Source organism: Phragmites australis, chromosome 4, assembly GCF_958298935.1.
Source record: "Phragmites australis chromosome 4, lpPhrAust1.1, whole genome shotgun sequence".
NCBI classification, from domain to species: domain Eukaryota; kingdom Viridiplantae; phylum Streptophyta; class Magnoliopsida; order Poales; family Poaceae; genus Phragmites; species Phragmites australis.
The window spans coordinates 25,978,271-26,050,359 of NC_084924.1; the positions used below are offsets into that span (position 1 = coordinate 25,978,271).

A 72,089-nucleotide genomic window follows, 5' to 3' on the forward strand; every position below is an offset into this window, starting at 1 on the left:
GTGTTCTCGCTCTAGGAAGATGAATTGTGGAAGAGGTACCTACATGATGTTGCGCATAGAGGTTGGCCTCCTATTTTGCTTGTGCAATGGAAGAATAAGGAGGCAGTTGGGAAGATGCAGGGTGGATCGTACGTAGAGGAGGAGGGTGATGAGGAAGAGTATGATCAAGATGTTGACCCGGATGGTGCACATTCATCGGATTATCCGATTGAACCGACCGGTGAGGCAGACAAGAGGGAACAAATCCCTTCTCTAATTGAACAGATGGAGTAGAATGATCTTCAGGCTGATGAAACTCATGAGTATGATAGCTCTGATGATGAGGATGATGTTCCGGTTCCCGTGGATTGGAACAATCCAAACTTTAACAACCTTGTGGTGAATGAGGGGAATCAAGTGGCCTGAGAGTATATGCAGAATGAGATGACCCAAGGTGCTAGGTATCCTACCACTCAGGCTTTGAAGGATGCTGTGACTCAATACACGACCTCGCTTTGACGGTAGTTTTATGTTGTCATGTCAAGCAAGAAGGAATATGATGTGAAGTGCGTGAATGAGGGTTGCACGTGGCGGATGCACGACTTTAAGGGGAAGTGGGTTGACTATTGGGAGGTGTCGATTGCAGTTGAACACACTTGCATGATGGACGAACTTGAGCGCAGCCATAGAAACATCACCTCACACTTTTGTCACCAATGTGATGTACGCCTATATTATGGACAACCTGAACTACGAACCAGGGTTCATAATCAGGCAAATTGAGGAGGAGTACAAGTACACTATTAGCTACAACAAGGCATGGAGGGCGAATAGGAAGGCAATTAAGATGAGGTTCGGGACTTATGAAGCGTCGTATGAGAATCTACCACATTTGCTACAGACTATTGCTCGAAGGAACCCGAGGACGTATTACGACATTGATAAGACCCATTGTTGTCCAAACCTAGCAAGTACGTCCTGAAGCGATGTTTCTTCATAATAGGGGCATGTATCGAAGCTTTCAAGCATTGTCGGCCTATTCTATGCATCGATGACACTTTTCTCACCGGAAAGTTCACGAGACAGATCTTGACTGCTATTGGAGTTGATGGGAACAATCAAGTTCTACCATTGGCCTTTGCATTTGTGGAGAGTGAGAACAGTAATATTTGGTATTGGTTTCTGTACTGTGTGAGGATGATAATTGTTGGTGCTCGAGAGAACGTGTGTGTTATACATAATCGACATGCTGGGATACTCAAGGTAATTCTGGATCTGCAAAATGGAATGGACGATGGCTTGATTGGACCTGTGTGGCCAGACCTGCAGAGTAGGTGGTGCATGAGGTATTTGAGTGCAAACTTCTTCCGTCAATTCAAAAACAAGAACCACATGAACATGTTCAAGAAGCTGTGTGGTCAGAATCAGCAACAGAAGTTTGATGCTCTTTGGAAGATACTGTACGAGCTGACAAAGAAGCAAACATAGGAGCGTGAAGGGAGGCCCGTGACAGGAGCTGAGGACGTACTAGTACCTCTTAAGTCCCTACCAAATGATAATGAAGCTAGCATCACGCGGAGGAGCGAGTCATCTACCAGGTCATTTAGCGAGTGGATTGAGAATGAGCCCAAGGAGAAGTGGGCTCTTCTCTACGACACAAAGGAGGCTAGCTACGGCATTATGACTACAAATTTAGCAGAGGTTTATAACTAGGTGATGAAAGGTGTGAGGGTTTGCCACTAGTGGGGATGCAAGTATTTTAGGACCACTATGCAGTAGCGCACATGGCGCTGAATAATGCTAGTATGATTTATCAGCGTACGTAAACTTCGTGTCGGGTTATATGATATTATGCTTCATAATTACTATTGTTCGACAAATTAGATTTTGTATTCTCACAAAGTCACTTCGTACACAAAAATCCACACACTTTTACACCAACTAAATAAAAAATTGAGAAAATTAACGTGCAATATTTTTTATTTACCGAATACAATTTCTATTAAAAAAACTAATTATACATATAGTTCTATAGTTGAATTAAATCGAATGAAGGTCTCACCCGTTCAGCGGGAGAGAACAAGGTATCGCCCGTTGAACAAACGAGAGGAAGGTCTCACCCATTCAGCGGGCGAGAACAAGGTTTCAGCCGCTGAACAGGCGAGACCTTCTTCTCCCTGATTATTAAATGTGCTGCCAGTCGGGGCCCACAAGGTGTCGTCTGTTCAACGGGTGAGACCTTATTCTCGCCCATTGAACAGGCGACGTAGGGTAGACTTCATTATTATTTTTAAACAGGGCATGTAATCTTGAAAATTTTGGAATAAAAAATATATAAAAAAATCCTACAGCGCGAACAAGACTCGCCCGAGATAATCTCCAACCATATTCCCTTTATCTCGTTCCCTTCCCGATTCCCTTCCCCGTTCTCATTCCCTTTATTTTCTCTCATCTCCAACAGCTTCCCTTCAAGGGGAATCGCGAAGGGAAAGGAGAGAGAATTCCGTCCTGAAGGGAATGACCCTGGGAATCTCTTTGTGATGGGAACCGTGAAGGGAAACCGTTGGAGCGTTGAAGGGAACGAAAATCCCTTCATGATGGGATTTTCGCCCGTGACGGGAATCCCTTGGGCATAGTCTAACTGCCCTTTAACGTGATTGCTGAAGTATGCGGCCCACTTAATGGCCACGTCCACTTTCCTGCATCATAGCCAGCTGGACGCTGACCTGCCGCTACCATGTCTCCCCGTTTCGATAGCTCTCTCGATATGTTGGGTGGGCAGGTGGCTGGGTACGTTAGGTTTTATGGTGCATCGTTGGATTGGGATTTTTATGGCCCACCAATAATTGATGTGGAGGGGAGCTTATGATGGGCCTTTGGCTCTTGGATAATGGGTTGGAAGAGGGGGGTCGATGCAAATAGTTGCTCGGTGTGCTCGGTTCCTTGAGACTGCAAACTAACAAAACCACCGATCACTGAATAACACTCGATCTCAACACCGTACCGAACATCGTACACTGAACAAATTCAAGGTTCGGTTGTTTCGGTTTGGTTCCGTGTTGTTTAATCGGTTTGGTGAAAAAAATGTGCTCCCCTCCACCTCACTCACTCACTCACTCTCTCTTGCGCACTCCAACCGGTCAAAGAGCAAGAAAGGGTAGCAACTCTCTCTCCCTCAAGCACTCTTCTACATTCTCCACCCAACATCTATTCTCAAGAACAATATTCGAGGTATGCATTTTATACTACATCATTCCCCATCTCTCTAGCTTCCAATCCATCCAATTCTTTCTTGCATGCATGAAGATTGGGAGGTTCGTCACCCCTCTCTTCTCTAAAATTGCAGCACCTTGGTCTCTCTTCCACAAGCATTATCCCACCAATTTCCCCTTCACCGACGGTCACCAACCTCGACAAAGAACTTTGGGTAAGTCTATAGGGTTTTCATGGTAGCAATGCACGTTTTAGCTTGGTTTTGGATGGGTTTGTGAGCTGCAAATCGAAGAACAATGAAGCATTGTCACGTTCCTGAGGAAATAGAGCTAGAAGGAATGTTTGGATGAGTAGAGCAAGTGTTCATGCTTTTGGAGTGGGTGAGTTAGGTCTAGAACCAATGCTTTAGTGCCTATATATGCTTATGTGGGTTGGGTCGAGATATTCAAATTGAATCGGCCTTGGTTCCTTCGCGAAGTTAGGCAATCTGGAAGGATTAGAAGTTTCAATTTTTGTATTGAAACTTTTGGTTAAACTCGAGTTAACCCAACCGAGAGCCTCATTTTTGTATAAGCCCGGAGTATCTGACCAACATCGGAAGTTCTGACCCTAATATCGGAACTTCCAATTTAAATATAATTTACCAACCTAGGAACCCGTGTTCGTAAGGAAACCCAGAGAATCCGACCAAATCGGAAGTTCTGATCTTTTATACCGAAACTTCCGATTAAATAAAAATTGATAACTGAAAACCCATATTTTCGAAGGTTTGGAAGGTCCGATTGATCGGAAGTTCCGACTTCCTGGTCAGAAGTTCCAATTTAAGTCGAAAGTTTTGACCTTCAGTCGGAAGTTCTGATGTTACCCAGATCGTAAACTTCTTTGTTCTTTCGCGCGTTATTGTACTCTTAGCTTATTGTACTGCATCCTCATTCTTTACGCATCATGTGTCATATCTTATTCCACCTCATTAATGCTCATCGCATTGCATGCACTTTTCTTTAGAGAATGAAAGACCAGAGTATGACGCGGGCGTGATCGAGGGTGATCTAGACTTTGTGATTGTTAATTGTGAAGCTGAGAAGCAAGACAAATATCTAAGTATACTCTACCTGGTACTTTGGATCATGTGAAGTCTAATTTGATAAACTACGCTTTATGTATATTTGCATGTAGTTAGTCAATGTTGGGTTTTATAGGTAGATCCTATTTGTTGCACTACCTTACCTTAGCATTATTTATCTCTTGATCAGTTGTAACCTAGGTTGTTCTTTGTGTGATTATCAACCAAAAAATGAATGTTATGTTCTTAGTCATGTATATGTCATCGATAGAAGTCGAGCGCTGGTTCAACCATCGTTTGCAAGGTTAGGGCTTACTTATTATTCACCAAGATAATAATGACGGAGGGATGTGTAAGTTAGTGAGGATGATGCGAGGTTCAAGCGGGCAATAGGGATTGCTCGAGAAGGGAGTCTCAGATGCTATAGACCTGCTTGAATCGATTAAACATCGATCATGATATAATTGGCTTTAGCACTTTCCGTACTTAACACATTTGATATAATGGTAAGTCAAGCCGAATACCTCATTTGGCTATGATCTTTTGGCGTATAAGTTTCAGGTGTTGTCAGCATAATAGGTTTGTAACGGGTATCTAGTTTGCTCAGAGAGTAGTTCTAGATGGCTGCACGCCAAGGCACATGTTCAAACGGTTGGGGCTTATTTTGGAAAAGTTGTCACAAGCCGAATGGTCCTCGTGTCATGTGGGAAAAAGGGAGTACCCCTTTAGGGTGTAAGATAAATTTGAATTTCCGCGCTCTCAGTTATCAGCACACTTTTATCTATTTGCATCAATCGTAGAGTTTCAATATTGGGAAGTGATGATGATATGTTGGAAAATGGATGGTGATGTTGATGTCAAGTTGAGATGGTTCTAATAGCAGATAGGATATGTTGATAATCTCATGATAGAAGGGTTTTGGCTAGATCATAAAAGACCACACTTGAGTCAAAATCACTTTTGTATTATAAAAATTTATTTAACCTTTATGGCTGATTCCTTGCTACGCATCCTCAAATGCATTCTCCTTAGAGTCGGGTATTATTAAGTACCAATTATAGATTAAGTCTTGTGAATACCTTCGTACTCACACTGTTTGTTTGTTTTTCATGTGAGGAAGAATTAATTTTTGGTTACTTCACGTCTGCCGATATTAGCGGCGGGCAAGAGTAGCATCATCTACTCAGCATATGTCTTTTGGGGTGGTGTTTATGGGCACATAGCACTACCCACCTTTTATCGTTCTTATGTTTTTTTCTGCTACGTAGTGACTCTAACCCACTAGGAGATGAAACTAACTCTTATCCTCCTAGTGTTCGTTATGTAAATTATTGTAAAAGTTGTAATCACTTAAAACATATAATCTAAATTTATTACTAGCTCTTTATTATGTCTTGTTATGGTGAAGCATGTTGTAAATGTATGTGTTCCGATCTTGGGTATAAAACACATAGCGAGACTACTGAGATGATATTCTGGTTAATTATTGTAGTTGTGATTATATAAATGATTGACTTAATATTTAATTAAAATACTATTTGGATGGTTCCCTACACCATGTCTCCTTATTCAATAGCTCTCTCGATCTGTTGGGTGTGCACGTGGTTGGGTGCATTAGGTTTTAGGGTGCATCTTTGATTGGGATTGTTGTGACCCACCAATAATTGATATGGATGGGAGCTCATGATAGGCCTTTGGCTCTTGGATAATGGGCTGGAAGAGGGAGGTCGGAGCAAATAGTTGCTCTGTTTGGTCTAAATAGTTGCCTAGTGTGTTCGGTTTATGGAGACTGCAAACCGACAAAAACACCGATCACCGAATAACACTCGATCTCAACACCGTACCGAACACTGTACATCGAACAAATTGAAGATTTCGGTTGTTTTGGTTCGTTTCGGTTCGGTGCGATTAATCTGTTTGGTGAAAAAAAAATTCCACCCCTACTTTTATTTAAAAACCAGACCCCCTAATCCGGAGCTTTCATTGGACACTATTTTTAACGGGGGTGTGCGACGCTGAAGCTTCGAACCCCGATGGGCTCGACCACTCCCTCGTGGCTACGGATGTCAACTGGGCTCCGATCCCCATTCCCCGACGGGGAATTCCCCTATTAGGGGATGGGGATAGGGCCAATTTTCCCCCGCGGGGGTTTAATGGGAGAAAAGTCTCCCTCATCGGGTATGGCGGGGGCGGGGACGGTTCTCTATTCCTCGCCCCCGTTTCCCCGCGGGGCTGATTCCCTGAAATTTTTAAACTCCCCATAGCCCATATATGCAAGAAACGGCCCATCTAAATCCCAACCCACCAAAGCCCGTCAGTCAGCATAGCGGGGACGGGGAACCCGTCGGGTATACATTCCCCGCGCGGGGACGGGGATAGGAGAATTTTCTCCTCCGTGGGCGGGAACGGGGACGGGGACGGGGGAAATTTTCCCCAATCAAGACGGGGATGGTTACCCATTTCCTATAGAAAATTTCCCCATTGACATCCCTACTAGTGGCTTTGCCAATCAGGCTCCACGCCCACCCCTACTTTTGCTGGGTAAAACAGCACAAGTTTTCTTTATCAATTAGAGGAAAAGCACTGCAACAACAAAGCTTTGATAAAAACACCTACAACAACACTCACAATCGTGGGTGTGCCCTCACACGCTTACAAATAAATTTGACGAAAGCACTCGTGTTTGTGGGTACCCATGCTAATTTGATTTAGCTCTAGCTTTAGATAGAGAAGGTGAGAGGAAAAACTAGCGGGCTGCCTAAATCACAACTTTTTTTATGATCTAAATCACATGGGTGGAGGAGCCATAAGCTTCACACGGGATGATGCTCCCTCATAGTTCATTTCAAGCTTTATGAGCCGCGCTATGAAGTTGGAGGTGTTTGCTAGATTCTTCCACCTTGGGAGCTAAGCCTAATAGCAACCAAGCCCAGTGCAGCAATCTTGAGGTTTATCCCATATAATACCATTAATAAATTTTTACAAGAGTATTCTCCAAACTTTAAAATTACCTCTATTGCATCCGGGCACTAGCCTAGTTGGTAAGGATGGCACGAACGCTCGAGCCAACCCGCGTTTGAGCTCAAGTACTCGCACAGATATGTACAGAACAGATACACACAAAGCGGCCTCGCTTAATCCTAATTTCAAAAAAGACCATAGAAATGGATACTAATGTTCATAAAAAATTGCCTCTAAAGAATCCTAGAAGAGTGGGGGATGAAAGGGTCACGACTCACGAGTTGGGCCGAACCGAGGGAGCCCAAAAGGGCCTAAAGTAGCACACCTGGGCCGAGACGGCCGAGCATCTCCTCCCGCTCCGCTCCGATTCGCTTCCTCCTCTCTCGCCGTAGCGCCCCTACCGGCGGCCCCTCCTCCTCCCCTCCGCCGAGCAACCCACCAGCCAAGGCAACCCGGCACGCCGTGCTCCCCACACAGGCGCACACCTGCCCTCCTCATCTTTTGCAGCGCCCACGCCCCGGCCCTCGAGCCGGCGAACCCGGCTGCAGCAGCACCCCGCCCAAGCACGCCGGTCACCCCGAAGGAACTCTTCCCGCGCAGCAGTCCTCCTCCTCCTCGTACGTCACCCTCTACTGCTGTTGGATTTGCGTGGAGTTGTTGATCCATCCGGACTTGGGATTGGATTCTTGTGTTGGTAAGGAACCCTTACTCTGCTTGGTTGGAATTTTCTAAGATAGGGTTTTGTTCAGGGAGCTGCGATAGATGGAACCTTAATCTCTTAGTGGCGGATTACTTTGCTGCATAGTGGATTACTAATCCAGCCATCCATCCACGGTTCTGGTTCGGTTTGATTAGACTCTTCTTCTCCTTCACCGTGCGCAAGATTGGTAGGTCACAGTTGACATTAATGGACTAGGGATCCTAGTTGTTGTTGCTGTTCATATTTCAAAACAAAAATTGGGGGTCTAACTTAGGTGCTTTCAGAAAAGCAATCTGTTGTTGCATCCTATGTAGCGATTGTTCGAGACAGGAATTGAGCCTTGGAAGTAGCTTGGTCGTTCTGTGCATCATGGTCATGCTAATTTTCTTTATCTAGAATTCAGTGGTTTAGATGTATTACAGTTCTGGAGATTTCTTAACAAGAGCTGAACTGGAATATTGACAGTAAAATATTTTCATTTAACCTCCCGTGTGCAAAAATCTCTGGTTTAAATTTGATATTAGGAGATTTTGACATAATTATAATATTAGCTACTCAATAGGAGCGGAAATAGGCTCCGGATAAAATGTTTTATTGTTGTTTATTCTAAATTAATGTAGCTGCATAGGTGCTATGCATTATAATTAGGGCTGTTTCATTTATTAGCTCGTTTCCTTACCATGTCACTGACTTGTTTATGGGGAAAGCTAGTTCCAACTACTTCCAACTAAATTAGAGGGCTTTACCTTTGTTTTCAAAAACCACTATTTTCATTAGATGTGAACAAAAATTAATGCTACTAAGTTCCAAATAAACCCTGAACTTCCACAGTACTCAGCGACACTATGCCTCCTCCTGAAATGAGAGGGAGGGAGGGAGGGAGGGGTGGGGGTGGGAGGAAGGCTGCATCTATTTTTGCCACTTGGCATTTCTGGACACCCGTAGGCTCAAATTAGTGAACATTATGGAAAAAGTGGGCTTGATGGAAAGTTCTGTTTATATTGTTTTTAAGTTTCCATTAATGAAATTGGTAGTTGCAGACTTGGGTACAAGATGCCAGAGGTGTAAATTTGCTTCCCTCCTTTTCATATTTGTATCTTTTGACTTTTGTGATTAGAAGTTTGAAGGCTTGTTGGAGCGTAGGATTTTTGTAGGAATTTAAAAGGGTTCTCAAGGAAAATTTTCCTATGTAGCCCTTTGGACTGTGGGAATGGGCTTGGATATTCCTATAGGAATTCTTCCTTTCATCCACTTTTTGCTATACACTTTTCCTGAGACTGGAAGTGAATAAAATACCACCCAAGATAATAATAAACATCGAAATTAAATAGTGATCGTTGATCAGGGAAGTACCTCAACTGCTCGGTGCATTATTCTGAACTCCCATGCAGTAGATAGTAATTTGGAACCGTGCTCGAGTAGATATTGAGTTGCCCATAGTCAATACTTTGGTAGAGTACTTAGGAGTTTGTGATTGGCGTGTGAAAGATCTGATGTGGAAGCCTGGTGTGGAATTTGAGTTGCTGTTTAAGCGGCTGGTTCACAGCCAATGTGAGCCAAACCGAATTTGGTAATGCCCTGAAATTGGGCTACGGTCTGGTTTACAACCAAAGTTTTGCAACACCCAGGGAATTTTTGGCAACGGCAATCTACAGTGCACAGGCTGCATGGGTTCATTTGCGCCTTGGCTTGGTTGCATGCAAGCTAGTGCTGAGATGTCACCTCTTGGTTGGGTGCTTTATATGCGTTACTTTTTTATTATCAAGCTTCAAACGACTATCTTCTAAACCATGTATTTGATTTGTAATGTTGTAATCCGTTTGAACTACTATATTCCTTAAATTAAATCAATAAATCAAGACCCATATTGGCTTTGTTTTGACGCCAAAAAATAGTGATATATGGGCCCCACGTGCCATACTCACGGTTTTGACAAACTTTGGCGTGGCTGCAATCCAAACACCATTTTCTTCTCCATGTTTTGGCATTGCCTGTGAATTGGTACGACCACAATCCAAACATCGTTTTCTTGCCCATGTTTTGGCATTGCCAAAATTTTTGGTTTGGTTCAGCAGCATGACAAAACCAAACAGACCCTAAGTAATAAGGAGTTATAATGCCACGCTAATGTAGAATTTGAGTGTCAGTTATAAATTGGTTAGAAAAATTTGCAAGCCAACTGAGTACCTGCTCTTAATATGTTCCTTTCAGTGCCCTTTAAAGTTTCCCTTTTTGCGGTTGTAGGTCTGACTTTTTTGCATTTTCATTATTTACTTATTTGTTATTTATTTATTTACAGATGGATGCCACAGCTCTTCAATATGAAAACCAAAAGTTGGTGCAGCAATTGGAGGCACAGAAGTCTGAAATGCATGCATTGGAGGGCAAGTTCAAGGAGCTGAGGGACGAGCAATGTTCTTATGACAAAACTCTGATTTCTCTGAATAAAATGTGGAATCAGGTTCTTTCCTGCGGGTCTGATATAAGCATTGCTGTATGGATCTTTTCCAGTCTGACATGTTTCTTATTGCGTCTATCTAAATTATAGCTGATTGATGATTTGGTCCTGCTTGGGGTACGGGTTGGTGGGGATTTGGACAATTTACAAGTGCTTGACCATGAAGAGTTATCGGAAGGTTGTGGCATGTTTGTTTAGTATTGCTTCACAAGGTCCATTTTGTTTCACTAGTGATATTTTTTTAGCTGATTGTGCGCTCATTGTTCCTCAGAATCTCTTGTGTCGTGTCCTTCTGAAGAGATATTTCTCTTCAGGCTCTTGAAGTCCAGCAATCTCAAAAATAATAATTACAGTAGCTTGTTGGAATTTGTTGAAGAAGCTCTTGCTTTTCGCCGTTCAGCAACTGTTGCTCTGATGAAGTCCCTGCAAGAGGCTATTGCTTCACAGCAGGCGAGAAGTGAATTGTTATGTTTAGCTTTAAATGGACAAAAGTCAAATGAAGGTAAAGAAAAAAGGAAATCTTGTACCTTTTCCCTTTTTTTACTGCACCTAAATTATTTGCCAATTATCCATTTGCTTAAACTGTTCTCTTTTTTAAATTTAGATGTCATTGTTGCCCTTCAAAACCACAATGATCACTTGAAAGATGTGGTTGACAATGTCAGTCAAGCTATTTCTATTATCAATGAGAAGCACAAAAGGTATCTAGATGAAATTGAGGCCTTCAAAAGCAACCATTCAAGGGAGCTACAGGAAATTATGCGCCTTTCAGGTGTTAAAAAATGTCCTTCCCTCATCCTTCCCCCATTTGGCTTTGGTTTGGGTGAAATTTTGCTGTATCTGCATTTAAGATGAGCCATTCACGTTTCTTGACTTTTTTCGTCTTATTTACATGTACGATATGTGAATGCGAGTGGCTAGATTGGAACATACCATATCATTTTTTGGTGTATGACAAAAAGTTGCCCTATTGTATGGAATAAATCCTGGTTGTGCTTTAGACCTTATCCATGCTTTGCATATTTATTTCAGAAGGGCTTTGGTTTGTACTAATATTTGGTTGCACATGAATTAGCATGGAATAAATGCCTACCAAATTTAAGTCTGGTCAACAAAGTTTTGGCTAACCTGTTCTATAATCCAAACCAATCCATAATGCATATGCTTACATTGGATTGCAGGTGAGTTAGAGGAAAGCATAGCAGAGCTGGAGGAAAGTCAACGAAAGTTGGTTGTGCTCCAGTTGCAGAGGCATGGTTCAGTTATGGATGCATCTGCTGCAATTGTTGTGAATGGTGATGTTTCTACTGATAAATCTTCAGACAAAAGTATGAGCTGGCAAGACCTTAAAGATTCTGTTGAGGAGGCTAAGGTACTTATGAACTGTAATCAGATAAAACTGCAATTTCTTGACATGGATGCTCTTTACAAGTCTTATCTTCTCATTTTTTTATCTTTTAGCTGTATGTTTGATCTTTTACTGCCAATTTGCCCAATTGAGGGCAGATCCTCGCAGGAAACCGTCTATTTGAACTCCATGAGACTCAAGAGGATAATTTAATACTATCCAAGGAGCTGGGAGATCTTGAGGTTGGTACCTTCATTTGTACTGGAGGGTTGACATTTTTTTTTTTTTGCATTTTTAAGTTGGATCCTGGTTTTTCTTATTTCTCTGTGCTATGTATGCAGGGGCAATTGAAAGATGAGAACTATGTTTTCGTATCAAAACCATACACAATTCTTAATGATCAATTACAGCATCTGAGTACTGAGATAGAGCGCTATAGGGGGTTAGTTGAAGTATTACAGGTATGTTGTCTGTCCTCTGTTGTACTGCCTTGCACTGGTATTGTTTTTTTCCCTCAGCTTTTTCTTTGTGTGAATTTAGAATGACAAGGACCAGCTCGTGCACAAGGAGAAAGAAATTTGTGCAAAAGCTGAATCAGTTGACAATATTAAACAAACCATTACCACTTATGAGACCAAAATTGAAGAACTGGAACATCAAATTCAGATATTCATGGCTGAAAAGAATGATCTTGAGATCAAGGTCGAGGAAACCTTGCAAGATTCAGGTAGAGGGGACCTGACACATAAGTAGTTTGTTTAAGAGGAGGTCTGTGGTTCATCTCTTCCTGCAGAATGTAATATACTTTGTTCTCATTTCCCCTGTTAGGTAAAAAAGACTTCAAGGATGAGATTCATGTTATGGCTGCAGCACTCTCCAAAGAGATGGAAATGATGGAGAATCAGTTGAGTAGATCAAAGGATGCGGCTTCTGAAGCACTTGCATTACGTGAGGAAGCCAATTCTTTAAGATCCTTGTTATCTAAGAAGGTCTGTCTTACATCTGATCAACTGTTCCCCTTATTTTGCATCTGTCAAGTTGTTTTGTATTCTTAGTCATGTCTGTGAATGCTGTTTTGAAGCTTACCCTAGCTTCCCACACACTAATGAGAAACATAATGCATACTCCTTCCATGGAATTCTTTTTTCCTAATGTTAAAGTAACCACCACCCTGCCAGCCTGAACCCGGGTGGTGGTGTTCCAGCCAACATCCCCCCACCCAGCCCACCACCACCACCACCGGAAACACATCCTGTTGGTTCCATGCTACTTTTTTATTTATCATATCTGTCCTTTAGTTCATGCTTTTGGATTTCCCCTGAGTTTCTCCTTGAGATATATTTTCCTCGTTTATGTATCTGACATATATGATAAATCCAAGGAGCAATCAATTTAATTTGTCTATTTACATAACTGTCTGATTTCAGAAGAGATGAACATCTGAGTCCAAAACAGTATTTTCAGATTAGAACTGGCATCGCTATATGCTTTGTTAGAGCGTGATGCTTATGTTTAAAGCAGAATGCTTAATACTTTAGGCACAGGATATCTTCTGAGCATCAAACACCGTGTGTATATAATGGCTCTGGAATTTATGGTTTTTGGATAATTTGGAGTCCTTGAATTTCACTGGACTCATATTGTCATACTTTTCATGCTAAAGCAGAATTATATGTGGGACCACTGTGGGATAGACATATTTATACTTTGATGTCATCGTATGCAGTTGCACACTTAGAATACTTATATGCTGATGTTGCGCATGTTAAGGGTATAATAGCAATCTCCTAGTCTAGGGTTTTCCTCATGTACTCTATTTATTGCCCCCATGGGCTATTATTCCTAACAGCGCAAACTCAAAAAATTCAGTAGAGTTTATATTTCTGAATTAGACTTCTCTATGCTGCTATCCTCTTCTTCAGAAATCGTGAGAACCGAGCGATCTCCAATTGAGAGGCCTCGCATCCGGACTCAAACCCGGGTGCTCGCAGGTCGTGTGAGTACCTCCCTAAAGGGTTCAGTACTCCCCTCTCTTAAGACAAAGGCAGGGGGACGTCTTCTTCCCGTGGTCGAGTTTTTTTTTTTTCCTTCAGAAATCGTAAAGGGCTAGCAAAACATCTAGTACATCTGATGAAAATATGTTGAATTTTCAGATTGATGAACAACAGGAGATATCTGATAAATACAACTCACAAGTCAATGATATCAAGTCCCTCAAAGCATTGGTATGATATCCTTAATACTTCTCTGTTTCCTCTAAGGTGGTGCTGAGAGTCTGAGAAGTTTATACATATATTTTACATTCCCTGAGGAAGTCTGTAGTTCACTGGTCTTTGTGTTGCTTGTGAAGCTTGTATTTATGATATACCACTAGCAACTATATCAAAATTTTGTTGTAGTGACTACTGAGGACATACAACATTATAATGGTAAAGAGCTTGATAGGTTAGCATAATATTTTGGTGATAGCCTTGATTTCTAGTGTCTGAAAATACTAAATATGTTACTGATCAACATATTTCTTGTTCTTTTAAGAATCAAAATACATTTAGCTTGCAATTAGGTAGCTAATATCGCTCGTTCCAATGGCTCACATGGCCATATTGAAGTCTTTCATTTGCATCCAAAGTAAAATTACACATGAGCTGTGTATTTTGCAATGATCATAGGGACTAGCAGCATATCAAGATGTTTAGGTTTACAAGATATGGGTGGATGGAACCGTTTATTTACTGTTGGATAGCTTGGTCATGAATTATATTCTTCTTCTATCTTAGAGAAATTAAAGTTTAATTATCATCATTCACGAAATGCAAATCTCAAGCACAAGTGGGTGAAATGAAGTTGCAAGTGGAGTTACAACTAACAGAGGCTGCAGGTTTTTCATTCATACCTTGTCCACGAAATTTCAACAGGTTGAGGAGTTGGAGCAGGAAAAGCAGGAGTTGCAATATATTGCAGATATGTACGCGAAAGAATGTTCTGAGTCAAGGTATGGCTTGCATGTTGTTTTTCATATCGATTTTGATGCTATTTTTTAATGGTTTAGCAATTGTATTGTTGTATTGTCCTCATAATAAGATTCTTTTTTCCCTGGTTATCTGCTTGAACTTTTATTCTCACAGTTTAGAGATGTCTTTTTCGTTTCAAAATTAGGTTTACTAGAGCTCAGGATTGTTAGATAGTATATAAAAGAGTTGATATGTGTTTGCTTTCTGATTTTTAGAGTTAATTCTTCAAAGTACTATTTTATGAATAAATAGTATTACTTTAGGTCTATATTTACTCCTATTCTCAAATTAATTTCATTTATGCATCTATTGACTTTAGCTATCTAGTGTGCTATCTACGAATAATCATGACCTGGTCAAACATCTATCAAGTTGTTGAGGAAATGTGATGACAGTGTTGAGTTGAATTGCAACCAGGTGAACTAATTGACATAGGCCTCAAAATGTCGTTCGTAACTGCAGAAAGACAAATATAGTTCAGAAAATATAAAATGTAAACATGAAGAAAATAAGAGGAGTAAAGCCATGCTACTTTCAACATTAGTTGCAGTTTGCTCGAACCTTTCCCTCTGCAACATTTTTTCCACTCCCACTTCCGGGATGAACAATGGATGATTGAGAAAGTGTCTGTATAGTGCAAAAATTACATACACGTACCATAGTCTTTTGACAGACATACATATATATTTCATTTCATTCATTATATCGTATCATTTTCACTCCTTCCTTGTGAATCTAGTACAATTACAGATATTGAAGAATCAGAAAACCAGGCTCGCAGCCAGGCTGAATATTTGAGGACTAGTTTATATGAGCACAGTCTCGAGCTTCGAGTAAAAGCAGCAAATGAAACTGAAGCTGCATGCCAGCAAAGGCTTTCAATTGCTGAAGCAGAACTGGAAGAGTTAAGGGCTAAAGTAGATGCATCTGAAAGGTTGGCTATCTGCTCTTGGGGACAATCATATGTCTACAAGCTAGAACAATTGATGGCTTCTCTTCTTATGATTCAGTTTATCTCAAAAATCTTCATGCTTTTATCAAGTTGTATGTAATATCCAGTAATGTTGTGTAGTTATATGAGCTATTAGACCATCTTCAACCATATTCCCTTCATTTCGTTCCCTTGCCGATTCTCTTCCCTGTTCCCATTCCTTTTATTTTCTCTCATCTCCAACAGCTTCCCTTCAAGGGGAATTGCGAAGGGAAAGGGGAGAGAATCCCGTTTTGAAGGGAATGACCCTGAGAATCCCTTCGTGACGGGAACTGTGAAGGGAAACCGTTGGAGCGCTGAAGGGAACGAAAATTCCTTCACGATGGAATTTTCGCCCACGACGGGAATCCCTTGGGCGTAGTCTTATATTTGCCCTTATCACGTAAAGTGGCAGGCATTATTTGTTATATTTGTGAACCAGTGAATATTAGATTGTTTAATGAAAGATTTGATCTTCTAATCTTCTATGTCTGTCAGAGATGTTCTGGAACTCAAGGAGGCAATAAGAATTAAAGAGGCCGAAGGAGATGCCTACATTTCTGAAATCGAGGTTAGCTCAATTTTTTTTCTCAACAGTAGTTTTTGTTTGTATGTGTGAAAGCATATGATATTTGCATCACAGACAATTGGTCAAGCATATGAAGACATGCAAACGCAAAATCAGCATCTTCTTCAACAGCTTACTGATAGAGATGACTTTAACATAAAGGTATTTGTTAGTTTTCCTTTTCATCTTTTTTCACGACAAGACTGCAAACTCGTAATGTTCTGTAGTGGCTGGACTTGCCTGTATCATACGAATAGAAGGTAAATGCCATGAGTATTTGATGCTAATATTCACGCATGACACTGCCTGCTTTGTAAAATATTGGAACCTTGTAGATTTGCAGGTAACCTTAGTATTTCTAGTTTTGTACCTTGTTAGCACAGAAGAATAGGTACATAAGCCATCAACCAGATTTTGACATGCAACAAGTGTGAACTGCTGGCATGCATGGACTGGAAGGATCTAGATGAGAATATCTTTTCCTGGTTTTGTGGGTTTTATGGTGTATTTGTGCAATGTTGTAGTGGTATAGAGGCACAGAGCTTCACGTATGACCGTTTGGCTACCTCAGGGTATCTATTAGCCAGTTGTTGCTCGAAAGTTATAACCTGTAGCACATTAACCAAGTTTATAAAATTCTATTTGCAGTTTTGCATCGCCAGAAACTAATCATCTTTGTTTTCTTATTAGTTCCTATCAGTAACTCGATTCTCATCTAACAGCTGGTATCAGATAGTGTGAAGATGAAACAGGCTTCTATTTCCCTCCTCTCTGAAAAGCTCATGCTACAGAAGCAACTCCAGCAAATTAACACTTCTACGGAGTCATCTAAACTGAAAATTGCCTGTGGTGAGGAGCAGGTAGTCTTCTACTTCTGTTGTAATTTTTTTTTATATAGTATCATTTGTTGATAACCTGCAGTCTGAAATTAACTGTGTGCCATTGCCAACAGAATCCTAGAAAGCTTGTGATAGCAAACATCAATTTAAATTATTTTATTTTAGTTTTACACTTGGAAGTGATTCAGTTTTGAAGTGGCTTGAATGATTTTTACAGATGAAGACTTGCGTAGCACAAGCTATAAAAACTTCAGCGGATAACAGGCATCTTACAATTATCCTGGAAAGGACTGCGCTGGAGGTATCCAACACAGAGAAGGAGCTCAAGTGGCTTCGGTCCTCTGTTGGATCCTCCGAGAAAGAATATGAGCAAACTCAGCAAAAGATAGCTGAGCTGAGAAAGCTGCTAGAGTATGAGAGGTTAGGCCGCTGTTATAACTTTTTCCAAGTTGGTCTTGCTATGCTGATGGCTTGCCACCAGTCGCTCATTACATTTTTTGATATTCCAGAAGCGAGAGGAGGAAGCTTGAGGAACAATATGAAGAAGTAGAAAAGGAAGTCATGGATCTTACCTCTGAGACTGAAGAGGCTACTATCCAGAAGCTCCAGGATGAAATAAAAGAATGCAAGGCTATTCTCAAGTGTGGTGTCTGCTTTGATCGGCCTAAAGAGGTAATGTATGATGTATCGTACAGCTATGTTTGAATGACCTCAATCTGTGTCTCAATCAGGATGGTAGAGTTACAATATTCTTATATCTGTCATGAAGTTCCTGTTTTTTTTTTTTTTTTTTTTTTTTGGTTGTTGTTGTTAATCTCACGGGTGTTGCATGACCAGTTTTGCTACCTACGCTGATGAGTGTCCTATTTCTCCACTTGGTCGTTCACAGGTTGTGATTACCAAATGTTTCCACCTCTTCTGCTCGCCATGTATCCAGAGGAACCTTGAGATTCGCCACCGGAAATGTCCAGGTTGTGGCACCCCATTTGGACAAAATGACGTGCGGGAGGTGAAGATATGAAACCTCTCCAAAGTGGGAAAACCTAGTGTTTGAATGGCGTTGACCTGCATGTCCTTCCCCCTTGTGAATATCATGTTCTATTGGTGAACATTTAGATCTAACTCACGTTTTGTGTCATATATAGATACTTCTTTGCAAAAAAAAAAAAAAAAAAAAAAAAAACCAAAAGTACGAAGAACTAGAATTTTTTTTGGAAGAAATGAAATTCCTGCACTTAATTGCAACCGTGTATGCTTTGTATGAATCCCACTGGGTAATAATTTCTTTGGTCTTGATGTTCTGCATCCAGCAAGTGCTATATCTGCTAGGAGTTACAGATAATCTAATTCCAGCTCCTGCCTGCCAGGAAACCAAGTTAGCAACTAGTTCGCTGCAGATAGTTCTTCGGGACAATTCCCCAATGCCACTGAAAGTTTACGCATTTCATTATTTCTCACTCATTGTTGTGAGAGTGGAAAATAAGGAATTATTATGTTACTCGCTTCACTTTTCATGTATTTGGGAAGCTATGGGCATGTTTGGGTTCTGGATAAACGGAGTGTACGAAAGACAGGCCAAAATTTAGGCATGCTAAAATTGAGGTGTGCAAATTGGTTGTCTACAGTGCCAAACAAGGAGCCTTTCTTATCAACATTTTGGCATAGAATCAAACAGCAGCTAAATCTAGTCAAATTTGTCGAAAAATTTGCTTAGACAAACTTTGGCTCTTGTGGGCATGAAACGAAATAAGTATGATATACATAGCTATTTCAGGAATTACAAATAATAGCTCAATAAAATGCCACATGCCAACATTGCCTTAAAAAAGGCAGATGATACGCAGTGTGACAAGAGCAACAGGATAAACGCAGGTAGTCAGCAGATTCTTCCAAACCACGATTACATTATTAAACGTTTTCTCCAGTCATACTTCAGTAGTGTACATGGTACATCAAGAAGCATCAGGATATTTCTGTGTCCACAATATATCAACAGGTAGCTCCTTAGTTATTTTTGTTTCAACAATTATAAATGGGGTTGATCTTAGACAAGCTCTACCCCACATGAAACTGAAAGCAAATTATTATCAGGTACTTCATAAGCCAAGGATGAATTGCCGTGGGCGCACCGGAGCGTGCCAGTGATGGTACCAGCGCCCCACAATCGAGGCTGTTCACCTCACGATGGGGGCTTGGTGGCGCACGCCATTGGCAGCCTCTTTTCACCTCCATTCTGGGTGCTGAAGTTCATGCTGGGGAGGAAATCAGTAGATGAGAAGCTGATGTGCTCTTGATGAGTGAGCATGCCACCCCCATTTGAAACACTTGAGATCCCAGAGCTCGTCGGTGTCGAAGGCGAGCGAGATGTGCTGTTTTCAGGGCATCCATTCTTGCCGAGGGCCATTTTGCTGACTCCACCTGTTGGAGTCTGAACTGAAAGCAGTGCCTTCTGCTGCTGCTCCTGGAGCTCCTTTTTGGTGAGGAACCGGCCTCCCGATCCACGGGCTCGCTTCATTGCATGACAATGTCGAGATTCGTGAAGGTACGGCTGGGAAGAGAAGGGTGTCATGCTGATTAATATATCCAGGAAAATTTTCGAATAGATGCCTAAACATAGCTGGTCAAGTATATTCATGTGTGGAAGAAACAAATCTGGCACATCTAAGTAGAAAGAAAAAGGAAATCTATAAAGAAATGAAAAGAATATAAGTGCTTATTGTATCTAGCTTAATTATGCATACCTACAATATGCTATCTGATGCTTTCAGGAAAGAAGTACTACGAAAATGTTATTCAACAATCGAATGTGTCACATGGAATGGAATGGAATGGAATGATTCCAGTAGAAAAGGTCCTCATGATGGTTGCAAGACTTAAATATTTGGAATCATAGGGTTCAAATTCCCTCTCCTCTCTCTTTGTATACAACTATGTTACTGTGTGCTCATCTATAAATTCTTGTACCTAATGGTTGTGTGACTAATAGGATGGCTTGGTGAGAGAGATTGAGTGGCATAGTGCTCTTTCTGTTTGGTTAAAGGAACGCATGAATCAATGGAATGGTACGTATTGCTATGTGGCCTGCTAATATGGTAATGCTGGTGTTCATGTGTTGGTAGCATGCGTCGGTTTACAATAGTGTGAGCAGCATATGAAGCGCTAGCTTCTGTACATATGTGTACGCTTCTGCTTTCATTAAGATGCCATTAGAGAACATACAGGTATAAGAAATTAACGATACAAATATAATTGTAAGGAATGTGCATACATAGAAAGGTTTATTTGTTGTTCTATCATCAAGAAAACACTAAAAGTAGGGAGAGTACAGAAAACATTCTAGAATGGCTGTTTACATGGTAAAAAAGAGTACCCTACACGTGGCAAGTGGACGGATCAAGTGATGTAGAAAGGTATGCAAATTACTGTTCTTTTGGGAGATCAAATTTTGATAAAAGATCCTTGGACACGATGGTTCGCGCATGCACTGTGAGCAGAAACAATAGGTTTGGAATGCCAAAAAGATACTAGTCAATTAATTGAACTGGACTGATAACCATCTGAATATGAGCAAAGAAAGTGTAAAATCTAGTAGTCAAGTGCATCCCAAATTTGTGCAAAATAATGAAGCATACTAGAGAAATTGATAGGAACAAATGCGGAATGCTGTAGGCTTACCTTCCGACCTTTTACCAATTTATTTTGGGCCTCCAATTTAGCACGCATTTGCCTTCTCCTGAGGATTGCATGGTACTGCTTTACGTTGACAAATACGGGCTCTTCTGCCGCAGGTTCAACAGGCAATGGTACCCTAGAGTTTGCTGTACCATTAAGTTGTGGATGAACCTGTGTGATAACACGTAAGGGTTAGTGCGCGCACATAGCAAATCCACATATTTACATCTTTGCTCATAAATTATGGGGAAAAGGGCTTCATATTCTCCTGGATTTTGTTGTTGAATTGGGCACACTCCTATTAAGTGTCATTATTAGTTTAGCCAATCAGAAACAATTTTCTCTGGTAAAACGTAAAAATCCAACTAGTTTGCCCAGTTTCCATTTTCATTTGAAACTTGAAAGCATTTTGGGCAATAAAAATAGTAAAGCACAAATGATAGGTGGGAACAAAAGGTTCTCTGGGTAAAGTTGTTTTAAAACTAGCAGTTACTGAAACGTCAGAAACTCGACCAAAACAGCTGGATAATATTTGTTATGTAAGTTTACCATGTTAATCGGTATATACATCGAGAATACTGTAGAGCTGTAGAACTGTAAACCATAAAGAAAACTCACAATGGCATTTGATGCGTATCCTGTTAAGACTCCACCATAATATGGATCAGCAGCATATGGATAAGTAATACAAGCCTGGAAAACAGTTGTTAAATGAAACACTAACTTCTAAGATGGCAGCAATACTGAAGATTTGAAAGTCAATTAACTTACGAAAGGCTGGTTGTAATCAAACTTTGGAGGGGATAAAGCAGCTTCTGGGTTTCCCAAGGGCAAAACAGACTTTACCATGCCCTGGTCTCGCTTCACGTAACTATCATTGTTGTCTGAGAGGGAGAAGAAAGCTGTTATACAATAAACAATGCAATAAAGCTGATAAGGAGTGGATAAATGTTTGTCCAGTTTGCAGGAACGATAAGAAGTTTTCGAAACTAGACAATATTCATACATATTTGATCATGCGTAGATTTAAAAAGAATTATATATGTTGGAACAAACATGATGAGGAAGGCTTTAACGAAGAAGAGATGGATCGGGGCCTCCATACTGACAGTGTGGATCAAGGACTTACACCCGGTGATATGGATCATGATCTCAGTGACGAGGACATATTAGGTTTCAATGATAATGATCTCGAGGATTTTATGGAGAATGTGAACCAGATGGCATAGGATGTCGAGCGGCGTGATGAGTATAATAGTGGTGAGTTTGTTTAAATTTTAGGAATTTGTGCGAGATTCCAAGACGTCCCTTTATCCTAACTGTAAGGAGAAGTGTCACACCCGGTTTTAACGGACAAAACCAAGTGCGGCTTATGTGTGCCTAGGAAGTTAACACACATAAAGACGTCATAGGTGAAATAGCAAAAATAATACTTTTATTAAATAAACGTTCACTTCTTACAGAATAAAAACTTCACCTAAACAACCTCAAAAATTAAGCTAAACGACAGCATCTAAACGACGGCAGTGGGACGAAAACATCGGCGACCAAGCACTCCACAGGCACCGACTGGAAGACACGCTCCTTAGAACACCAGGTTGTCGTCTTGAAAATCTTCAAAATCTTCCACTGAGCAGCATATGTTTTTGTAGGAGAAAGCAAGGGTGAGCATTTAGAGTACTCAGCAAGTGTGGGAAAGTAATGATATGCAGGCTTATATCAAGAATAGGCTAACACATGGTATATTTGCGTAAATACGAGTAATGAAAACACATTTGAATTCAAAAACATTAAGCAGTTACTAAATAAATGTAACCCATACAGTTCAGCATCCAGCATACAAGGCTCCCCACCTTGCACACCATAACCGTCTAGTACTCCCTGTACTTTATCCAAAACCATCTAGTACTCCCTGTACTAGAACCATCACCAACTAGTACTCCCTATACCAAAACCATAACCATAACCATAACCATCACCCTCTAATCATGTGAGGATCCAAGTCTCTCATATCCGTGAGCACGACTGTTATAACAGTTTTACACTCTGCAGAGGTTGTCCATCTTTCCCCACGAGTCAGTGAATTTCATGTTGCCGTGTTTGCAAGACACTTAACACACGCTAGTGGTGTGTCGCCAAGAATCACTGTATGACACTTTCCACTAACTAGAGACTAACCTAGTATGTGTCTGCCCACTAGGTTTCACTGCCAGGCTTTACACGAGTTCAACTCCTACCCAGAAACCTCCTTTTGTGCTGACCCAACACACACTGGATAGACTCTAATTAGTATGTCACGTCTTACCCATATCAGCCTTGTGGTTGGTATGTTACTTCTTGGGTTGTCGCTCCATGAATCGGTCCTTACTTAGGTTACTAGAGCAAACACTAAACCAATATCATAACCATGATAACCATCCAAACCACTTTGCTCAAGGCCTAAGGTTTCATATTGCTAGACTATTAACACATTAACGATCATTAATACATTAACGACCATTGTTGCATATGTTCATTAGTCAATATTATAACACTTCTCAACATCCCAAAAGCATAGCTAAGCAATCTACCCAAAAAAAACACCTAACCATAAATCATCTAGGTTCCAAGGGATGATAAGGGAAAATCTAGGAAAAACCCTAATATAGGTGACTACCCATCATGTTAACAGATATTACATGCAGTTTATTAAAACCAAAACATTTAAAAACATAGGTTAAATATGATCAAGGGCACTTGCCTTCTCCTTGCTGCTGCTCAGTGTATTCTTGCTCCTGGTCTTGATGTTCCTCAAATTGATCCGGGGCGTTGTCGGCTAATCGCACAATAACCGGCAAACAAACAAACAAGATATACTAAGAATAGAGCACAAATCAAAAGAACAACGAGATAAGATCTGTCGAGAAAGAAAGAGCACTGAAAAACGAATCTATCGGCGCAAGAATCGCTTAAAACGGAGCTACGACGAAAAAGTTAAGGCTAAAACAAATCTAGGGTTTAATCTGAAAAAGAAAATGGCTTATTTTGAATAAAACAGAAAGTTCAGGGACCCTTTTGTAAAGACAGGGGACCTAATTGTAATTATGAAAAAGATCAGGGACTAATATGTAAAAAGGCAGGTGCTTTTTGCTAAAAATAGAGAAGTTCAGGGGCTTTATTGAAAAATTACCATTTAAAAGGATTATCTGAAATTATTTTTAGATTGAAAAACCTCTTTTATGACATGGCTGCTGACTGGTTTGACCCATAGGCAAAAGGGTTGAGATGGCAGCTGAGGTGGCAGGATGACATGGCAAAACGGCTGACTGGGTTCAAGTATGAACACGTGGCGCTACGCTATTGGTTGCTGAAGGGGCACGTTCGGATCTAATCTCGGCCGCACAAAATAGATCCGGCGACTCAGAGGAGCTCAGCTATCGGAGAAGGAGGTCACAGCGGCGCCAAGGGGGTTCGAGGCGGCGCACGGCCGGGAAACTCGCCGGAATCGGCTCCAGCTCGCCGGCAGCGACGACGAGCGGCGAAATCCAAAGAGGGAAGCACATCGGTTCCGTTTTAGGGCTTACCTTAGGCAGGGTGGCACGGGATGGGCTCGGCGACGGAAGGGATGACGGAGGACCTTGGGATCTCGTCAGGAAGGGGTCTCCGGCGGCGCAGGAACCAAGGCGACGGCAGGGAGAGCTTCGATGGACTGCTGCAGTTCTGCTAGGCTGCTCGGGTGAAGCTCAACGACGCTAGGGCTGCTCGACGGCGTGCTCAACCGAAGGGCGGCGACAATGGCGGCGGTGGGGCTCGAGATCGACGAATTCGGCTCGGGACTCGGTGGGTTTGGGATGAGATGAGATCGGGAGAGGGGTTCTGCTTATATAGGCTGGGTCTCGCGCGGAAAAAGGGGAAGGCGACGGCTCGTACTCCTCTCGGACTCGGTTGATGGCGTGGCGGCAGACTCCGGGTCGGAGACGACGGCGACGGCGAAGGCGGCTTCTGCGTAGGCGTGTTCGGCGTGTTCGGCTGGGGTGCGTGACGCTGGGCCGGACCGAGGCCCAGGCAGAGGAAGACCAAGGCCGGCTGGCTGGGCTGAGGCCGAAAAAAGAGAGAGAAAGGTTTGGGTCGGGGGGAAGAAAAGGCAGCCCGAGAAGGTTTATTTTTTTCTCTTTTTTAAAATTCAATTTCAAATTCAAATTCAAAACAAATCCACTTCAAATAAAATACATCAAAAGCCAAATAAAAATCCTATTTGGCTAATTCAGCATGAATGCATAATAATCAATTATATCCTATGTCAAATATATTTTTCTTTTATATAAAATAGGATTTTACCCCTTTTAACTATTTGAACTCATTCTAGCAAATTTTTAAGAAATTTCTAAAGGTGAAAAAATTAGGGTGTTACAAGAAGTACACGCAGTTATTTAGGAACCTAAAGCTTCTACAACTGAAGGCAAACTATGGTCGGACTGATAAGAGTTTTAAAGCATTACTGGATCTGCTAAGGGACATGCTACCGGTGGAAAACTTGGTGCCCGAGGGTGTCTACGACGCGAAGAAGATAATTTGTCCTTTAGAACTAGTAATAGAAAAAATACATACATGTAAGCAGGATTGTATCTTATTTCGTGGAGAGTATGCAAAGCTAGATCAATGCCCTGTTTGTGGAATCCATCGATATAAGCGTAGAAATGACTATGCTGACGGGGATAGAGGCAAGAAAAGTAAAAGGCCTCCTAGAAAGGTGATGTGGTATTTTCCTATAATTTTCCGTCTGAAGTGTTTGTTTGCTAACAGATTGGAGGCATAATTTGTGCATTGGCATAAGGAGGGTTGTAAAAACGACACAATAATACGACACTAAGCGAATTGTGCTCAGTGGCGAACCATTGATTCCACATTTGGTTGTATAGGTGAAGAATTGAGAAATATTAGGTTCGCTACAAGCACAGATGACATAAATCCATTCGGTAACATAAGTACCTCACATAGCACCTGACCTATTGTATTGTCGATATACAATCTTTCACCCTGACTTTGTAACAAGTGGAAATATATTATGTTGTCGATCTTAATATTAGAGACAAAACAATTTGGCAACGATATCGATGTGTACCTCCGGCCTTTAGTCGATGATCTTAAGAAACTCTGGTCGGAAGACGTCAAGGTTTGAGATCAGTACAAGGATACTTTACCTTGTACGCTATATTGTTTGTCACCATCAATGATTTATCAGCACTTTGTAACTTATCAGGTTAGAGCAAAAGAAAAAGTGAAGCTTGCCCCATTGCTTAAATGACACATGCAATTTGAGGTTCAACTCAAAGAAAATAGTGTACATGCGGCATCGACGTTTCCTTCTTAGGAAGCATCCGTACCGAAACATAGACAAGTAGTTCGATAGCACAAGGGAGAAAGCGTTACCTCCAAGACATTTTAGCGGGGAAGATGTCCACAATCAGGTTAAGAATATCAATGTTGTCCTTAGCAAGCAAAAATGATCCTCCAAGAATGAAGAACAAAAAGAAATATAGAACAAGAAATCAATACTATTCGAGCTAGAGTATTAAGAAAAATTAGACGTTCACCACTCTATCGACAACATGCATGTAAAGAAGAATATATACAATAGTCTGATTGATGCATTGCTCCAAATGAAGGGAAAAAGGAAAGGATCATGAGAACACACGAGCTGACCTTGAAGAAATGAGCTTAAGGCCGGAGCTCTATGCATATGATACGGACAAATGAAAACACCTACCACAAGTAGCTATCACTCTCTCTAAGAAGGAGAAAAAAGAATTCTATGAGTTCTTGCACAGTGTGAAAGTTTTCTTCGGTTACTCGTCCAACATCGCAAGACTTGTTTCGGTGAAAGAACTGAAAATGAATTTTGCCATGATAAAGTTCCATGATTGCCATGCGATGATGACATCACTGCTTACGATAGCTATTAGAAACATCCTCCCAATTAAGATTCGCGAGGCTATCCTGAGCTTGTGCTTTTTCTTCAATGCAATTAAGCAAAATGTGCTCAATCCAGACTTGCTGGAGGAGATAGAAAAAGGATACTTTGAGATTTTATGTATTCTTGAGGTATACTTCCTACCATCTTTTTTTGATATCATGGTACATCTCGCTGCTCACCTTGTGAAGAAGATGGACTACCTTAGCTCCATGTTCTTGCATCACATGTTTCCATATAAGAGATATATGAGCATTCTCAAGTCGTACGTAAGGAATCGAGCATTTCCTGAGGGATGCATTGTGCAGGGTTACACGACGAAGGAGGTATTGGAGTGATCTATTGATTACATTGACCCAAATAATCCAATTGATGTTCCTAAGTCTCGTAATGAGGGGAGGCTCGCAAGTGTAGGGGTTCTGAGAAAGATGACAATAAGTCATGATCCCTAGGCATATGACCAAGCTCATTTACTCGTGCTGCAACAAATAAGCAAAATATGCCCATATGTTGATGAGCACAAGCAGATGGTGCTAGAAGAGAATCCAGGGCTGACAGAAACTTGGGTTGCGAGACAACATATGCAAAGGTTCATGACTTTGTTCCAAGATCGAATCAGACAATCGAGTACTCATACAAGTACTCTGATAAAAAGACTGGTATCATGTCCTATATACACAATTATGACATATCAATGGTACGATAGACAAAGATACACATTTTACACGGTTGCTCAAGATGAGAAGAGCATATACCAGAATAGTGGTATTCGTATAAATGCTTATGACAATGACTTGCAGAGGGGCACATACTACGGTCAAATAGAGGAGATCTGGGAGCCGAACTACTTGGGATTTAAGGTAGCCCTGTTTCGGTGCCGTTGGGTACATGGGGCAAAGAGCGTCACTAATGACAAGTATGGATTCACTAGCGTTGACCTCAAACATGTTGGATACAAGTCTGAACCCTTCGTACTCGCTAAAAATGTTCGCCAAGTCTTTTATGTGACTGACACAACAAAGAATAAACGTCATGTGGTTCTCGTTGGGAAAAGACACATCGTCAGAGTTGCAAACATCATTGATGAGAGTTCAATCAATTCAATAAAATCCCCCTTTTGTTACTGCAATTGTGCTACACCTTTTGCCGACCGAGAAAACTACATACCTTCACTCCGACCATAACAAAGGGATCCATGTCAAGAAAGCATAAAAATGACAAATTTGAATTTGAGTGTCAAATTTGAAATATTAATGTCAAATTTGAATTTGCATATATTAAATTTGTAATATTAATGTCAAATTTGAATTTTAGATTTCAAGTTATTTGAATTTGTAACAGTAATGACAAATTTGTAATATTAATGTCAAATTTGAATTTATATATATTAAATTTATAATATTAATGTCAAATTTGTAATATTAGTATCAAATCTATCAAAGTGATAGGTGACGGATGATCATGTTAACCCGTCACCTGTGACTTTCTTGACCGGTTCACTGATTGGTCATAAGTGACGGGTGATACTATTCACCCATCACCTATGACTTGTTTTAAGTGACGTGTGCTTATAATATGTCACAAGTGATAATATTCACCTGTCACCTATAACCTTATAATATATATTGGCTGAGATCCTACCCTTCTTCGTGTCATTTTGCCTTAGCCCTAACTCGTTACCGAGCTGCCTTCGAGCCCAGGAGCCCACCGTCGTCGCCACCGTCTCATCAGACCAGGAGCCCGCTGCCTGCGCCGCCACTATCCCAGAGGAGGAGGTTGCCCTTGCCGCCCTCGCCCCCATTGATGAGGAGGACTAGGAGCCCGGTGCCGTTGCCTTCCTCCGGCCGCCACCGCCGCCCCAAAGGAGTCCCGTTCAAGTTAGTTTGCTCTTTCTCTTGGCTACGATGAAATTATGTTCATATTTTGATTTGGTGCGAGCCTTGTGGGTTATATGGTGTATCATGTATCTCTAGCGTTTCTTGGATGAATTATTGGGGGAGGGGTTGGCTTAGTGGTAAGTCATGTCCTTCTAGTTTCTTAGATCTGATCAAGAAGTGAAGTTAGTAAGTCAGCATGTAACACACTGGTTTTCAGAATTTGTAACTTTTTAAAACTTTTCAAGATTATTGAACAGCTTCACCTGTAGAATAGGTTTAAAATCTATTTTCATAAATAATCAATCAATATAGATTCTTTTTTGCATTGCATGCTGAGTTTTGCTAGGAGCTAGGTAAACACATTTGAGTTTTTTTTCTTTATCTTTCTCTTTAGTGTTTTGAGTGAAAAATGTTTTGAAACGTTTTTACAAAACTCAATAGTGAATAAGTTATGGATCTTAATGGTTGGAATTCAAATCTTTGAATTTATCATCTCTTCAATCCTTAATCATGTCTGATCTTTCTCTAGTTCAACTCAAATCTTATCCAAATCCTTGTTTAAAGCCAATCTTTTCTTTTCCTCAAATTCTAGTTAAACCCTATTCAAATTTCTCTACAAAAGTTTCTTTTCTAAAACCCTAGATATGCTTAAATTGCCATTTGACCCAATTCTACTCAAACTCAAGCTCTTGACCGGCACACAAGTCTTCTAGAAGGCCCAACACAAAAGATCCACGAAATAACCTCATCTTCCCATGCAGTTTTGGAGTTCGAGATGGTCTCGTTGAAAGCTTTGATTGAAACCTATGGAAGTCCCCTTTTGGATAATGGAGCTAGGAGTTATAACCCTTAAAATCAGTGCTGCGCGGATAAGTCTCAGTTCAAACAGTTTATCTTGTGACGTATTTTTTGAAATCAAGATGGCATTTCCAGAAGTTCTAATGAATACCAAAGTTATAGATCTTTTCGAGCAATACAATTTAGAGTCTAGAAACGTCCAATTTGGAGTTTAGACAGTAGAGATATCGTCCTCGGAATAGAGGGCTATGAAAAAGAAACCCTAACCGACTCGAACTTGAATCCGAGTCGTGTCCGGCTTGGACTCCACCTCGGACAGCTGCCCCTATAAATAGGTGCTGCACATCCTACCCTACCCCTTTTCCATGCCTTCAAGCCCTAGCCGCCGCAGCTGCCTATCATTATGTTACGGTTTTTTTTTTTGCAATTTGAAGTTTATCTGGTGTTTATTTGATGTTGTTTTTGTTTGTTGATAGAATACACGATTAGTCGATAATGCTTCGGATCTATTCGCGGAACCTTAAGACCAAGGTTTCAACAATACTGAGTAATATTGGGTAAAAAGCAAGTGTACTTCTTAACCATATTGCTCCTATATTTTAAAATGTTTTATTTTATAAAATTTACATGCAATGTCATTTGATGGGAAGTCACCTATATTAAGGTTTAACTAGATATTCTCTTATCGTTTTTAAAGCCTAAGTGGTTTATGGTTAGATATCTTTCATGAGTAGAATTGCTTAGCCATACTGTCGAGAATGTTGAGAAGTGTCTTGTATTTGATTAATGAACTTATGCAACAATGATGGTTAATTAAATAATGGCATAGCAACATGGAACCTTAGACCTTGAGCAAGATGTGTTGATGATGATCGTAGTTATGTTGTTGATTTTTTATTTGCTCAAGTAACCTAAGTAAGGATCGGTTCGTGGAGCAACAACCCAAGAAGTACTGTACCAACCATGAGCTCCTATACGGGTCTGGCTTATTAATTAGTGGATTCCAGTTTGTGTGTGCCAAACCGTAAGAGTGGTTATGTGGGGGAAGGCTTTTAAGCCAAAATCATTTGGTTAGTGGTAAGAAATGTGTAGTGGAAAGGAAGAGTAATTCTTTCTGAAGCTACAAGACGCAAGAGCAGGCTTCTGGGTGGCGTGGCGCTACTTTAATAGCAGTGAAATCTTAGTGGGCATGCACAATCTAGAGAAAACTTTGTAACGGCTTTGTAGTGATCTCCTGGCCGCACACCTCGAAAGTGTGTAAGCGTCTAGCTAATGCGGGCATAATAGATGATTTAGTCATTTGCTTGCAGGTGATGAAATCATGTCTCGTGGGGAAAGCTAGACAACCTTTGTAGATTGTAAAAATCTGATATATCAGTTGTGCTCACGGTTATGAGAGACTTAGATCCTCACATGATTGATTGGTGGTGAAATGATTTGGTTATGGTGATGAAATGGTTTTGGCTATGGTTTGTGGTGTTGGATGGTACGTCTGGTGAAGGTTTTGATCAAAGTGTTGACCTTAGTGGTGATGTTGGTGGGAAGTTGGGTTAATCTTACTTAATTTAATTTACTTAACTGTGTTTTATTGCTTGCATTTATGCAAATAAACCTATGTGTTAGTCTATCATTGTCATAAGCATGTATATTGTTATTTTTCTATACTCTTGCTGAGCGCGTCATGTGCTCACACTTGCTATTTTTTCTATGCCATGCGACATGTGTGATACTACTCAGTGAGTGAAGATGTTGAAGACTATCAAGACGAGGTTATGATGTTTTAGACATGTATCTCCCAATCGGTTGTCTGCGGTTTTGTTGGGCACAAGTGCTTCTATTTCACTGCAGATATCTTCCTAGAAGATAATATATGTCGATTGCTAAAAGAGTTTAATGTTTATTTTGTTTAAAGTATTACTTTTGTTACTTCACATATGACATCCTTATGTGTGTTAAATATTTTAGGCACCCATAAGCTACATCCAGTTTGGTCCGTTAAAACCAGATGTGACAGAGATGGTAGCAAAGTCATACTAACCGTAGGACGTAAGCCTAGATAGAATGATCGTGCCATAAGGTCATATTTTAAAAATACTATTTTGAAAAAAAACCTCCCCATGCTTTTATACTCTCTCAGATCTTCTCTCCACTTACATACTCCAACCTATTAAGCAAAATAAATTTCCAGCACACTCCACCTTACAAACTTTTAGTTATTGAACCAGACCCAGTTACTTCGATTGAGAAGGATGCATTTGACGATCCCACTTGATGCTTATACCTCGAGATCCTGATGAAGTTGAAGACACTTCGTTACAAGGAAGAATCATGTACCACAATATTGAAGACATGAAGATATACCTTCGCGCTACTCTCAGTTTTAGTTTTTCGAGTCATAGGAGGATTTTTTTGGTATTCTTTAGGAATGTTAGAACGATGTTATTAGTGTGCTTTCGTGTAGTGTGCCTTGAGTGATTTGGATTTTTTGTTTAAGTGCTAGAGTGCATTGTTGGATGTTTTAGCATCTGGTAACAACAATATTCTTTATTTATCTCTATAGTAATAGTACAACTGGGTTTTCTCCTTCTAGTCCTTTCTCTTCGTGTCCCAACCTTCCTCTTCAATTCTGATTAGATGATGAACACAAAGAAAGATCAGTATGATGAGGACACCAACCCCAGCAACAATGACAGCGACAACCAGCATACGCTACCACAGTTCAACAAGGAGCAACCCTTAGCAACACAGACTTAGATCCACCAAAGTATGGCTCAGAACATGAAAAAATTGCTACAAATCACTTAAACTCTAAGTGCACAAGACGAACATAGTCAGTAGGACAACAGTAAGAAGAGGAAGACACCATTCCAAGGACAAGAAAGTAACGCACGTCCCCGTTTGTCAACTCAAACTCCTCAGCAAGAGCCTATACTCCATCCCAACAATTAGTACAGGCCTCAACCTCAACCCCAAGCACCTGTTCAATACTCTGATTATCAGACACTCCGTTATACTCCGCCTGCCACTCATCAAGCCAAGAACAACATAGCTACTCCCGCCTCAAGCAAATGATGTTTCCATTGTGGAGATGAATGATACTATATGAATAGGTACCCTAAGAACTTTCCAAATCAGGCCAACACTAACACTCTAAAACCTACTCGATCTCAACCCCAAGCACGTAATGAAAGCCAGATGCTCACTTAGAACAACTATGGATAACAGGACACCAGGACGCAAAACGGTCCTTGGGAACTCAACATCAGTGATAGGGTGATCACCTATAGCCAATTTCAGCCAAACAAGGCAAAACGTTTCAAGAAGTGCGGAAATCAAGTTGGATCAGTGCAATAAGGCAATACCGTCAGTCAAGAAAAGGATGGTACGACAAAAAAAAACTCCTCTACCATGCCCCAACATTCAAAATTCCCCATCCTGCAAATCTGGGTGAGAATAGAACCCAAGATTCTACTAAAAAAAAAGTAGTGTGTTTCCACTGTGGAGGAGGACATTACGCCAGCAGATGCCCCAAGAAGTTTTCCGCCTGGAACTGGATCAACCCTCAACCCCAGATGAAGACCTCAGTTCAGCATTCAGGCCGTCATGATGTTCAAGCAGCAACTCAAGATAGTCAAGCTTAACAGGATGTTGTCAAGCCCAAAGAAGCTCGGTAGGCACCAAGAAGTTGAGAGTGATATACCACATGTCAAGTGCAACCTTGTAATAACGAGAATCCGATGTTATCTCTTCGTATCATCAAATCATGTGGCTTAATTACAATCTGTTAAAGACTTAATGGAAGTTCGTTTCCCCTCATTCTATCCAAGAAATGTTAATGTTTATCCACTCTATCTCTAGTCTATCTACTTCTTAATAACTCATAATGCATGTCAAAGAAGTCCTCTAGCATTCCTTTTATGGGGGGTAAACCTATTAGCCACTTTGGAATCTAAGAACGTAGGTGCCATCTCCAAAATGAACTGGTATGCAAAGTTAGGAAATAGTGAAGTGAGACAGAAGAGTTATCACAACACAACTATGTTTCAAGGAAGTCAACCAGAGTGATGGAAGGAGTATGAAACACTTAACCTAGGTTTTGACATATATGTGGAAGCAACTGCAATGGGAAAGGACTGCACTTTAAAACAAGATATCCACAAAAGTCAGCTCGAGGGTCGGAAGATCAAATAAGTCAGGCAAGTCACCGAGGATAGTAAAGTTTCAGTATTTATGAAAGATAATCAAGGCACAGTACGATTCAGAAAGAAAATCTTTGCATCTAAAAAGAAGTTTATTATATAGAGTGATTCTGAAAGAAGCTCATGATTTAGTGAATTTCATTCACCTCAGAAGTACAAGGGTAGTTTGTCTATACGGTGTATCTAAGGAGATTGTGTCGGATCAGGGTACATAGTTCACTTCAAGATTTTGGCTGAAGTTATTTATGTTGAGGGAAACTAAACCGAATTTCAGAACAATATGTCATTCCTAGACTAAAGGTAAAACAAGGAAAGGTAACTAAGTTTTGGAGAATACACTAAGATAAGAGTTTTCTAATGACAACGACTACTGAAGAAGGAATGAAATATTTAGGAAAGTTTTACATGTTCAGGGAAATCAATCAAGGTTTCTTGAGACAATTGAGAAAGCCATCAAAAGCAAAGTAATCAAAATATGTCAGTGTAATGAGGTCACCACAAGAACAAAAAGCAATTACAGAAAGGGAGAAGAAATCATAAAGACCAAGTTCCCTTATCTCTTTTCTATTCTGTCCAAATCTCGAGGACGAGATTCCTTTAAGGGGGTAGATTTGTAACATACTGGTTTTCAGAATTTGCAACTTTTTTTAAAAAAATTCAAGATTATTGAACAGCTTCACCAGTAGAATATGTTGAAAACCTATTTTCATAAATAATCAATCAATATAGTTTTTTTTTTGCATTCCATGCTGAGTTTTGTTAGGAGTTAGGTAAATGCATTTGAGGTTTTTTTTCTTTTTCTTTATCTTTGGTGTTTTGAGTGAAAAAGGTTTTGAAAAGACTTTTACAAAACTCAATAGTGAATAAGTTAAGGATATTAATGGTTAGAATTCAAAATCTTTGAATTCATCATCTTTTCAATCCTTGATCATGCGTGATCTTTCTCTAGTTCAACTCAAATCTTATCCAAACCTTTGTTTAAAGTCAATCTTTTCTTTTCCTTAAATCCTATTTAAACCCTATTTAAATTTCTCTACAAATGTTTCTTTTCTAAAACCTTAAATATGGCTAAAGTGTCATGGATCCAATCCTGCCTAAGCCCAAGCTCTTAGCCGGCACACAAGTCTTCTAGAAGGCCCAACAGAAAGGATCCATAAAATATATGAATAGTCGCAGAGTCCAGAACAACCTCATCTTCCCACACAGTTTTAGAGTTTGATATGGCCTCAAAAGTAAATCTTGATACTAACAAAGTTATAGGCCTCATGGAGAGCTTTGATTTGAACATATGGAAGTCCCCTTTTGGATAATGGAGCTAGGAGTTATTGTCTCCGAAATCAGTGCTGCGCAGATAAGTCTCAGTTCAAACAGTTTATCTCATGATGCATTTTTAGAAATCAAGATGATGTTTACAGAAGTTCCAATGAATACCGAAGTTGTAGATCTTTTCTAGTATTACAATTTGGAGTCCAGAAACGTCCAATTTGAAGTCCGGACGGTGGAGATATTATACTCAGAATAGAGGGTTGTAAAAAAAAACCCTAACTGACTTGAACTCGAACCCGAGTCGTGTCCGGCTTGGACTTCAGCTCGGACAGCCACCCATATAAATAGGTGTTGCAAGTCCTCCCCTACCCCTTTTCCAGGCCTCCAAACCCTATTAGCTGCAGCTACCCTGCTTGTGCGCCGTCATTCGCCAGAGTCGCCACCGTCGCCGCCTGTGATGCACTACATCATCGTCTCCGCGAATCCTCCTCCCCCGATCATCAAAGCAAGATAAGGACCCCTCCTTATCCTTCCTTACCCCTATTTTATCATCATATTAAGTCCCTAGCCAAGACCTAGCCTTGGCCAAAGCTCAATCTACGCTGCCACGGTCGTCGCCGTCGCGGACAGCCGTGCCGTTGCCGATTGGCATCGCTGTTCCCGGCCAACTAGGTCACCATTTACCATGCCCTTTAACCAGCGCATGCACATGATGTTCCCCACACCCTAACCAACCAGGTCGTCCAGTAGAGCAGCCAAACCGCCAGGATCAAAGTCGACATGCCCGCTGTCCAGTTTCTAAACGTGTTCTACACGCGCACCGGGTTTGCTTTCGCGTTGCCCGTCAATCCATAAGCTGCATGGAAGTGCCATCTGCGTCACTGCATGTCCCATGACGTCTTCTACGTGACCCTAGGATACTATCACCGATTGTGCAGCGACATGATCGAAACGTGGTTGCTAACCATAGCATGTCGCAGCAGCCACCCATCTCATCTCCGTTGATTGTTCTCCCTCTCAGGAGATGATCTTCCTAAACCCATGCTATATGATTTTGTTCCTGGGATATATGAACAACTCTGTTCAGACGGTTACTCAAATTGCATAGAAATCTCTAGGACGCGTGCATCTTCGTCGCTGCATCTAGACGCGGCCACTACCTCAGATGACCCCTTCCAAAACCGACCATACCTTTGAGTTAGCTTTTCCACATTCTACACTATGCTTCCCTTGTTTCGCTGAAATGGCACTGAAGCCCAACGTTAATGTCAGTGACCACGCTCCTTATTGCTATCTTCGACAAAACCTGAGCCGTCACCACTACGCAGAATCGCCGACAGCATCCTTAACCTAGAAGCCTCCTGCTATTCGATCCATCATGGATGGTCGAGACTAGACCTTAGCGCACCCATTCTTTAATCCAAGACGGTGCTTGAATAGCTTACCAAGTCAGCACCACATCATATTCCTTAGTCTAGTCAGTGATGTATAGTCAGCCTATACTTCTTAAACCTTGTGCAATGATGATGTCAAACCTGACACAATAATCGCACGGTAAAACCTTTTCCCATAGGAAAATAACTCTAGTAAACTAGTCTTTCTTTTTCAACCTAATCCGTCTTTCGAAAGCCTATCATGCTTCATTGTAATTCCAATTTATGCGATTCGTGTACTAAATTCTTCTTAAATTCATGATCTAACCATGCTAGTTTTAGGTATCAATTCTCACATCTCTAAAGTAGTTATCCTTTATTAACATCTAGATCCCTACAACATGAAAACATTATTTTTATTAGGAAATTTATGGTTGTCTCAACGACATATAGGTTCTGGTCAGATCTACATGTCATTGTACCACAAACATGAGTTTATGATACTAAAAAATATATAAATTGATAGGTCACATATGTTAATACTTCAAACAATCATTTCAGTCATTTCATATTAAGTCTTTTCTATTATTTCAAGTGAAATTCTAGTTCCTATCATTTTATCTTTCTTCAAAAGAAGACCAACCAATTTCGTTCTTCTTGTCTAGCTCAACCAAGATCCCAGTCCATCGTTCTGTTCCTATTATTTTTACAATTTAGAGTTTATCTGGTGTTTATTGGATGTTGCTTTTGTTTATCGATAGAATACATAATTAGTTGATAACGCTTTGGTTCTATTCGAGGAACTTCAAGACCAAGGTTTCAACAACACTGAGCAGCATTGGGTAAAAACAAGTGTACTTCTTGATCATATTGCTTCTATTATTTAATATATTTTATTTTATAAAGTATGCATGCAATGTCAATTTGATAGGAAGTCACCTATGTTAGGGTTTATCTAGATATTCCCTTATCGTTTCTTGAAGCCTAAGTGGTTTATGGTTATATGTCTTTCATGGGTAGAATTGCTTAGTCATGCTATCGAGAATGTTGGGAAGTGTTTTATACTTGATTATTAATTGAATAATAACATAGTAACATGGAACCTTAGGCCTTGAGCAAGAGGTGTTGATGATGATCGTAGTTATGCTGTTGGTTTAGTTTTGCTAAGTAACCTAAGTAAGAACCAGTTCGTACAGCGACAACCTAAGAAATACCATACCAACCATAAGTTTTTATAAGGGGTCTGGCTTATTAATTAGTGAATTCCAGTTTGTGTGTGTCAAACTGTAAGAGTGATTGTGTAGGGAAGATTTTTAAGCCAGAACCATTTGGTTAGTGGTAAGGAATGTATAATGGAAGAGAAGAGTAATTCTTTCTAGAGCTACAAGATGTAAGAGGGGGCTTCTAGGTGGTGTGACACCACTTTGACGATAGTGAAACCTCAACGGGCATACACAATCTGGACGAAATTTTGTAACGGCTTTGTAGTGATCTCCTGACCGCACACCTCGGAAGTGTGTAAGCGTCTAGCTAACGTGGGTATAATGGAGGATTTAGTCACTTGCTTGCAAGTGATGAAATCACGTCTCATGGGGAAAACTGAACAACCTCTACAGAAGTAAAATCTGATATATCAGTCGTGCTCACGGTCATGAGAGACTTGGATCCTCACATGATTAGTTGCTGGTGGAATGATTTTGCTTATAGTGATGAAATGGTTTTGGCTATGGTTTGTGGTGTTGGATGGTACGTTTAGTGAAGGTTTTGATCAATGTGTTGACCTTAGTGTTGATGTTGGTGGGAAGTTGGGTTAATCTTCACTTAATTTAATACTTTTACTAAAAAGTCTTTTATTGCTAGCATTTATGCAAATAAACCTACGTGTTAACCTATCATTGTTATAAGCCTTCATATCGTTATTTTTCTGTATGCTTGCTGAGCGCGTTATGTGCTCACACTTGCTATTTTCCCTATACCATGCAACATGTGTGGTACTACTCAGTGAGTGAAGATGTTGAACACTATCAAGACAAGGTTCTGAAGTTCTAGAGGTGTGTCTCCCGATCGGTTGTCTGCGATGTTTTTGGCACCAGTGCTTCTGTTCCACGGCAGATATCTTCCTAGAAGACAATATATGTCGATTGCTATAAGAGTTTAATGTTTATTTCGTTTAAAGTATTGCTTTTGTTACTTCAGTTGTGACGTCCTTACGTGTGTTAAACATCCTGGGCACACATAAGCCGCATCTGTTTTTATCCGTTCAAACCGGGTGTGACACATCACATTTGTGACAAGCACAATGGGTTATTCATTTAGTAATCTCTTATGATTCGGTTCAGTCGAAAATGAGTAAAGTCAAGAAAAAAACTTATACATTGGGTTTGGAAGAGTTAGTTTCTTTTGATGTATTGTTTGTTCATGATTATAGATAGTGAAATTCTATTTCATCAATCTGTGTAAGTTGAGTTGGTGGAGTCAGGAATGTATAGAGAAAATAGTTTAGAGTCTTGCTTGGCATGAACCTTTTTCTTGATTGACACCCACCTACATCTGATCCACACCCTCCATTTAAAGTATGTGCTTGTATTTACGGTAGTGTTGTTTATTATGCAATATTGACTGTGCTAGAATGGATTTATTTAAGGGGTATATGGAATTTCATAAGGAATTGTATTGGTTTCTAAAATGAAGTCAAACCATCCGACAATTAGTGAAGGAAGAAAGAAAGAACATTGTAGTTCTCGATACATTCAGTCACATAGTACAAGCATTTGCTTTAACTACTTACCTCTAGGATGTTTGTTTGCCTTATCCTAAGCCATTTTGTTCAAAGCGCTATCTATGCTATTCTGGTTTTAGAGTCCAACCATCTTATCAAACGTAAATGATTGTTACCAATGTAAAGAGAGACTTCCCAATTCTTGTGAGGAGTTGGATCTGCTATGAGTATGAGAGCCTTGGTTAAACCTTCTCTATATCTATATCTTTCTTTTATACATCCTATATGCTACACCTGATATTTGATTGCTATATCTGTCACTGTACTCTAAATATTCAACAAATAGATAATATTGGACTTTTGATGTCCAATACCATGTCCATGTAATGTTGACAACTGAATATCATGTCAACTTGATACTTGTAAGAGCCAACTCAAGTCACACCCTCCATTTAAAGTATTTTCTATATGGCTCCCTATACTGGATCTACATGAAGTAGACTTTGAACATGCCTTAGAAGTTTTGTTGAATGCTTCTTCCTGAAAGAGCCAACTCAAGTCTAAATCATACAAATTTAGGACATTATGTATTTGTACCTTGTTGACTAACAATGGGATAGGACTACAGATAACTTGGCAAATGTCAATTACCTGGACGGTTTTGTACTTGTACCAATAATTAATTCCAAATTTGTTAGTGATTATGTCTTCTAGTTTTATTTTGTGACCGAGCCGTATATGATTGACCTGTTAGAAGGGCCCACTCCCTGCAGCCTTGTAATCAGGCCTGGCGGGTATTACATCGAAGTTGCAAAGGGCCAGGTGCTTCCAGACGTTCATATCTTACATACGGTCTCGATACATGCTGGCTATGCCATCGTTACGATGGACATGGTACATAGTAATGCCACCGATCATGTGTTGAAACTCCCCAATGATGAAGTCACAACACTGGGTGAAACTCTTCGTCAAAGGATCCAGTGGAAGAGGAACGACATCATAGTTTCCAGCGTATCCCAATCTGGATGAGCTTCAAGTGCACCGCCGCCGCACCCCTCACTTCCAGAGAAGGCCTTCTCCTCCAGAGAAACTAGCTTTACTGCCTTCTGTAGGGATCGATGATGTCCTAAGAGGAGAGTGAATTAGGACACTTAAAACTAATTGGCTCTAAAAATTTCACAAGATAAACCTATATCAATTTCTATCTAAATGTGTTTTAGATTTATCTAATGTGTCTACTCTACCCCTCAAAAGAGATTGCTAATATGTAAATGCAGAAACGTAAACAAGGTAGAGAGCAAACTTGGCACAAGTGATTTTTATCCCGTAGTATTGATAGCATAAACACCACCCCTAGTCCACATTGGAACAACCACGTAGGCTATAGCTCTTAGACGGTACCTGGTCACAACCCTTGAGCCACCTAGGCCTCAAGTAAGTTAAACCACCAAGCCACCAAGGCAAGACCTCACCACAAGCCTCTCTTCCAGTCACTTGCCGTCTTCACTTCGGAGCTTGAGCTAGTAAGGCAAGGGTCTCCGTGTCCCCATACAAGAGTCTTGCCGCTGCTCTACACCAAGTCAGAGGGTTAACAAACTTGAGCCACCAATGGCCCAAGATGCTGACGAGTCACCAAGACTCTAAGATACCGACGTACCATTTGATACAATGTAGGTTCGCTCCTTGATCCCCTCTCTAGGCAGTAATCACCTAGCAACACTTCTCTCTTAGCCTAATATCACTAATCACTTACTAATCTATGTGCTAATTACCTTGGATGATCACTTTTAGCACTTTGGTGGCTTAGATGTCTTCACTATTGTATATGAGCTTCCTTTGGACTCTAGAAACTTGAAATGACCGTGTGGAGGGGTATTTGTAACCTCAACCCCACGGACTAGTCGTTGCCACAATAGCTCAACTTTACTGTATACGCCAGATGATCCGATGTAAACAACATTGTACTCATCGGACCATCCGACGTGTACATCATCCAAAAACTAGTCGTTGGAACCCCACTCAAACCTTCTGTGAACACCGGACATTCAGGTGTGTTCTTCACTTCATCGCCAGACCTTCTAGCGTGTACACTGCTTCTACGAACCGAGCTATTTTCTTCTCTACGCAAAATACTCCGGCATGTATATCATCAGTGTGTCGGACCATTCGGCGTGTTGATCTTCACTCTTCAACACTTGCAACCTTCTCTGCAAGAAAAACTCCAGCATATTCAACTCCATATCGCTGGACCTTCCACGTGTTCTTCAGTTTTCTTCCCTGTGACAAAAATACTCCGGTGTTGCCAACTTCAAGCATCAGACAATTCGGCGTGTAGATTCTTCTCTGAGCTCTTCTGTCATAAATACTCCAACGTGTACAACTCGAGTATCATGAGACCTTCTAATGCAGTTATTTTTCCTAAGACTTCTCTAATTCAACTAAACTTTGTCTCAGGTTTGGTGACTTCTTTATGTATTGCATCTATGAGACCTACTAAATCATATACTTGACAAACATATTAGTCACATTGACTATATTATTATTAATCACCAAAATCACATACATGCCCTAATAGGGACATGTTTGCTACACCTCCGCATCCGGCGGCCTCGCTTCCAGCTCCAATTCCGTCTCCCCCAAAGAGCCAAAAAAGAAGGAAAAGGGGGCTGAAAAGAAAGGCTCTAAGAAGCACCTGCCAAAGAGGTTGAAGACCATTGTACCGACAAAGAAGTCCATGAACATTGGAGCAGCATGGGCTAGTGTTCGCATAAAATTCCAATATGGGAAGCCCTTGATGATGGTAGATGATCTAACAAGGACAAGATAAGTATGTGTCGACCTACATAATTACTACATGCAGACTTCTAGAGACACCAAGGCTCAATCCATAGTTATACAATACAAATGATGTCACTTCTTAACTGAAGATTGCTACTTTCTTGTGGGTTTCAATGACTTATATGACCTCTTCAACCTTGATGCCATGGACATATGGTTATTACGGATCTTCACATTATAAGTCCTTTGAAATTGGACATTCATTAATTAATACCACTAAGTCTTGAATCTAATTATATTCTTATCTATAGACACGATCAAATAAACAAAGAAGAATAAGGAGCTCATCGGATTTCTTGACCCTAAGCCCATTACAATCTTGGTCATTCAACTTCATAGCAACTACGCTGTGGACTATGTGGCCAGGACAATGCAACAATATTTCAAAATGGACTACCTATTGAGTGCCCACAACACCAGTAGACATTGGGTCTTATTGGTCATTTGCCTCAAGTGGAACTTGGTGTGGTACCTCGACTCATTTAGACTAGTAGGACCAAAAGGCAAACCTTGAGAGAGTGATTATAGCGCTGTAAAAGGACTCCTCGATGTGTAAGTTCTGACTAGCTTAGTTTACATATTTAACTTTTCTAGGATTCAAATGTTTTCTAATCGATCCCTCTTTATACAATGCTTTTGATAAGTACTTTCGAGCTGATCCTGACTACAACGCGAAAGACAGCTGCAGATTGTCACACAAGACTGGGTTCACGGTAAATGCTATCAAATAGATTACTAAATGCTCTCTGTTGCTATTTTTTTCCTTTTGATTTAACAGTAAATTTTCTTTTCAGCAGTGCCACCAACAACCACTGGGCAATGCTTACGAATTCTATATTGTATGGAACATGCTCCTCACGATCTGAGCAAAAGAAATGAAATCCCCTGATGTAAATTCAATATAAGTTATTCATAACTAATTTTAGTAATTAGTTTAATCCCATGATAAAATGACATTGGTTACGCGTCAAATTATGCAAGATTTTTCAGATTGTTTTTTCGACAACGCTATATTCCCTAAGATGCGACACCGGATCACCGAGTTCATGATATCTGAAGTCATCAACCCACGTGGAGAGTTGCACTATAGAAACCCTACCTTGTGAGGTCTTATGTAATATGAATTGATTGAAATTTTGTAACATTTGCGATTCTGTGATGAATTGATTGTAACTTTGTAACCTTTGTGATTTTATGATAAAGTGAGTTCTTATACAAGTGTGTTTGTCAATATGGATTTAGATGCATTGCTGTTGTTTACAGGGAGAAGATGACTACCAAATCCTGACTATGCTTTAGGATGTGGCAAGAAAACAGAATAATCATGCACTTATGTTAAGTATAAGTGTGTCTCCAATGTGAAAACATAAGTGATGGGTGAATAGGTTACCCGTCACTTGAGTGACGGGTAACCTATTCACCCATCACTTATGTCTTTCTCCTCAACAAATGAGAGACGCACGTCAGTGACGGGTCACGGTTATGACCCGTCATCTATGATCTCATTGGTGATGAGTCATTACCTATCACTTATGATTAGTCATCTGTGACGCGTTCAGAGTGATGGGTGCAAGACCTGTCACCCATGACGGTTATCATCCGTCACCCATAACTTTTTTTCTCACTTAGTGGAAAGAAAAATGTAAAATATTTATCAAAATATTTTAAAGTGCTTTAGTTTATCATGCCAAATTAAACTATGATAAATATGAAGCTTGACTATTAGGAATATGAGTTCCACTTCAGTAATAATACTCAATCTGTTCTAAAACTCACAAGTTTAAAACATGAGAAGTTTTATTGTGCTTGCAAAGTAATCCAATCCCACCACCTGCTTTTTCCTCTACAGCCGCATCATTGGACTCAGAAGTGTTCTCCATGATTTGTTGCACGAAATATCACGCGATTTGTAAGAAGCCATACCTGACTCGATCATGAGAACATGCAACATTTGTGATGGATTCAAGGACCTGGTGAACTTGTGGATTACGCTGAGAAAAAATAGCTGTGCTCATGTGCACTTATCCATCAACGTAGTTCATGTCCAGCCATTGTTCAACATGTAATTTCAACCTTTTTTTAGTGTTCGTTAATGTGCTACCCTTCTCCAAATTCCTACATGGTGGATGCTAAACAACACTGGTATGTATTCAACTCCAGTGACCACAGCCTGCCATATTGCTTGGTCAGTAACTGCTTTGCTATTTGCAAGGTGCCATCAGCTCGTCGCACTACCCTACGCATGGTGTAGCTACAGTTTTTACTGGACTCCGTTTCATTCCACTGGCTGCCTCCGATCCCACAATCCGCCGTGGTCCAACCCAGTTGTCTACTCGTCATCTCGCTCCACAATCCGCTGTGGTCCAACCCAATTGTCTACTCATCATCTCGCTCCTTGTCTCCTCGATTCCATGGTGCTGCGACAATACAGACGTTGGTTCTATTCACAAGGTTGGAGGCATTGTGATCACAGAAATTAAGCGGATAAATATGAAACTAGATGTGATTTTGTTTCATCCCATAATAGACGGGATTATATCTTTTTTCATTTTACCCCATCTCAATTTTAATGTTGTAACAATTTACCAACCTAACCTTCCATCCTATTTTGGTACCTGGTCCACGATTTTGGTACCTTCACATAGGTTCCTTTGATTGTTAAGCATTGAATTGCCACTAATGGATGGTCCACACAATTTTCAAGCACCATAAAACACCTCATAAAACATAGTGGTGGCAGAAAACCGATAAAAAACTGAAACTTGCAATTGTTATTTGAAAAGTTACCATGAATTCTCTTTATGTGGGATTTGCTTCCTAAATTTCACTTCAGAAACCATTTTGGGGCTAGAGCAGTCAGTTTCGGGCCCATGAAACATTTTTTAAACTTCTAACTAGCGTCTATTATACATGTTTATGTGAACAAAGTTGTCAGAGAAAGGGTTAGTGGCCCTGTGCCAGCAACTCTCCTGAGTGTCCGCCAAGAAGGAGAAGGCAGACGCCGAGCTGGAGAGCTGAACGAAGGGTATGTCTCTGGTGACCCCAATGTGCCACTTCTTCGCCTTGTTGCTTTAACACAATACTCTGCAGAACTCTACGCGATCCGAGAAGACATGGCCTAGGAGGGGGCCAGGTGTTAGCCACCTAACAAGAACTCGTCGCACCCCTCAACATCTTCCAAGAGGTGCTTGCCGAAGTTGGGATCTAGGTGGAGACTTCCGGTGATGGCGACGTAGCCAAGCTGGCCACCTGGGCGACCCAGCTCGCCTAGGTGTACAGAGGACTCCAAGGGAAAGTGGTCGAGCACCTCTCGAGCCAAGCCAGGCAGAGCGTAGAGCAAGCGGTCGCCTTTGTCCTGGCCATCCTGAAGGACCACTACCCAAATATCCACCTCGATGCTCTCCAGGATAGCTTCAGGGAGGAGTCAGACAAGTTGTCGACAGAGAGGGTGGAGGGGCTGACCGGGTCAGCCAAGGCTTTCGTGGACGTTATGGACTTCGGACTTGGGTCCTTGTTGTAGATTTTTCCTTTACCTTGCGGTCTGTAATAAACACTTGACAGCTTTTAAGACTTGTAGGAATTTAAATGCTTTTTGCATTTGATGGAAGTACTTTGTGTTGGACTCATTCGACAACATATCATGATCTCCTTATTGACTTCTTTCTTTGATTAGTTTGGGACACGTTAATCACTAATCAGAGCATTTATTATGACCTGTCTTAGGTCCACTTGAGTGGGAGACGTCATAGCCGGTCACTCGTGGAACACGATAATGATCCATTTCTCAACCCTGAGTTTGCAACATAACAATCTTTCCCTTCTTTTTAGAGTTTGTTTTTAGATGGCACACAATATGTCATTTTTGATTTCCAACACCTAGTACTTGTTAAGTCCCTAACTGTATGTCCGAAATTTTTTTTCTGGATAGACAATGTAAATAGAAAAAACTTAATAAAGCAAAGATAACTTATATTGCTTTTGGGTCGAGAAAAGCTTTTCACCGTCCCAGGTTCGCGTTTGGGACGAAGGACCCGAGAAGCAGCTTACCCCGTTTGTCAGGCATGAGGATGAGCAGAAAGACAAGTAAGGAGGGAAAAGAATCCAAGCGATTGTCTAAGCAATATGCTCTTTATTATTACGAAATGTACTCTTAGTACTTACACTTGGAGCTTATGGAGTTTACTGATGGCTAACGAGCTATTGTAGACCTAATATCTTAAATCTAAATAGCACAGACTAGATTAAACCGATAAGCAGGGGCCTTGTTACTTCGGGGGTATTGTAGTCATGTAACCAAGACCCCAGGTTTCTAGGTTTGCATCTTGAGGCGATTTGGTCGTGGTCATGACTAACGGCCTGTTTGATTGGGCTGAGATTTTCCAAAAGCTCTTTTAAAAGCTGATGTTGAAAAGCTGCTTTTGAATTAGCTTTTGATGTGGATGAAATGTATAATATATGTAATACTCCTCAGAACTCATCCCTCATCAGCTACAAAACTCCTCCATACTGGCTTCTGACTTCTATTAATAATGACAAAAGCTCCTCCAGACTAGCTTCCAGAAGCAGAAAGCTGTTTGGTTCAGCTCTCTGCTTCTGAGTAGTAAAAGCTAGCAGAAGTTGAACCAAATAGGGCCTAAGGCTTCTTGTTCACCTTGACTCATAAGCTGTTGGGTTCCTTACTTGGTTGGTGTTGAACTGCCATGTCAAGACTCTGCTTGTCGCAACAGACTTGGGTAACCTCAGATGGTGATGACCCCCTCGGGTTCCGGGATCTTCATGCATTGGTAAGCATAATGTGTGGTGGCCATGAACTTGGCCAGGGTTGGTCGTCCCAATATGGCGTTGTAAACCGTCTCGAAGTCGACCACGTTGAACATAATTTTCTTTGGTCAGAAATTATCATGCTTCCCGAAGGTAACGGGGAGCTATATCTAACTGATGTGAGTGGCCGAAGATCCGAGTACTATACCGTGAAAGACTTGCGTAACTGGCTTGATGATAGATTGGGAGCTTTGCATCTCTTAGAGTGCTCCTATGAAGAGGATATTCAGGGAACTCACTCCGTTGATATGCACTTAGATGATCCTGCAGTTGAGATTGTAGGCTCAACCACTATCGGGAAGCGGCTTGATCGTACAAAATTCTCTGGATAGTTGTCTTGGCTGAAGGAGATTTTGACATTCAACCACTTAATAGCCTGACGACCCTTGGGGATGATAGCTAAGAATTCTCATGCCACCGTCTTGTACTGCCTCTTGGATTCGTAGGAGGCGGACCCAACAAATATATGGTCGACCATCCTCTCGTTTGGCTGAAAAGACATCGAGTTCGTGTCATCCTCACTATTGCTGGAGCTGGTGTCCCTACTAGGCCGCGAAGTGGGTCTTCTTTCCTTTGGCCGCTTTCCTGACCTCCTCTTTGACCATTTTCTTCCATAGGTGGCACTCGTGGAGGCTATGGTTGTCATTTTGGTGGAGGTCACACCAAGGCTTACCATCACGTTCGCAGGATCCTTGTGTGAAGCTCTTGCCCTAGAAAGAACCGGAGCACTTGTCGAGACAGATGTTGAGCATATCTACAAAAACTTCATCAGATTTAGCTTTCTTGCCCTTACATCCCGTGGTGTTCTTCTTGCGCTTGCTCTTGACCTTGTCATCGTCAAGCTCGAGTTGAGAATGCTTGATGCCCTGCGCCTTCTCCTTGACGAAGAGGAGTGCGCCCTCGGCCTTGGTGGACTTATCGACAATCCTCATGAGTTCTTTGACCGTCTCGGGCTCCTTTATGGCGATGTCTTCAATGCATCTCCAGCTCTTAACCCCCTGAGTGAACGCTTGGATGACATCATAGTTGTTGATCTTAGGGATGGTGTTCTAAGTGTTGCTGAAGCAGCGCACGAACTCGCGTGTTTCGTTCTCTGTCTACTCGCAACTATAGAGATCGTTTTTCTTGTCGAGGCAAACGTACGTACCCTGAAAGTTAGCTCAGAACACATTGCAAATATGCTCCCATGAGTAGATTATCCCCGACGATAGGTTGGTCACCGTGTCCTAGCTGCCCCTTCAAGTGTTGTGAGGAGGTAATTCATCCCCACCAGCAGTTTGGATGGCTGTGGTATAGTTATGGAGAAATTCAATGGGATTCGTGCTCCCATTGTACTTCTCGATCAAACCAGAGTGAAACCTAGTTGGCCAGCTTACGTTTCGTAGCTCCGGAGAAAAGGCTAGGCATCCGTTGATGGCATTGTGCTTGGTTCAAGCAGTCACGGGCATTTTACCCACAGGGGTCAGGGATCGGCCCCGGCTTGAACGGTGTTGGAACGTCTCGCGATCTGATCATCGAGGGGCGGACAGTGCCACCTTGGGTGTCCTCGGGCATCTCCACTACTCGATAACTTCGCACAAGTCATTGATTGGATGACCTTTGACTAGAGAGGTCCTACGGTGGTTAGCTGCCCAGTTTTCATCCCTGGACGCCTTGTTCCTATGCCTCTCCGAGTCTCTTTACTTCTCGTGACAGGGCATTACACGTTCTCCCCCGATTAAAGCAGTTTCCGGCTAGAGCCAGATGGGAATTCTCAGCCTAAATGAGAACTTCTTTCGTCATGTCGATCGCTGAGTTCATCAAGTCTTTACCGGTTGGGGTTGTCAGATCTGTAGTCTGAGGACGCAGGAGGGCCTCTTGTAGAAGGAGCCTCTGAGCTATTGCAGATCTGAAGCATTGAGCTCCCTACTGATGATCGGGAGATGGTACCCTACTACGCTCCGTTAGGGTTCAGGATCTGGGGCAGCGTGCTCAGCTGTTGTTGGCCGTCACCTAAACCCGAAGCAGGAGGGACCTGTGTGTTTGCAGGATGAGCATCATGATTGTCCAGACCATCACCACTGTCTCCGATGATAAAGACTTCTTGGGGGTAACCTTCGCTAGAGGAAGTGTCTAGATCCATCATGGATTTTTCGTCAAATTGCTCCGAGTAGGTATCTTGACAATCCATGTTGTCGGAAGTTGCAAGGGAAGATCTGACTTGGAGTGAATTGGGCATTCACGGTTGTCATGGCAACCAAGTGGTTCAAACTCGATACCGTAATCCTTAGCTCATTGATCCATAAAGCGACTTACCTCATCGCTAGAATCATCACTGAAATATCTTCATCGAAATTCACCTGATCAATCTTCAGTTCGTCGGTGGGAGGGGTGAAGTTGTCGTAGAACCCCTCATCCGGAAAACTCGACCCGATCTTTGGTGAAGTCATCGGTATGTTCTGTGTAGAATCTTCAACGCCTACTGTTATGATGCCCACAGATGGTGCCAACTATCGACGATTGGTGAACCACCGATATTACGAATTTGTAGAATAGATGGGGGATGCCTTGAGCAAACGAATCAAAAAACACACAGAGGGTTTTTTAGACAGGGTCAGACCTCCCTTAGGATAATAATCCTACATCATGTTTGTCTTGTATTGATCTGAGTTTATTATAAGATGGTGCGTAGCTAATCTAGATAGATATATCTTAGTCGGTGACTTCCTTGTTTGGCTTATGGTGTCTTCTAGGTTATGTAAGGGCTTATTTGACTTGTAATCTCTCTTATTTTTTTCCGTATGGTCCTCCGGCTCCGTATATAGAGTGGGCGTCGTACGTCATCTGAAGTCTTCCTTTCCGTTCTTAGAGATAAACTTACCTGTTTACAGAATCCATATATATCTACAGGTAGTTTTCTTTCGTCCAAAGATCTTCTTCCATGAGATAAATATATGTTCTAAGAATTACGGGAAACCCTAGGGTGCCCAGATATGGTAATTATCTAGTAGTCATCGTCACCTAAAATGATTTAAAAGCATGTAGAAGATTCTGATGAAAAGCCTAATACATTACAGACAAAAGAAAAAAAAAATCCAGTAACCATTTATAGACAACAATGATATATTTTGATTGTAGTAAACCTAATTTCAATGTGGAATATTTAGGACAGTGTCGAGTGAGAACAAATTTGTACACGGTTTGAGAAGGTTGGTTAAGACTGAAGCACCAATTGTTATTATTACTAGTTCTTAAAGCTTACAAATCAAACGCTATCGAAAGTAATCAAAACTTAAATCCAATGAGGTTTGAAGACAACTTTATGATATCAGTATTATTGTTTGAAATACTACAACTGCCATATCTATAATAATTTGGAAACCTAGGGATCACATCTAAATATGTTCTTCGTAAGAATATCTCAAATTAATTATATAAACCAAAAGAATACATTTGTAGCGATATAATGGTGTTTACGAAAATTCTTTACCAGATTGTTTTGGTGTGTGTTGTCCATTGAGGCTGCTGTCACTCACTGCAGATAAGTCTTGGCGAGACTGCTCGGACTTTGTTGATGAGGAATCTCCTTCAGAGTTGCTAAGAACAAACTGCTTCATTGAATAACCACCCCCAGACAGGAAATCCTAATTCACACGGAAGTAAATTGGTTATCCAAAGTTGTACATCATGTAATTCAGGATACACTACAGTACTAAACCAAACTTCAACTTACATAGTTCGGCATGGAATGAACTGGGTAACCATCCATTTTTCGCTGAAGCATTTTCGTTATCAGATGGCATCACTCAAGCTCCAGAAACATTTTTATCCTTCCTGTTTTCAACGTTAGAAAAAATATTCAGGACAAATCACCGATACAATAATAGATCAGCTGAACAGACAGTTATGCACAAACAATGCCAAAGTAATAGGTAAATCTGTGGAAACATAAATTTGGTTATTCATTCTCCGCACAGACTATAAAATAATTTGAACAAATACCCTAACACAGTTAGATGAACAGTTGAAAATGAAAGAAACATAAAATAAATCGAAGGATCATTGTGAGGCATCAATCTTCTCATTAATAAATAGTATTGTGGCATCCTTATGATGACTTCTTAGTGCTGCCAAGCTAATCCAAAGAAGATGAAGCACAAATATCACCTTAAATTTACCAATAATTTGTAATAGTGATAATTCTAAGCTACTCCAAGTAGCAATAATTTTATCTGTCCTTCAACTGACAAGGCACTATACTTCCTTCAGGTCTACTTTCAGATAACCACACGATTCTTTAGAATTATTCACTCAAAGTGATCCCAACTATATACTATCTTCCCTGCGGAAGATCCTACATTATCATTCTAAACCTCTCAATTGTCGCATGCACTAAACAGAAAAATCCTGGTTTTATTTGATGATTTACTTTTACCATCCATGTTCTGGAAAACTATCACTTACAGGGGAATAAGAACTGAAATTCCACCATAATATGGGATATTACTCAAAGCAGAACAAATCTGTCACATATCACATAAACCTATGCCCTTCTAATATTGACCAATTCCACCGTACTTTCAGCATGCTTTTTCTTAACCCCTTTTCTATTTTCTGATAGCCACATAACGCAACCAATCTGAAAATTCACTCAAGAGCAGTAGACCACCTAAATTTAGCTTAAAATTATCGCAAAAATTAGTAATACAACACCAAATCAGCAAAAGTTAAGGCAGAAGGCAAGATTCCAAGCTAGCTATAACTCCCTGAAGGATTCACGTATTCTAGTTAGCCAAGCAAGGATGAACCTACAACCAAGAATGTTTTCTGCGACCAATAATTCGCAGAAACAATTTTCTGAAGATCCAGCTGAGAAAACAAAGGGGAAGCAAGAACCGCATCCACACAAAACTCCAAAGCAACTGAACAAGGACACGGAACACCGTAATCCGTAATCCATCAAGCTTGGAACCAAGAAACCACTAGAACAGGAAAGATTCACCAGCTATAAACAGCAAATTTGAGGTGGCTAAAGTGAGAGCAGAAGATAAGTACCTCTCCGTCCTCCTCTCAAGACCCCTCTCTCTCACTCTCCCTCTCTCTCACTCAGATTTAATGATGCTACTGGCCTACTGCTGAAGCATGCTGAGGCTGCGCTCCCCCTGCAGCCAAATATGCACTCGACGTATTTCTTGTTTGCTGATTGCCCCTTTTTTTAGATTTTGGGTTAAACAAATTTGATCTCTCACGCAGTCACACTCTCATCACCAGCAAAACTGTTAGGTACACACAGGATATGAGCAATATATGGTGTATGACTTATGCCTAAAATATGTAGCATAAAACCATATCATTTAACTCGTCAAACCACCCGGTTCACTAGTTCAATGCTCCAACAGCAATCCGATGTTCAGAGGTTCATAAATAAAACTATTGTATCAACATTTATAATAATGTAGCACTATACATGACTAAAAGTGTTACTGGTTATATTTGTGTCACCTTCTTTGTTGTGAGGGAACATTCTTATAACTTGAACATATCATCTGTTACAACTTTAGTCGGAGGAGGTTTAAAGCAAAGCTGATACTTCGATATTATTCGGAGATCTTTGGAACCTAGAATTCTCAAAACTTAGAAACTGAAAACCGTAGGATTAGCGTTGTCTAGATTTTTTAATCTAATAAAATGGAAATTAGATAAATTGCTAATCATGGCTCCGCATCCAAACCTAAGTAGAATAACTATGGATGTGGGGATCTATTTCCAGCTTATTCGGCTCTACTTTGTTTTGTGTTATTAGCATCTTTGGAGTGTATTGTACTTTTGTTGTGTGCATCTTTGATATGCAGAGTCGGAAGGAAAACTCTTATGTGGTTGTATTACCTTGATATAACGATGGTAATTGATAAAACTTCCTATTTTTTTAAAAAAAGATAAATTGCTAACATGAGATATTTGGATGCTATATAAAAAAATATAGGGAGTTTGGAAGTTGATGTTCATTTGCAAGAGAGGAAGGAGAGAAAATACATTGGAGCTCTCAAAGAATTAAAAGTCTGTAGTTATGTTAGAATTCCTCCAAAACGTAGAGTCAATCCTACAATTCAAACATTGTGGGTAAGATTATTTTTCCTTTTGAATTTAGTTACTTCATTTTTCTCTAATATTGATATTAACACGTTTACCGGTAACACGTGCGTTGGTAGTGCAACTGTCAGCTGAATTGGACCATGACCCGGTTCCCTTTTTAGATTAAATATATGACGTAGTCCAATTTCAATAATTGGACATAAACTCGTTGGAAATTGCTTTCCTTCAAGTGTTGACAAGAAGTGAGCGACCTTCACGGCCTCAACGTCCAGTCCGTGCATGTCAAACCTCCTCCTGAATAGCTGCTCATTAGTTAGATTTAGCTGACTCAATCCATGCTGTACATGTATAAATACTTCACTCCCTCATCAATACAAAGTGCGTTGCAGATCAATTCCTCTCTGAATCTCTCACATGTATCAGTCTAGCCTCGATCCTATTCTTCCGCTGCCACTCTTCTTCCTCCATCATGAGCTCTAGTTCATCCGAGTCCGGCTCCCCGTGCCCGCCACCGTCCCTTGTACACGGCATCAACATACAGGCATATGTTCCCATCGTCCTCAATCTGAACAAGGCCAACTATACGGTCCTCAACTATACGGTGTGGGATGCTTCTCCGCGATCTTCGACTAATATGGTCTCGCCGATCACGTTGATGGTTCGCCGGCGCAAGGCTCCTCCGATTGGGTGCAAAACGACTGCGCCATCTTATCTTGGAACTACAATCGCGTCTCCCCCGAGCTCCTCGGCATCAACACTACTGACAACGACACTGCACACTCCCTCTTGCAAGGCATTTGCTCCCTCTTTCGTGACAACGAAGAAACTCATTCCGTGTACCTTGGCACCGAGTTCTGAAGCTTCTACAAGGGTGAGCTATCGGTGCTCGCATACTGCACCAAGATGAAATCCATGGCCGATCGCCTCGCCGACCTTGATGCTCCTGTCTTCGAAAAAGACCTCGTCTACAACATTCTCCGGGGCCTCAATCCTCGCCTGCATCACGTCATTCCTCACCTCACCATGCGCAAATGCCTCCCCTCGTTCCTCCGCACTCGTTCCTTCCTGCAGCTTGAGAAACATCGCATTGAGGAGTCCACCAAGATGCAAGCCACAGTGGCACTTCGCTCAAAACAACAATGGCTCATGGCCTCACCAACAACCGTCTTCTGACAACTCGGACGGCTCCGGTCTGAACAACAATTGCTCGGCCACCTCTTCTCCAACACCGGGCAAAGGCAGGAAGAAGAAGAAACCTTCCTATGACACTTCATCATCCAGTGGCTCCTCCACCTCCTCACGTACCTCATCCCAACCCAACGCGCCACAGGCGTTCTGGCCAGGTTACACCCATGGACGGGCATGATCCAAGCTTGGCCACTGCCTGCATCCCTCCATCCACTTGCTGGCACTAGTCTTCTTGGTCCACACCCAATTGGTCCGCCACAACAGGCCTACGTCGCCAGCAACGACCACAACACCATGACGTCCCAAGCGTAGCTCAGCTCGCAGATTCTGACTGCCCTCACCAACATTTTGGTCCAGCAGCAGCAATCGGGTGGCAGCGAGTGGTTTTTGGACACCGGAGCTTCATCTCACATGGCGTCCAGCACTAGTATTATCTCATCTCTCCACCCGTACAGCTCCAATTCTCGAATCATAGTGGGTAATGGCTCTTCTCTCCCCATTACACACACTAGTTCTTTGTCCATTCCAACTTCTTCCTCTCTCCCATCTTGGTAACATTCTTATTTCTCCCCATTTACTCAAGAATCTTGTTTTTGTTCGAGCACTCACCTGTGATAATCCTGTCACCGTTGAATTTGACAAGTTCGGTTTCATCAAGGATCTGCGTGATACGAAGATGATTCTTTGATGTAACAGAGTCGGTGATCTCTACCCTCTTCATTTGCCATCGCCTAGAGAAGAACACTGCTTCTCCTCCACCACAGCTAATCTTTGGCACAAACGTCTCGATCACCCCGGCCATGATTCTTTTCTTTGCATTTGCCGTTCATTTGATTTCAATTGTAATAAGGCACTATCAAGTAACTGCCATGCTTGTCGCACTGGTAAACATACTCAGCTTCATCTTCTCAGTCTATTTCAATTACTAAATTTCCCTTCGAGTTGATCCATTGTGACATTTGGACATCACCTGTTCTTAGCATGTTGGGCTACTAATATTATCTTGCTTTGCTTAATGATTTCACCCACTACATGTGGACATTTCCACTAAAACACAAATCTGACGTTGCTAGCACTATCTTCTCTTTTCACTCATACACCAAAACTCAATTCGTGCATCCCATTCTTGCTTTTTAGATGGACAATGGGCGGGAATTTGACAACTCCATCTTACATTCATTTTACTCCGCCCATGGTGTTCAGCTCTGACTAACATGCCCCTACACATCGTAACAAAATGGAAAGGCCAAATAAATTCTTCGAATGATTAACGATGGTGTCTGGGTGTTGCTATTTCACGTGTCCATGTCGCCGTCTTTTTGGGTCGAAGCCTTGTCCATGGAATGTCCATGTTCCTGCTCAACCGTCACCTATGCAAGCTGAAGCGGCTGACCATGCCTTATGAACTTCTACGCGGCACTCCACCTGACTACAGCTTCCTTTGGGTCCTTGGGTGCCTGTGCTATCCTAACACGGCATCCATAGCTTCTCACATACTCGCCCCATGATCTACTGCTTGTGTTTTTCTTGGGTATCCATAGGATCACTACGGTTATCGCTGCTACAACCTCAATACACAGTGTGTCCTTATATCTCAGCATGTCTACTTTGATGAGACACAATTTCCATTCCGATCGATGTCGCCATCACTATCAAAGCCACGCACATCCACCTCACCTCTCCCCTGGGTGTTCGATCCGGCACCAACACCATCGTCACAGACGAATGTGGTTCTTCATCCTGCCACACCGATGACTCCATCAAACCACGGTCGCATATCTTCATTGACAAACACCACGCCTGGTCCCTCAGCTCATGCTATGTCGACACATCTTCAGCACACCCTCAATCTCCGGCAAACCACATAGCGTGAGATCTCACTTCCATGCCTCCATCCATGCTGGTGCAACCTCCACCACAACATGTACCCACTACTGTGGTCAGCCGTGTGCATCCATCCTCCCACCTGATGACTACGCGAGCTCATGCCGGCATACACAAACCAAACCCACGTTATGTTTCCCTTAACTCGACTATAGCTGCACCAACAGTTCCTAAGTCCGTTCATGTTGCACTTCGTGATCCACAATGGCACACTATAATGTAGCAAGAATTTGATGCACTACAAGCTAACAAGATGTGGGAACTGATGCCTCACCCCACCAACGCAAACGTCATCACTGGCAAAGGATTTTCGCATCAAGTATAAGCAGGATGATGGCACAATCGACAGGTACAAGGCGTGTTGGGTGCTCCACGGATTTGCGTAGCATTCTGGCCTCGACTATGGCAAAACATACAGGCCGGTCATCAAGTCGGCCAATGTACGCATGATGCTCACTCTCGTGGTGCCCAGAGGTTGGCCGGTGCACCAACTAGATGTCAAAAACGCATTCTTGCACAGTCTCCTCACCGAACAAGTCTACACCACCAAAGAACTCGTCGGCTTCATCAATACATCACGGCCAAACCATGTCTGCCATTTGACAAATAGCTTGTACGGCCTCAAGCAGACACCCTAGGCCTGGTACACTCGGTTTGCTGCATTCCTCGGTGACATTGGGCTCACGGCCACCCAATTAGGCACCTCTCTCTTTGTCATGCGGCACGGTCCTTCCACAGCATATCTCCTGCTCTATGTCGATGACATAGTACTCACGGCATCATCCGACGCTCTCCTCCAATGACTCATCAACGCCATCCACAAAGAGTTTACACTGAAGGATCTCTGGCCGCTCAAATACTTCTTGGGAATTCAGGTCTCGTGTTCCACCTCGAGCTTCTTTCCCCACCAGCAACAATACGTGCTTGACCTACTCGAACATGTTGAGATGACCAACTTCCGTTCCTGCACAACTCCTGTGGATACAAAGGTCAAAGTGTCTAACCCGGCCGACGTTCCATTGCCATATGCCTTGGCCTACCAGAGTCTGTTCGGAGCACTTCAATGCCTGACAATGACCCGTCCATATCTTCAGTATGCTGTGTTGCAAGCATGCTTACACATGCATGCACCAACGGACAAACATCTTGCACTCGTCAAACACATCCTTAGGTATTCGGGGAAGCATGCACCTGGAACATCATCTTCTTGCACCTTCATCGACAGACCTCGTCGCGCTCTCCGCCACCAACTAGGCCAGGTGCTCAGACACCCGTTGATTGACAGTCGGATTCTGTATCTTTCTCGGCGATACAATAGTGTCGTCTTCAAAGAGGCAACAGACTGTAGCTCGGTCGAGCGCAAAAGTTGAATATTGTGTGGTTGCAAACACAATTGCAGAATGCAGCTTGTTGCGGCAACTACTTGGTGAGCTCGAGGTGTGCCACAAACAAAGCAACGATGGTGTACTGTGATAACTTGCCGGCCTGCTACATGAATGCCTACCAGTGCACCATCGCCACACTAAACACATCGAACTCGATGTGCACTTCGTCAGGAGAAAGTTGCCATCAGACAGCTTAGTGTCTTGCATGTCCCAACGAGCCAAACCTTTGAAAAAATTCGTTCCAGTCTGTGTTTCGTCGGAATCGACGACGCTCACATTGCCGGGGGGGGGGGGGGGGGAGCCTTCACAGCCTCAACGTCCAGTTGGTGCATGCCAAATCTCCTCCTGAATAGCTGCTTGTTAGTTAGGATTAGCTGACTCAATCCATGCCGTACATGTATAAATACTTCACTCCCTCATCAATACAAAGTGCGCTGCAGATCAATTCCTCTCTGACTCTCTCACAACATTGATCATGTAATGATTGGTAAGAATTGGGTAATAACTCATAAATTCAAATGGCCGTGTAGGTAGGGTTTTTGTGCATTTTTCATACAATGCTATTTCCACGGGTGTATTTTTAAATTGGAAAGGGCATTCTTCCGAAGGGGTCTATTGCAAGCATGCAAGTGTCGTCACCAAAACTACTTCGGTTTAACAACAAATTACTATTAAAATTTCTGAAATATCAAAGAAAATTTACTAAAATACTAGTAAAACGGACAATAGAAAGATGTCCATAGCTTAAATACACTGAATAAATATTTGTGTAGCAATAGTCTAACACCAATAACAATTGATTGACTAACATCTCAGGACACCAGTTGTGTGTCGATTATCTCTAGAAATACAGAATCATCTATATGTTAATTGTATTGGCAACCCATTTGGAGGCCATATATGGTTAGTGCTAACACTACTGCAGATATCATCATCCGTGTCGGCTCAAAATCGTCAATAGTGGCGGGTTTTGAACCGACACTGATAGATATTTCCAGTCATTTTTAAAATGTGGTGGTTGCCGTCAATACCGTGGTATTTTTAAATTTTGGCTGTTGCCAATAATATATACAATATATTTATAGACACACATATAAATTTAATTTACAAGACATCAAGTTTTATCGCAGCATATATGCACAAGCATATATAAATTTAATTTCTAAAACATCAAGTCTCGTACAATATATATACACCGTATACTTGTGAGGTTTTATTACAACAATGAAAAAGAGTTTAAGGTTTCTTACTAATCGAAGGTTCTGAACTCTGCTTTTTCTTGTTGGATGAAGGTAATAAGAGAGATGAGCTAAAATCATAGAACTTGCCGATTGGACTGATGACTTTGTCATTGATGAACCCGAAAAGTTATTTTTGAAGTACGTTGATTTGAATGGCCATGAGTCGATCTCTGGACAGCACGAGGAACTGCAATTTTAAGAATTGAAGAAATCAATCCTTACGAACACGTGTTGGACCTGAAAATTAGTCATCAAGATGTATGTCGCATATCTCAGCATCGACCACCTGGTATGACATGTCTCCATTCAATCCGTGCATGAATTTCATTACATAAAAATCACATAAATTATTGCGCAGGCCCTGCTTCCTACAAGGAAAGTCATATTGGATAATCAATTCTTTCGTGAATGGCCGGTGTCTAACATTCTTCTTGATGTATCATAGGTACACTTTGGATGATAAGGAGGATCCAGTGATAACTGCATATAGGTCATCATAGGTTAGTTGGTCCTAATTTCTAACTATGTATTGCTTAAAAAGAATAGAATATTCATGAAGGGAAACACATACCTAAAGTGGTAGGGCAAAAGTATGTATTTCTTCAATTGTAGCTCTAGAATACACTTCAATGCATAGTCCTCGATTCCTTTTGGATCAGATTACATCATTGTTGGGTTTATATGATGTGGATCGATGAATCCCACATGTTAGCTACCCACTATTCTGTATCTTTATACCTCCATTCTATATAAGGAATAAGTTAAGATATTCAATCCAATGATACATAAATATATACTATGAATTATATGTATACGACGCTTACAAAGTCCATCTGTAGCCCTTAGAAAATCCTCAACGCTAAAGAAGAACTCTGGCCCTCAATCTCTTGTACATCCATGACTGGTCTATTTGCAAATTATTATAACTAAACACATTCAACTTATAATCATTAAATATTTTAAAATCTAGAATAAATTTATTGAATTACCTTGCATTTTGATTGGTCCCTATTTGAGGGCCTATCTCCTTTCGGTACTTGGGCCTGGTTAGGGGTCGCCCCTTTCAAAGGCTGCCGTGTCTGATTGTGACCCGTGGGTGAACATGCCATTCCTACAACACAGTATTCTATCAATTGTGTTAAATTTACTACTTGATTAATGAACAGAGGAAATCCACTGAATTATTATTTAAATTCAAGACTTTAAAAATATACGCAAATCACATACTAAAAAATTGGAGCTAGATTTTAGGGGCATTTGCAAATACCTCCTTAATTTTTTATTCTTTGCAAGGATGCCACTCGAATGATATTTCTAATGGTATTTTTGTAATTTTTTAATTGCAAAAACGGTTCAAGTAGTGGTAAATTTGTAATTATCCATAGATTTTAATGTACGCACCCACATCTATTTACATGTGACTATTAATCTACTCCTTAAATTATCTACAATGATAAAATAACGATCTTTCTCTAATTTATATCATATTAGAGCTCTTGCTCATTCCAAAATTCAACACCAAAGAACAACCACCTAAATTCAAATCTAGAGCAATATAACAACTAAATCCAACTAAGAATCAAATATAGATCATTTATGTACATCCAACAATGACAAAGTTACAAAGTTTTTCTAAATTAGATCTCAATTGCATCTCTAAATCCATAACCATAGAACAAGCACCAACCATCAACTCTAGAGCAATCTACCAAATAAATCTATCTAAAAAAGAAATATAGATCATCTTATTAACTTTAGAGCACTTGACTCCTCTAAATCTTGAATCCTTCAACCGTAAAGATGGCAAAAATAACGATCGACACTGTTCTGGTAGACTTACGGCAGCTATGGTCGCGGTTGGGGAAGAAGGGGGCTTTATACTGCAACTCCCTATTAATGTCGTTGGTATATCAAACCGGTTCTTAACTTCTTAGTGATTGTTCGTGCGTGAGAGTTTAAGAATCAGCACTGATACGCCAGCAGTACCGGTTACTGTTGAACCGGTATTGATAGAGTACCGTATATATGATGTTTTATAGTAGTGTAATTAATATCTTGTTGAAGTCATTTAAGAGGTTGCATCAGATCAAACCGCCATATAAAAATAGGAGCTAGTAATATGAGTCATCCAACCATCGCAGAGACTACTATCATTCAAGCAAAATACAACGCTAGCAATACTAGGAGGACGCTGATCCAACATCCAAGGTGTGAGTCCTCACAACAGATAAGGCTGACCAAAAATCATAAGTTGGTGCCTTAAAGAGAAGTTAATTGGCATGCAGGAAAATTGTCATCGAATACTAATCACATTTTCATCGTCACCATAAGCTACATATAAATCTAATCCAGATTTTTAGGTAGCAAATTGAGGTGCAGCTGAGATTTTTCTGTCCTGCGTCTGGTTGGAGGGCAGAACTGGGATCTTGTTTTTTTGTCCTCACGCGAAGGCACAGATGTGGGAGGTTAGGGGTTATTATCGAAAGCGATTCCAGCAAGTTTTCTTAAGGCGCCACACGTAACGGTGGGGACGCTGACTCCCAACCAATGCTTTTGGTGGGTGAAGTGGAGGGGCCCAGCTCTAGAAATATTATTATGATGTGTTAAAAAAATTATTCAATTAGGTTCTAGAAACTGTTGATAGCTTGTACAAATGGTTGAGGTAGGTTCAAAAATTGTTATCAGTTATTCATAAATTGTTGCCCTGTTTTCAGAGATTTTGAGTTGGTGTACACTGAATAATTATATAGCGAACGTTCACCGTATAAAACCTAAAAAAGAACTCTGGAACGATCCAACTGTACCAGGGAATGATGAAAAACACAGGACCTAGAATATATTGCTTCTCAAATTTTATCATAACCGAATACAGATGTTGATGGAGAGAGGTGTTGCACACTACACACGAAAAATGTAGAAATTTTGTAGTAAAATGGTATTGAGATACAGAGAAGAGTGTACATGTTGCCTCAAACTATACTAAAGAAAATGTAAATATGTGTGTGATTGGATCTAATATCACATAAGAAATTTTGTAGATATTTTGTCAAGAATCAAAAGCCTCAAGTACTAGCGGCGAAGCTAGATTATGAAGTGTGGATGTATATGCACCCCTCCTATCAAAAATACTATTAAAATTAGCTCTAATAAACAATAAATTATTGTAGCTCTGATGAACAGTAAAGAATCATACACCTCTCTCCGATATTAACTTCGCCCCCGTCACATACCACGGGTACACAATTTTACTACTAAATCTTGTGCGGATCGAACCGTGTGGGTTGGAGCGAAGACCATCGGACCTCTAGTCAAATCAACTACTTTAAAAATGTGATGTTCTAATTGAATGTGAAATTTTTTCTCGCTTTTGCAGGGATTAAACTAATCTTATAAATTCCTACGTTGTAGATAGGGGCTTATGAAAGGAAGACTTCTAACAGAAATTTTGAAGAGGCATTTCTTGTACCTTATGCTTCCTCTTGGATCAGGGGAGTAAAAAATTTCTGCCTACTTGATTTATAATCCTTAGCAGCGCATATGAGTAGAATTCACCTCTCAGGTTTGTCATGCATAAAGGTTCAAGTATGCTCATGCATGTTCACTAAACATTGTGAAGCTTATTGTGCTCTCGTCAGGAGATTCCGCCACCATCAGGTTTTGCTCACGCTTTCTCTGCATTGGTCCAGCCAGTATGAGATCTCCGATCAGTGATATATCTGAACAACCACCAAAAAAAAAAAAAGACAGAACAAAAGAGGGGGGAAAAGATGTAAAGTCATCTTGTACCCTCCCTCCTCTAACAACCTCGTTTCCTTTTCTTTAATAAGAAGATGGATAAGATCAAACGTCTTTGTTGCATGTGCGTACACCTATTGTTTTTTCTTGAAAATGTTGAGAACGGTATAGTATCCCGCCACATGCCTTTTCCACTGGACAAACTTTAAAAGTTCGATCCACTTACCTTGAAAACGTGAACAGAACTATTTTCTTTCTGGAGTTCCCAGCTCCACGCAACTTTATTAGACCTCTTTAACGGTTTTAAAGGAATTTTTATTTTTTAAAACGTTCCAACCGTTTCTCTTCATATCTTTTTAAATAGATTATCTCTCCTATTTTCTCACCTTAGGATTCTCTTCTTTCTCTTCACAAATACCTTCGAAAAAAAGTTATTGGAGATGAGGAAAAATAAAAGGTGTTTGTTTGATGAACGGTGTGAAAAATTAAAAAGAAAATGAAATGAAGAAAATAGGTGAGATATGATCTAACTTAAATGTTTGGTTGGATGAGTAGAATATATTAATCTTTCATCATCTTATTCTTCATAAGCACATGATTACAGTAAACACGAAGGATGGTGTCATCCAACAAAAATTCATATAATGACACCATTCCATTCAAAATAGGTTTATCACTGCAACCAAACAGGCCATATACGTCCTTAGCCATTCCTCGAACTTAGCCGTTCGATCCACTGTCATGCGGTGAAAGCATCACATAATTCTGCTCTGTCTGAAGCCCTCCGCTCCACGCAATTCTATGCGCCCTTAGCTATTCCATAGAGTACACTATATGAGTGCAGGTGTGGAGATGTCAGGTTGCAACTTGCAACTAGACATATACTATAGTTTGTGCGGCTTTGTGAGACTTTACCTCCTTCCTCGTGACACGAGCTATAATAATCCTAATGTGCATGCCAATTATTGCTGGCTAGGTAGTATAATATATAGTCATTAGTACAAGCAGATAATGACAGGACCATGCATGTCCTTTTCAGTTGCTGGGAAGAAATAATACATATTGATGAATGTTGATCTTTGGTCCTTGTGTACGGTGTACTGCTGCCTTGACTATGGGACTCAGTTGGAACGGTTGATCTTTTAGCTACTCTTCTGAATAAAAATAGCTGTAATTTTAGAAGCTGATTTCAGAACAGGGCATGTACAATAGCGACCTAGCGACCTACGTCATCGACAGGACTGCTACGAACCACCTGATCAAAGCAACCACAGATGACGGTTATACCCGTCCGTTGCAAAGGATGTCCTCCGATCCCTTCTTAATGGACGGGATGTGATGTCTATTTAATTTGTATAAGATTTTGTTTAGTAGAGTTTTAGTTTAGGATCTATATATATAATTTAAAATTTATAAAATAAAATAAAAGACATATCTAAAAATTAGATATGCATACTGTAAACTTATGGTATTCACACATATTTCTAGTAGAAAAATGTTTGAACATGGTCATTTTATTCCATTTTTAGAGTTTTTACATATAGACTTGTAACGCATATCTATGACTAACTTTAATGCGTGATAAAATCAGAGAAAAGATTTGATAAAGAAATCCATTTGTTTGTCTGCCTCTTAAATGTAGTTATGTAAGCAAATTAGAATGGATCTGTGAGCAATTTAACAAACAAGTTAAGCAAATTCAGATAGGGTGTTCAACATATTTTATGAATAAATTAAAACTATTCAAATGCAATATTAGATCTAGCTATTACATATTTTTCAATAAAAAATATAACAATTTGTGAACAATTTTGCTGCAAAAAAATTTCATAAAAGCAAATAGGTTCAAATTTACAGACAATTTTGTATACTTTCCGGAGCAAAATAAGTGTGCATGCCATAAGACTAAAGTCTGTACGTGTAGTTTTTAGATTTTACTAAAATAAAATGGTTTAAAATATCTATTTTTAATCTAAAATAAGAATAAGATGTTTCAATCAAAGATCCTCTAACAGTCCATAACTCTAGCTCCAAAAATTTTTAAAGCTAAAACTATATCAAACATACCTTAAATATACATCAAGATAATGAATGAATCAACCGCATTCACTCTCATTTCTCTCTCGACTCCTTATTGTCCTTACAATTGCCTGCAAAATGTTATCACGCACGCTCTACATGCTTTGCTAATTGGCCGTTCATCCAATCGAGAGTACACAGGAGCAGAAGAAGGAGATAACACAATTTGGAAGGCACCAGCGCTGCCACTGCACCGTCGTCATCATCAACATTGATGGCACCCTTCAGCACCTCGGCTTCTCACCAAACGTGAGCGGCGCATCGCCAGGGCTGCTCCGCCCTCTGGAGGTCCTCGTCAGTGTCATCCTTAGGGTCCTCTGATGGCCCTCCTCTTGGGCGATGCCATCGATGCCACCTCCACCATCTCTTTCACCCCCAGCGGCGCTAACCATGCTCATCTCCTAAACCTCAATGGCCAGCCCCCGCTATACGAATTGGCTCACCTTCTTCGGTCGGCACTTCAGACAGCACATCGTTACTCTACCGCTGCTCCTCCATCGCCTAGACCCCATGGGTTAGCTTCCTGGTCGTCGAACGGCATCCCCGGTAAGCCTACTTATCCGGCTCACCTCTTTTGCATGACCCTTAGGGCGGCCACACAGCACGCCAGTGGAGGCGGTGCCGGTGAGTCCATCCGATGATGGCTACCACGGTGGCGATGTCACTGGCGACTTACGTCGCACCATACCGCTTTTGTTCCATCCACAAGATGGCGGTGATGGCAGTACCATGAGGCTTCACCAGGCGACGCACTCATTCATTTTCAGGACTTCAAGTCCGTGTCAGATTATAACTCTATTGTTTATAAGATCCGCTCTAAATTATATTTCTATGATTAGCCCATCTCAAACACAGATATGATCGAGAATACTTTTTCTATTTTTCTACTAGCAAATAGAGTATTTCAATAGTAATATCGGATTCAAAAGTATAGAAAGTATTTTGAGTTGATTTACACATTACTCAAGACAGAAAAATATGATGAGCTTCTAATAAAAAATCATCAACAACATCCAATAGGTGCAACATCATTGTCTGAAGTACATTTAAACATTCAGAATATAAACAAATTTGGTGGTCACAAAAGGCACCAAAAGAAATTCAAAGGAATGTAGAAGTGCAATAAGAATAAGCAGAGGTTTAGTGGATTTCACAAAGGGAAAGGAAAGTTCAAGAAACATGACTACAATGATATTTCACGAGCTTGTCAGAATTGTGGTTGTATGAATTGTTATACCAAGAAATGTTATACCTCTAAACATTTAGTTGATCTACACTAGAAATCTGTTGGCAAAGGAAAATAAGTTTAAGGGAACAAGTTTGAAGTTCACTTTAATATGCAACCTGACGTCAATATAGAAGCAAGTTTTTCTAAAGATGTTCCTCTAGAATATGACAACAACATGACCCTACAAATGCAGGATGACTTCCTAAATGAAGACAACATGCTTGTGGAATACACTTCCCAAAACATATTTAGAGACATGCATTGGTTTTGTTGAAGTCCCCATATTGTTATTAGCCACTCTACTAAACGTTATAATTTATATTTGCCATTATGTGTTGTATCTCATAATGACACTCAATAATATTTGTATACATTCTATATATTAATGAATCCTTAATAAATTTTGATTTCTATATATATATTTTACGGAAGATAACTAGATGGAGGAGAAAATTTGCTTAGTGGACAGTCGTACCACTACACTATATTAAGAGAGACTAAATATTTTCATACTCTTAAAAAGAGGTAAGAAAATATTATGACTATCATTGGAAGCGATGCTTTGATTGTTGTTTCTGACAGGGCCACAATCATTCTCCTGATGGGTACTCAAATAGTAATCAAGGATGTACTCTTGTTCCTGATTCAACTCGTACCCTGTTGAGTTACAAAAATATCTATCAAAATAGTTTCCATATTGAAACCGATGATGACAACAATGATGAATATCTCTTCATCATCAAAAAATAATGGATATGATAAGCAAGTGGTTGAGAGAATTCCTTCATTATCCTCTGGGTTATAGTATACATACATCAAATCCAAACCACATGTTACGTTCAAGATATTTTTTTGAACCTTGATAAATTGAAGACTTGGTATGATCCCCCTGGTCATCCTAGTATAGGGGCGACGAGAAAAATTATTAGTAATTTTGTTGGTCACAATATCAAACTGTAAAATTCATAAAATTCTTAGATTTTGTGTGCACCAAATGTGCCACAGAAAAGTTAATTTTAAGTCTCTCTTACCTTAAAATTAAAAATTAACTACTAAATTTCTTTGAACGCATTCAAGGTGATATATGTGATTCTATTCAATCATTAGCTGAACCATTCAGATACTTTATTGTGCTCATAGATGCATCGACAAGATGGACACATGTGTGTCTTCTCTCAATAAGGAATCATGTGTTCACCAGACTTATTGCTTAAATTATCAAATTACAAGCAAATTATCCTGACAATAGGATAAAATCCATAACAATGGATAATGCCACTGAATTTACTTCACGGATCTTCAATGATTATTGTATGGCCTTAGGTATTAACTTGGAACATTCAATATCTTATGTGCACACTCAAAATGGTTTAGCTAAATCTCTTATCAAAAGAGTTAAATTAATTACAAGACCATTATTGCATAATTGCAATTTTCCTACCACATGTTGGGGTCATGCGGTCTTACACACCGCGGACTTGATTCAACAATGTATTTCCCATTTGTGAAAATTCAGTCTTACAAGACCATCTGCATATCATACGGTGTTCCCGTTACAGTTTGTACATGAAAATCAACAAAGTATTTTCCATTTATGAAAATTCAGTTGCGCTATATGTATTGATATCACCACCACAGCCTACATCAATGGGCCTTCGTAGAAAATTGGGGATCTGTGGGGCATCCTTCTCCGTTGACCATAAAATACCTCGAGCCCATAACAAGGAACTTTTTTATAGCCTAGCACGTTGATTACATCTTTGATGAGGATAATTTCTTGGTATTAGGGGAGATCAATAGTACCACATTTAATACCAATAAATAGATTGGAATGCTATATGCATTCAGTTCTTAGATCCACGCACTAAGGAATCTGAACTTAAAGTTCAAAGGATTATAAATTTTAACACATTGCAAATAATCTGCCAGATGTATTTACTGACTACAAAGGTGTTACTAAATCTCATATTCTCGCTGTCAATGTGTCAGAAAGAGCGGAAATACAAAAACCCACTCAACACCCAAATGCAAATAAGAGGGGGAGAAGTATAGTTATAAGGGATAATGCTTCTCAAAAACCCACTCAACACCCAAATGCAAATAAGAGGGGGAGAAGTATAGTTATAAGGGATAATGCTTCTCAAAATCATTTGCAGAAACAAAGAAAGTTAACATCTAAAGCAGTAAATGCAAATCAACCTGAAGTTCATAAACACCTTATGGATACTCAACACCCAAGGTCTGCGGATGCTCAACATCCAAAACCCGGCACAAATGTTCGCACTGATTTAAGTGATTGGACATCGAAACACTCTAACTCCATTTTTATGGGAAATTATAAGGATTTGGTAGGGGTAAATGAAATGTACACAAATTATATTGATTCAGGAAAATCATATAATAGAAAGACTACAATTGTTGATATCTATTTTTTCTTAAAAATAGCCAAAAACCTCGAGAAAGATCCAGAGCCAAAAACTATGACAGTGCATGAAGCGCTCGAACTAGATCAAATGGAAGGAGGCAATTGAGGCAGAATTACGCTTGCTTAAGAAAATAGAGGTATTAACATCAGTAATACCTACTCCTGTAACACCTTCCTTATGGGATCAAAATGGGGTTTCATCCATAAATAGAATAGAAATAATGTAGTGGTGAGATACAAGGTGAGACTTGTAGCATAAGGGTTCACGCGGAGACCCAAAATCGACTTTGATGAGACTTATTCTCCTATAATGAGTGGAATAACGTTATGATACTTGATATATTTAGCAGTTCAAAAGAATCTAACCATGCAGTTAATGGATGTAGTGACTTCATACTTATATGGGTCATTCGATTCAGATATTTACATGAAACTCCCTGAAGGACTTAAAATTCTAAATTAACATATAAATCACAACATGTATTGTGTTAAACTGAGAAAGTTATATATGGCTTGAAACAGTCAGACAGGATGTGGTACAACTGACTGAGTGAGTTCATTCTGCAGAAGGGTTACTCCAACAATGATGATTATCCATGTGTAATTACAATGAAATTCTCAACAAGATTTTGTATTATCTTAGTGTATGTCGATGATCAACAAGATTTTGTATTATCTTAGTGCATGTCAATGATCTCTGTATCATCAGAAACATACAAGATATAAATGAAGCACACAATCATCTAATGACGGAATTTGAGATGAAAGATTTGGGTAAAACCAAATTTTGCTTAGGTCTTAAACTTAAGCATCTTCCCTCAGGAATACCTGTGCACCAGTCTGCTTATATTCACAAGATATTGGAGAAATTCGATATGGATAAGGCATATCCATAAAAAACCCATATGGTCATCAGAACTTTTGATATGAATAAAGATCCATTCAGACCTAGGGAGGACGATAAAGAGGTATTGAGACCTAAAGTCCCATATCTCAGTGCCATTGGAGTGCTAATATATCTTGCAAATTGCACCAGACCTGATATTGAATTTATAGTGAATTTACTAGCTAGACACAACGTAGCTTCAACTAAATGCCATTTGGCAAGAGTGAAGGATATCCTAAGATATCTCAATGGCACTAAAGATCTTGGTTTATTCTATCATAAAAATCAATATATGATTTTGATTGGATACATAGATGCTAGTTATCTATCAGATCCCCATAATACCATATCTCAGACGAGATTCATATTCCTATATGGTGGGACAACTTTTTCATAGTGTAGCAAAAATGACCCTATTAGGTCATGATTGTGATTTTGGTGTTTAATGATAACATAGTCAATGAGACTAACATATTTATCAAGAATATATGTTAGTAGGTCTCATGGATGCAATACATCAAGAAGCCACCCCAGCCAGGACAAAGTTTGATTGAATTTGAAAAAGTCCCAGAGAAATTGTTCTCACTGGAAGGTCTAGCGCTGCAAGAATTGCACTCACCGGAGTATTATGTTCAGAGGCAGTTTGCCTCACTGGATGATCCGATGATAAAGAGTGTACACTCCGGAGCAATTCTATCAGAAGGAGTCAGAGTGGATTGCACTCACCGGAAGGTCTGGCAATCAGAAGAGATGTACACCGGACTATTTAACAGAAGCTTGGTATTTTTAGAGGAAATAAATTATAAGGCACCGGATGATCCGGTGATGAGATGGATAGCACACTAGAGGCTTCACCGGAGCATTTAACAAAGTGTGTGAAAAACCCAGAAAAGAAGAAGTTCTACACACCGAAAGGTCCGGTGATGAAGACAGTGCACACCGGAGTATTTTGTGCAGAGAAGAAGTTTGGCGCGGTTTGACTCAGGATAACTCACCGAAAAGTCCGGTTATGATGAGGATGTATACACCGGATAACATGGTATTCAGAACAACTCTGAATGGAGTTCCAACGGCTAGTTTCTGAGAATGTACACACCGGATGATCCGGTGCTTGTACCTCTGTTAACGCTGGATCATTCGGTGTTCAAAGAATATTTGAGCCATTGGGATAACGGCTAGTCCGTGGGGTTAGGGCTATATATACCCCTCCACTTATTCATTTGGAGTTATTGGAGTCTAGAGAAACCCTTATGCACCTATGAAGACATCCAAGCCATCCAAGAGCATAAAGTGTTCATCCAAGAAGATTATGCACACTATTAGTGAGTGATTAGTGCTTATAGGTCTAGAGAAAAGAGTTGCTAGGTGCTGCAACCTAGAGTGTGGATCAAGGAGTGACCCAAACATGTATCAAGAGGTACGCTGGCACCTTGGAGTCTTTGTGATTCGCCGGTAACTTGTTGACCCTCCGAATTGGTGTGGAGCGGCGACAAGAGGATTGTGCGGGGACCAAAAAGGGGATGAAAGAATACATCACCAAAGCGAAGAAACAATTTGATACTTTAGCAAAGAGTATTCTTTTATCATCTTTATGCGTTGATTCATTCAATAGACTATATTCTCTCACCAATGCACATGATATCTGAAATAGTCTCATTGGAATACATGAAGGCACAAAGGATGTGCGTGATGATAAATATCATGTTCTTGTGACTAAACTTAATAGCATCAAACAACTTGCCCATGAAAATGCTATTGACATGTACTCATGTATGAATATTCTTGTCAATGAGATCAATGAGCTAGGTTTGACAAAGATTGAAGATGGTCAAGTGGTGAGAAGAATACTCCAAGCTCTTCTTCCAAAGTACAAGCTAATTATCTCCATAATCTACGACAATCACGACATGAACAAGATGATTCCAAACCATGTTTTAGGCAAGATCATCACCCATGACATGAACATGAACATGGAGGTGGAAGCTTCTTCCTCATCCGACGCTAAGAAACTTGCCCTCGCAAGCAAGCAAGCATCATGTTCACACATAAAGGCGAAGATGAGGAGACAAGAACAAGAGTCAAGCTCAAGTGAAAATGATAAAGATCAACATGAAGAGAGCGAAGAAGAAGATGATCAAAGCACCTCAAGTGATGAAGAGATTGATTCCAAGATGGCAAAGCTCATGCTACAAGTGGAGAAGAATATCAAGAGGATTAATGCAAAGATTGATCATCCAATCTCCTTGAAAGACTTGGTCAAAACAATTGATTATATCAAGAAAGAGAAGAAGACCAAGAATAAGAGGGAGACAAGAGGAAGAAACAAAGCTTTTGCAAGCATGGGAAGATGGGTGAGTGAAGATGAAGATTCAAGCTCAAGTGATGAAAGCTTCATTATCCACTCCTCCAAAAGAAGCTCTTTCTCAAAGTCATCATCACGCAAGTCATCATCGCGCAAGTCATCTCACAAGTGCCTTATGGACAGAGGTATGAAAAGCGATGTATGTGATGATTCCTATGATGAACTCCTTCATTTGATCAATAAGCAACAAAGGACCCTTAAAAAACAATCAAAAGAGCTTAAAAAATTCAATGCACTTAATGACATTCATGCTACCTTTGTTTCTAATTATGAACAATTATTGTGAAAATTTAATTTGCTAAACAAGGAGCGTGAAGAGCTTAAGGTTAAATTTGAGTGCAGTGAATCTCAACCTAAGGTGCCTTTGAAGAAATCTACCTCTATTTTTAATTACAATCCTAAGGTAGATGTTTCTACTTCTTGTGATGATTTAATTGATTTATCTAGCTCACCCCTTTGTAATGAGAAATGCATTGAGAATGTTGTTGTAGAATCATCTAATGAACTTATTGCACAAGAAAATGGTGAGCTCAAGCAAGAAGTGGAGAAGCTCAAGGAAGACTTGGCGAAATTGAAGGGCGAGAACCATGTCCAACCTCCTCAAGATAACCATGTCACCATGGTAAAGAAGCTTGCATAGGGGTCCACCATGACATGCTTCAAGTGCTATCAAGAAGGCCATAAGTCCTTCCAATACAAGCAAGTCAAAAAGGAGATCAAGGAGAAGAAAAAGATCATGAATCTCTCCAAAAAGACCTCCAACATCTACACCAAACCCAACTAGAAGAATAAGATCAAGAGCAACCACTACAAACTCAAGAAGAAGAACAATGACAAAGTGGTTGCACACATGGTTAGGAGAAAGGATCGGGGGTAGAAACAACCTATTTGGGTGCTCAAGGAAGTCATAACCAATATGAAAGGGCACTAATAGATTTGGGTTCTAAAGAAGACTTAAAGTCCATAGATCTTCGGGGATTT

General features: G+C 40.5%; 2 protein-coding genes across 22 annotated transcripts; one reads left to right on the top strand and one right to left on the bottom strand.

Moving 5' to 3' along the window:
• Positions 1–7,569: 7,569 nt before the first annotated feature.
• LOC133915951 (E3 ubiquitin-protein ligase BRE1-like 2) lies at positions 7,570–18,429 on the top strand. Of its 18 annotated transcripts, none has more exons than XM_062359365.1 (19): positions 7,570–7,910; positions 10,216–10,377; positions 10,465–10,552; positions 10,646–10,876; positions 10,979–11,146; positions 11,556–11,746; positions 11,881–11,964; positions 12,064–12,183; positions 12,263–12,449; positions 12,551–12,711; positions 13,876–13,947; positions 14,638–14,714; positions 15,473–15,667; positions 16,202–16,274; positions 16,347–16,433; positions 16,994–17,131; positions 17,328–17,530; positions 17,620–17,782; positions 18,000–18,429. In XM_062359365.1, exons 2-19 carry the CDS (start codon positions 10,216–10,218, stop codon positions 18,129–18,131), a joined length of 2,532 nt encoding a protein of 843 aa, XP_062215349.1. In that variant the 5' UTR covers positions 7,570–7,910; the 3' UTR covers positions 18,132–18,429. The 18 variants fall into 18 exon arrangements, 14 of the variants coding, with proteins under 14 accessions (XP_062215349.1, XP_062215350.1, XP_062215355.1 ...); XM_062359366.1 differs by having other exon boundaries at positions 7,570–7,833; XM_062359367.1 differs by lacking the exon at positions 7,570–7,910 and adding an exon at positions 7,966–8,103.
• A 565-nt stretch (positions 18,430–18,994) lies between these two features.
• Positions 18,995–51,887, bottom strand: LOC133915953 (nuclear transcription factor Y subunit A-7-like). Of its 4 annotated transcripts, none has more exons than XM_062359381.1 (8): positions 51,658–51,887; positions 50,336–50,432; positions 50,093–50,246; positions 23,523–23,597; positions 21,554–21,666; positions 21,401–21,475; positions 20,786–20,953; positions 18,995–19,658 (listed from the first exon to the last, which is right to left on the bottom strand). In XM_062359381.1, exons 2-8 carry the CDS (start codon positions 50,384–50,386, stop codon positions 19,290–19,292), a joined length of 1,005 nt encoding a protein of 334 aa, XP_062215365.1. In that variant the 5' UTR covers positions 50,387–50,432; positions 51,658–51,887; the 3' UTR covers positions 18,995–19,289. The 4 variants fall into 4 exon arrangements, with proteins under 4 accessions (XP_062215365.1, XP_062215364.1, XP_062215366.1 ...); XM_062359380.1 differs by having other exon boundaries at positions 50,336–50,436; XM_062359382.1 differs by lacking the exon at positions 23,523–23,597 and having other exon boundaries at positions 21,554–21,684; positions 50,336–50,436.
• Positions 51,888–72,089: the final 20,202 nt, after the last annotated feature.

What these genes read in the sequence shown, in the direction of transcription:
- LOC133915951 (XM_062359365.1), top strand. Translation starts at nt 10,216, where the DNA reads ATGGATGCCACAGCTCTTCAATATGAAAACCAAAAGTTGGTGCAGCAA. An exon ending in TTGCCTGTGGTGAGGAGCAG is followed by an intron (nt 17,132 to 17,327) that starts GTAGTCTTCTAC and finishes TGATTTTTACAG; the next exon opens with ATGAAGACTTGCGTAGCACA. An exon ending in GCTTTGATCGGCCTAAAGAG is followed by an intron (nt 17,783 to 17,999) that starts GTAATGTATGAT and finishes GGTCGTTCACAG; the next exon opens with GTTGTGATTACCAAATGTTT.
- LOC133915953 (XM_062359381.1), bottom strand. Translation starts at nt 50,386, where the DNA reads ATGCTTCAGCGAAAAATGGATGGTTACCCAGTTCATTCCATGCCGAAC. An exon ending in ACACACACCAAAACAATCTG is followed by an intron (nt 23,598 to 50,092) that starts GTAAAGAATTTT and finishes TTGTGCGATTAG; the next exon opens with CCGACAACGCCCCGGATCAA. An exon ending in AATTGGTAAAAGGTCGGAAG is followed by an intron (nt 19,659 to 20,785) that starts GTAAGCCTACAG and finishes TTCTCTTCCCAG; the next exon opens with CCGTACCTTCACGAATCTCG.